Source organism: Triticum urartu, chromosome 4, assembly GCF_003073215.2.
Source record: "Triticum urartu cultivar G1812 chromosome 4, Tu2.1, whole genome shotgun sequence".
NCBI classification, from domain to species: domain Eukaryota; kingdom Viridiplantae; phylum Streptophyta; class Magnoliopsida; order Poales; family Poaceae; genus Triticum; species Triticum urartu.
In genome coordinates, this window is record NC_053025.1 from 489002709 (window position 1) to 489074797 (window position 72089).

The following is a 72089-nucleotide window of genomic DNA, read 5'->3' on the forward strand; positions in this document are numbered from 1 at the left end:
CTATTCGTCGCCACCAAGGCCGCCGCAGACCACTTAGGGATGTACCTGTATCGGGTGTTCATGCATGTGGAAGAAGTAGTCAATCCATCAATCGAAGTCCTGCCACCGCTGGTGCCAGGGACCGTCCATGACGTCCATTACAGGAGTCAACGTCAGACTTTCCCCGTGTTGCTCGGAACGATGGATGGCACATGGCCTACTCCATCGCGCAGTGGAGGACAGTGCTTCTTTGGGAGAAGAGGTAGGGTGGCTACCTGGATGTGCTCTAATTTTAGGTAACAACTGAATCTTGTCAGATACTGTACTAGTTAAATCCGAGCTATGGGTGTGAAGCACTAATGTGCCAGTACATTTGATTGTGACCTGTTCAATTTTTTTACCTGAACTTTTTTAGAAAGGGTTGTACATCAACTTAATGTTCTAGCAGAACTTATATATTGTGTTGTCTGTGTGTTTTCTTTGCACAACATTCAAGATATTTCCCCGTCATTGATGAAGACGATGAACCGTTATGTACGAGTTCGTTGGTTTCAACATAGCCCTACCCGTAACGATCCACTGCTTCCACCCTGATTGTGCCGCCTGCGTGAAATTTTTGTATGCAAGTTCAGTGTGCTATGATGTTCTATATGACTGTGTCAATTATATAAGTTTTTACTGAGCATCATCAATGCATATGGCTGAAAGATGTATTTACGAGCATCGACCGATGGGTCTCTCTCTCTCTCACACACACACAAACACACACGCACACACGCACAAGTGGGACCCGTTGAATTATTTCTTCGCTCGTGACAACTTTTAATTAGGTTCCACTATACTCTAGCTTTTTTCTTAAGTTATTAATTGACCCCAGTGACTTCAAAAAGTTGTACAGAAGCCTTGTTTGGGCCTTTCCGGCGTCGCTGAATGTGGGCTGAGTAGCCATGTAAGGTTGTACTGTACTACACAGCCCTTTTTTTCAACATCAGCAATGCAACTGGGCCGACAGTTGTACACAATCCGGGTGAACTTGTTATTCTCCTCCCGCTGGGCTGCAAATCTTTCCTAGGAGGAGGGATGCATTAGGCTTAACAAGAAAATGGGCTTTAAGAAATAATAAATGGGATGTATTTATAAAAACTAGGTAGTAACTATAAAAAATGCACCAAACACGTAATTAGTTTATAAAATGTTACTTTTGGATTTTTAAAATTTTAATTTCATTTATTGTTGTGCGTGCAATGTTTCATTGGATTTTTACGTAATACAAATTTATATTGAAATTGTATTTAATCTGACTAGAAATTTTGGGATAAAAATGTTTTGGATCCCATCAAAATGTGGGAAATTTTATTGAATTCTGTTTTGAATGGTTGGTTGAAATTCTTAATCGTTGTCCTAGCTAGAAAATGGGCTCTACTTTTAACAAACTGTAAATGGGCTGTAGTAAATTCCATTAGAATTCAAAAATGGGTTGTACATTCTTACAAATCGCAAATGGGCTATAAGTTCTCTGCCACACGCTTGTGGGTCTACTAAGTTGACGCATCCCCTAAAAAAGCTAAGTTGGACGCATATGCAAGGCTTTGTCAAATTATAGTCAACACACGGTTCCAGCAGCAGTGTCCATTGGATGTCCATCCAACGGATGTCATGCTTCTTCTTCAATCTCGGATATTCTAGCTTCAGCCGCCCCAAAAATGATTCCTCCCCCTGACATCTAGGGTGCACCATTTCGGAGGCTGACCTGTGGGCCTACTAAGTTGACGCGTACTGTAACAGCCCCAAAATTGGGTTATCAATTTTTGTGCTGTTATTCCTTCCCGGCACTCATTTTTCAAAAATTTCTCCTGAGTTTGCTAGATGACTCTGATAATTCTTGTCTTTCAACCTTTCAAAAACCTTGCTCATGTATTTGTCAGTGGGCAAGCTCTCATCTGCATCATCCCAACTCTCTCAAACCCTAAATTCCAGGTTGGAATGTGGATATGCTCTTTGTGCTTACAAAGGAGCTATCATTTTCCTTGATCTGTTGATCCTCCCAACTGTTCCCATAGATCCTCATATCATTCTGAAACTTGAATATGCAAAAATATTGCCAAGTCCCATCCAATATTCTTGACTGTGATTTATTCCTTTTCTTGCCTTTCTGAGGAATAAAATCCAAAGGCATAACTAGCCATCTCCTAAATTCATGAGAATTGGTGGAGTTGATGCTTATGCCTAATACAAGATCTGGCAAATATATTGGCCATAATTAAATAAGGAAAATTGCCTTTTCTTATTTAATGCCAATATTGCATTTATGCCAGTTTCTAAAGGAACTACCATTTTTATAGCATAGAAAATTCCCACATAAATTGTGGAGCTTGTCCTTGCTATATAATCACTATTTACATCCTTATCTCATGTTCCACAGATCAAAAATTGGGCACATGATCCAATGCAAGTTTCTGCCTTCTCTAAAATTTTGCAAAGGGAGTGCTCTATTACTAATTCCAATTGATCTGTAATTTGGCAGGGTGATTAACATTGTTAAATAAACCATGGATGCCAAATATGAGCTCAATCCATTCAACCTAGCTCCCTGTGCAATTTCTTCAAAGTTTCTGACCAGAACATAACTTTGTGAAGGAAGTACCTTCATAGAGTGTCCAAATGGGATGAAACTTTTCGATCCTCTCAAGTATATCAAATCATTAGCCTCCACCCAAATTTAGTTCATTTCCTTGAACTATGTGAGCACAGGAGCAATTCTTCGTTTCTGTCAAAATTTTCAGTTTGTGAGCCAAGTGTATTTTATCTTGCTCCATTATGGATGAAACTTTTTCCAGACCTTCTCCTATCCATATTATCCCTCTCCACAAGATTTTGGATCATTTCACTTAGCCATTTGCCTTGAGGAATTTTCTCAAGTTTCTAGACAGGAGGAGATGTTTGTGAAACAAGTACTATTTTGGCAAGTCCATTTGGTATGAAATTTTTACAGCATCATGGTATGTCCAAATCATCAGGCTTTGCCAAGTTTTAGCTCAATCCATCACTCCTAGTGAGTGCTTCTTCCCGATTCAGTTTCTGGGTCCAATTTTGGTAGTTGTGCAGCAACTATGGTAAATAGTTGTCCATTTTACATCATAATTACCAGGACCATAGCCCTTTCTACCCTAAGCCTCTCAGACATCAATTTTACCTTTTACCCTCTCTGGTTTACTCTCTAGAGTGTGGCCAAGTTTGCAGCAATAAACTTGTGGAGCTTGGTTTACTCTACTCCATGTGTCTTTGCTTGTTTCTTTACCATGGTAACAATATCTCTTTGAAGTACTACGCGGTAGACATGAGATTACTTCAGTAAAAACTACAGAGCATGCTTTGTCCATGGTGACCACGGGCAATGCCAGCCAAAACGGTGGTCTAGCCACTGTTTGAGTCGGCATCGCTGCCCCGACCGGCTCTGGTCTCGCCATCGATGCCCAACAGCTTCCCCTTGACGTCTTCTTCCCCTGGACCTTTGGCCCCCTTCGTTTTCTTCTCCGGCGAGCCATGCCAATGACCAAACAGTGTGCTACTATGGCCATCATCTTCTTCCTCGCCTCTGTCCGGTTCCTCCTTTTGTCCCGAGCGCCTCTCGTCTCCGTGAGCCTCTATTTCTCATCTTGACCCCCCTCGTCGCCTTCCCGCCGCTTCCCGTGAGCTTTGGCCATGCCTGACGCTGTGCCCCTTGCCGGTGCGCGGACACGTTGCCCGCCGCGTGCCACCTCTTCCCTCCCCTTCCCAAGCTCTCCCCACGGCTATAAATAGCGCCCTCGAGCTCTCTTGCAGTCCACCATCCATCCCCGAGCCTCTCCCCGAGCCCGGAGCCTCTCTCTGACCATCACCGTCGCCATAGCCGCCGCCTCGGGTCTCGCCTGATTCCGGTGCTCCCGCGCTCCCCTCGCTGTTCCTCCACCACCACTGCATCCCCGGCGAGCCTCCCCGTGGCCTCGGCCTCTCCTCTCCTCCACCATAGCCCCCACTTCACCAACGACCGAACCCCCTCTTCGCCGCAGGCCCTGCTGCCCTCTGTCCGGCACTCGCCGGCGGCACCGGCTACCACCTTTAGATGTGCCTCTTCCTCCTGAGAAGATCGGTAGGTCGCCCGTCTCCTAGGGTGGCTGGATGCACAAGTGGAGGCGCCCCGGGTCATTGGAATGATCGGGGTTGACCTGGCTCACTGACCTGGCGTAAGTGGAGGCGCCCGGGGTCGGATGCGCTTTCGCCTACGGAAAGCGCACTTCAGCCTGCTTTCTAACAGAAATACGTTTTCATCTTCTGAAAACGTACTCTGTATCGCCTTCAGTTAGTAATACGCTTTTCTTTCTCTGAAAATGTATTTTTCCGTAGTGTGCTTTCTGTTTTAACCGATAAGAGCTTGTCTGTGAATATTATTTTACAGATTAGTCCCTGTCATTTCAACGGCCGTATCTTTACAACTGTAACTCCGAATGAGGTGATTCCAACGCTCAAGTTCTCTGTTCGTCGAGCTCTTTCCGTTGGTATCATTTTCATAATTTTTTCACATAGTGAAAATGACCATTTTGCCCTTGCCCGTAAACAGCCCGAGAAAGAACTGTTTCCGGCAAATCTTTCCGCGATCATTTCACACTTCTTCCCGGAGTATTTGTCGACCCCAAGAAATCCAACCTCTTATCATGAGCCTCGAACTTGCATGTTGACTCTGCTTGCCCCTTGTGTGTGTAGATACAATTGCTATTTACCGTTTTCGTCTGCAGCTATTTTGCTATGATCATCATGCATGTTTATGTTCTCATGATATCTTTTGCCAAGCTGATTAGAATGTTTGTATCGATATTGCTTAGAGTTCTAGGACTTATATTTTGATGATTATGTGGATGACATGTTGCCTTTGGATTCTTAGTGGCTATTAGGATAGCTATGATGATTGTAATGCACCGTTGATATGCTAGTTCTTTATGCTATAGTTGTTCATCTGAAAAGTTCGGTTAAAGCATTTGTATAATACATGTTCATTGTCGCATCCATGTTCATGACGATGGAGAAGGAAATGAAATGACCTAATAACAACAAACCTCCTCTGTCATCGATGGAATCGAGTCATAGTGCCACCAAACCCGGGGCGCCTCCACTTACGCCAGGTCAGCGAGCCAGGTCAACCCCGATCATTGTTAATTAAAATTGGCTTTTTGTAGTAATTTGCATGATATATGTTGCTTTGTGCTCATTACTAAATTCCAAATCATTGTTAATTAAAATTGGCTTTGATATACCTTGGGATCTGGGTGGATTCATTACTTGAGCACTTTATGTCTAGCTTAATGGATTTAAAGAAAGCACTGCCAGGGAGACAACCCAAAAGTTTTAGAGAGTCATTTCTTTCTATTGAGTGCTTTTATAAATTTAAAAAACAAAAAATATAGAGGGGGACTTAAAAACTTTTTCACAAAAGAGAAGCGATTGGAAGTTATGCATTGGAGAAGTGAGGGTCAACCTTGAACACTTCTGTTCATGCTCATGGAAACATTGTAGAATTTTTAATGAAGATTCTCACAAAAATAATTACCCCTTGTACAATTCCATTGTATTATGAAAATAATGTGCCAATGTTTGCCTTTAGGATGATTAAATTGCTTGTTGGTTTGTGCGGTGCAAAATAGAAACTTTGGCTGTAGTGCTCGATTTTAATTTTTTTTACTGGAACGTCAAATGGTTCTGAAACTTTTTGTACTGTCTTTCTATACAATTTTTTTATTTTTTTCCTAATTTTGCAGAATTTTTTGAGTTACATAATTATGGTGGATGTTCTAATCTTTACAGACTGTCCTATTTCCACAGATTGCTATTATAGCTTCATTATTTGCGCATGTTTGATCTTCTTGAAGCCTCCTTAACCTGGGGCCATAGAATTGTGATAACATACAGTGGGTAATGTTTGTCTATAATTATACAATAATGTTACAGTAGTACATGATGGTATTTCATTGCCATATTCACTAACCCCGCCACTAAAAGTTTGGTTAAGTTTTGTGTGGATGAAGTGTTCGAAGATCGAGGAGGTCTCGATATGAGGAGAAGGAGGAGAGGCAAGAGCTCAAGCTTGGGGATTCCCAAGGCACCCCAAGTAAATATTCAAGGAGACTCAAGCATCTAAGCTTGGGGATGCCCCAGAAGGCATCCCATCTTTCTTCAACAAGTATCGGTATGTTTTCGGATTTGTTTCGTTCACGTGATATGTGCAAACCTTGGAGTGTCTTTTGCATTTAGTTTCCATTTTTCTTTTATGCACCATGCTGGTATGAGATAGTCCATGGTTGATTTATAGAATGCTCATTGCACTTCACTTATATCTTTTGAGTATGGCTTTATAGAATGCTTCATGTGCTTCACTTATATCATTTGAAGTTTGGATTGCCTGTTTCTCTTCACATAGAAAACCGTTATTTGAAGATTGCTCTTTTGCTTCACTTATATTTTTTAGAGCATGATTTTTTGTAGAAAGAATTAAACTCTCTTGCTTCACTTATATCTATTTAGTGAGTCAACAGAAATTGGTCAATTGCATGGTTAGTCATAAAATTCTACATAAAACTTATGGATCATTGAATATGATATGTTTGATTCCTTGCAATAGTTTTGCGATATAGAGATGGAATATGTGGGAGGTTCTAGTAAATGGTTGTGCTTAGTAAGAATATTGGTGTTAAGGTTTGTGATTCCTGAAGCATGCACATATAGTCTCTCGTTATGCTATGATGTTGGAGCATGATTTATTATTGGTTGTCTTCCTTATGAGTGGCAGTCGGGGACGAGCGATGGTCTTTTCCTACCAATCTATCCCCCTAGGGGCATGCGTAGTAGTACTTTGCTTCAAGAGCTAATAAACTTGTGCAATAAGTATATGAGTTCTTTATGACTAATGCAAGTCCATGGATTATACGCACTCTTACCTTTCCGCAATTTGCTAGCCTCTACAGTACCGTGCATTGCCCTTTCTCACATCGAGAAGTGGTGCAAACTTCGCAGGTGCATCCAAACCCTGTGATATGATACACTCTATCACACATAAGCCTTATTATATCTTCCTCAAAACAGCCACCATACCTACCTATTATGGCTTTTCCATGGCCATTCCGACATATATTGCCATGCAACTTCCACCGCTTCCGTTTGATGACTTGAGCATTCATTGTCATATTGCTTTGCATGATCATATAGCTGACATAGTAGTTGTGGCTCAGCCACCATTCATCATTTTTATACATGTTATGTTAGATCATTGCACATCCTGGTACATGCTAGAGGCATTCATATAGAGTCATATTTTGTCATAGGTATCGAGCTATAATTTTTATTTCTTTTGGGTTATAAGTAAATAGAAGTGTGATGATCATCAAATTTTATTTTAGAGTAGTGCCCTGGTTAGGAAAGGATGATGGAGACTATGATTCCCCCACAAGTCGGGATGAGACTCCGGACAATGAGAGAAAAAAAAGAAAAAAGAAAAAATAAAAAAAAAGAAAAAGAAAAAGAAAAAATATAAATAAACAAAGAGAGAAGGGGCATTGTTAGTATGCTTTACCACACTTGTGCTTCAAAGTAGCACCGTGTTTTTCGTATGGAGAGTCTCCTATGTTTTCACTTCCATATACTAGTGGGAAATTTTCATTATAGGATTAGATGCACACCCACTTAGTTTTCATATGGAGCTTTCGTACACTTATAGCTCTTAGTGCATTCATTGCATGGCAATCCCTACTCCTCGCATTGATATCAATTGATGGGCATCTCCATAGCCCGTTGGTTAGCTGCGTTGATGTGAGACTTTCTTACCTTTTTGTCTTCTTTATATTTACCCCTATCATCATACTCTATTCCACCCGTAGTGCTATATCCATGGCTTGTGCTCATGTATTGCATGAGAGTTGAAAAGCTGAAGCGCGTTAAAAAGTATGAACCAATTGCTCGGCTTGTCATCGGGGTTGTGCATGATAAATACTTTGTGTTAAGAAGACAGAGCATGACAAGACTATATGATTTTGTAGGGATAGCTTTCTTTAGCGTTGATATTTTGAAAGACATGATTGTTTGTTGGGATGCCTGAGTATTGATGTCTTTATGTCAAATTATAGACTATTGCTTTGAATCACTTATGTCTTAATATTCATGCCATGATTAGATATATGATCAAGTTTATGCTAGGTAGCATTCCACACCAAAAAATATCTTTTTTTATCATTTACCTGCTCGAGGACGAGCATGAATTAAGCTTGGGGTGCTGATATATCTCTGTCGTATCTATAATTTTTGATTGTTTCATGCAAATATTATACAACTTCACATATTTTTGGCAACTTTTTATATGATTTATTGGACTAACCTATTGATCCAGTGCCCAGTGCCAGTTCCTGTTTGTGCATGTTTTTTGTATCGCGGAATATCTATATCAAACAAAGTCCAAATGCAATAAAATTTTACGGAGAATTATTTTGGAATATATGTGATTTTGGGAAGTTAGAATCACCGCAAACGGAGGCCCACACATCCCACAAGACACCTGGGCGCGCCAGAGGCCCCTGTCGCGTGGTGGTGGGTTGTGCCCTCCTGGAACGTCGGTTGGAGCTCTACTTTGCGTGCAAGGAAGCTTATATCCGGAAATAAATCGTGTTAAAATCTCAGCGCAACCGGAGTTACGGATCTCCCGGAATATAAGAAACAGTTTTCGGCCAGATCTAGGGAACGCGAAATAGAAGAGAACAGAGAGGGAGATTGAATATCGGAGGGGCTCCCGCCCCTCCGCCGCCATGGAGGCCATGGACCAGAGGGTGAACTCGCCTCCCATCTAGGGGGAGGCCAAGGAAGATGAAGAGGGAGGGGGGCTCTCTCCCCCTCGCTTCCGGTGGCGCCGGAGTGCCGCTGGGGCAACGATCGGGACGGCGATCTACATAAAAAATCTTGCTACCGTCAACACCAACTTTCTCCCCTTCTATGCAGCGGTGTAACACCTCTTCTCCCTGCTGTAATCTCTAAACATGGTGCTCAACTCCATATATTTTTTTCCCGATGATCTATGGTTATCCTATGATGTTTGAGTAGATCCGTTTTATCCTGTGGGTTAATCGTGATCTTGGTTGGTATGATTGTATATTTTATTTATGGTGCTGTCCTACGGTGCCCTCCATTCTCGCGCAAACGTGAGGGCCCCCCGCTGTAGGGTGTTGAAATATGTTCATGCTTCACTTATGGTGGGTTGCGAGAGTGACAGAAGCTTAAACCCGAGTAGGTGGGCTATGGCGTATGGGATAAAGAGGACTTGATACTTAATGCCATGGTTGGGTTTCATGAACTTAATGATATTTAGTAGTTGCGGATGCTTGCTAGAGTTCCAATCATAAGTGCATATGATCCAAGTAGAGAAAGTATGTTAGCTCATGCCTCTCCCTCATATAAAATTACAAGAATGATTATCGGTACTTGTTATCGATTGCCTAGGGACAAATAACTTTCTTGTTGACACAAACCCTTTTTCTAAACAACTAACTTTTATTATCTTGCAAAGTAATTCTAGTTTTATTCTTGCAAAGTAGTTCTAGCATCACACCTACAAAATAGTTTCATACTTGTTTTCGGTAAAGCAAACTTCAAGTGCGCGCAGAGTTGTATCGGTGGTTGATAGAACTTGAGGGAATATTTGTTCTGCCTTTAGCTCCTCGTTGGGTTCGACACTCTTATTTATCGAAGAAGGCTACAGACGATCCCCTATACTTGTGGGTTATCAATATACTGCACATCGCGTTGGGAACCCGTGATTTACTGTGTGGTGTGGCGCCTCTTGGCATTTTTTCTAGCCTATGAAAGGGGACGAAATGAATCTAATTCACCCTACATTTCCTCCACTGTTCCATTGCTTCAAACTCACAAGCTCTAGCGCCTGGAGACATGTGATTCACCCTGCTTCCCATCTCCAAACCTCACCCCCTCTACCCTCAAGAGGCCAGCAAGGGGACGGGATCCACCGCTTAGGCGGTCAAGGAGAAGGCCGCGAGCAAGAGAGGGCTACGGATGCCCTCCATCGTCACCACCGGCAACATCATGGAGATACAGGCGAGCGGGTACCTCCCACCATAGGGGGTGGTAAAATGTCGAGATCTACTTGGCTTCTCGGATTCCAACACATAGGGAGGGTGAGTGAGTCGTGTTCCTTTCCCACCTCATCCGAGGTTTGAGTTTTTTCCTTCACCCTTTTCTTCGGGACCTATTGTTTTTCTACGGGTTCCGACTCCACCATCAGGACCCACCTCCATCCTCCACATAGCCACATACATCACATTCTATGAAGCCTTCCTCCGCATCGAGCCCCACTTCGGGTGCTGGCTGAAGTTGTTCTGCACCAAACCTCACAGCAACAGTTCTAAACTTATGGAATCCGGAGGGGCCATGGTCAACAACTCAACAATGTTGACTGGTCGAAGGGCAAACTTATTGAGACAGTGAAGCATTGGCAGGAATAGTGGTTCTATATGGCCGACGTTCCGTTGGGGGACCAGGAGGGGGTTCCTGCCTTCTCGGCTACTGACAGTGCATGATACGTCTCCAATATATCTACTTCTCCAAACACGTATGCTCTTGTTTTGGACTCTATTTTGCATGATTTGAATGAAACTAATCTGGACTAACGTTGTTTTCAGCAGAACTACCATGGTGTTGTTTTTGTGCAAAAATAAAAGTTCTCGGAATTGGACAAAACTTTGCACATATTTTTATTGAATAAATAAAAAATACCGGAACAAGATCCACCAGAGGGGCCACCAGTTGCTCATAAGGAACCAGGGTACGCCCACCCCCGAGGGTGTGCCCTCATGTCTTATGGGGCCCACGAGACTCTGTCTGACCTAATTCCACCTCCATAAGTACCGTCTTCCCGAGAGAAAAAATGAGAGAAGAAGTTTCATCGCGTTTTATGATACGGAGTCACCACCACCTACTATTCTTCATTGGGAGGGATGATCTGGAGACCGTTTTGTGCTCTGGAGAGGGGGATTCGTCGTCATCGTCATTATCAACCCTTCTTCATCAGCAATTTCATGATGCTCACCACTGGGAGTGAGTAATTCCTTCGTAGGCTTGCTGGACGGTGATGGAGATGGGTGAGATTTATCATGTAATTGAGTTAAGGGATTGATCCCTAGTATCCACTATGTTCTGAGATTGATGTTGCTATGACTTTTCTTTGCTTAATGCTTCTCATTAGGGTCCGAGTGACATGATTTCATGTCTGAACCCTTTATGTTTTCATCAATATATTTGAGTTCTTAATCCTATTTTCTAGTTATATGCACTTGTTATTGTTCTGAACCATAGACCCAAAGGTGACAATAATTGGGATACTCTTTGGGGATGATTGTAATTCAAGGAGTTCATGTATTCACCATGTGTTAATGTTTTGATCCGGTTCTCTATTAAAAGGAGACCTTAATTATCCATAGATTTCCTTATGGACCCCGCTGCCACGGGAGGGTGGGATAAAAGATGTCATGCAAGTTCTTATTATAAGCATGTATGAATATATATGAAATACATGCCTACATTGAATTAATGAATTGGATCTAGTATGTATCGCTCTAGGTTGTGACTGCTACATGATGAATGCCATCCATACAAATATCCATTGTTGATCCAATGCCTACGCTTTTCTCATATTGTCTTTGCTAAGTTGCTATTGTTGCTGCTACTGTCACAATTACAACAAAACTGCTATTGCTACTGTTATCGTCACTGTTGCTATTGCTACCGCTGTTATGAAACCATCACATTATTGTGCTACTAAACACTTCGTTGCAGAGAAATAACTTTCTAGGTGTGGTTGCATTGACAACTCAACTGCTAAGGCTCATAAATATTCTTTGGCTCCCCTTGTGTCCAATCAATAAATTTGGGTAAAATACTACCCTCGAAGACTATTGTGATCCCCTATACTTGTGGGCCATCAAGACTATTTTCTGGCACTGTTGCCGGGAAGCATAGCTCTATTTATTGCGTTCACTTGGGAGTTAAATACTTGATGTTCACTATGATGAATCTGAAAGACTGTAAGACCATAGATGAGGGGGTAAGGAACTGCGATCTAGCTCTACACTTGATCCACCTTCTGTTTAAGTCAAGTTGCGATACCACTTATGCCATTCAATCTGATATGTCGCAAGTATAGTAAATGCCAGTACTTCCATTAGAGATGATACTTATGATGATGCTACTACTTTGCTTGATGAACCAGTGCCACTAGGTGAATTTCTTGATGCTAAAATTGCTAAAGCTAAAGAATTTGAAAATTATGATTCACCTACTATACCTAGAACTCCTACTAGAACTAAGATGCTTAATATACTTGAGGGTTATGTTATGGATTGGGAGATTGCTAAGGAATTTCTTGATTATAATGATAGGGAGGATATTAAAAAATACCGAGTAAGTTGAAAGAAAAAAAATCTATGGTTGAAATGATGAAATATGATCATAAGTTTGTGACCTCTTCTATCTTTGTTACTGATAAGGATTATGAATTCTCTGTTGATCCTGAACTTATTAGTTGGGTAGAATCTAATCCTTCTCATGGTTATGAATCTGAAACCGTTGTGGCACATCTTACTATGTTGAATGATATTGCCACCCTATTTCCTCAAGAAGAAAAGATTTTCTACTATTATATTCTTAAGTTATTTCCTTTCTCGTTAACGGGTGATGATAAAGAATGGTTTAATACACTTTCTCCTGGTTGTGTGCGTAGTCCCCATGATATGATTTACTATTTCACTAGAAATATTTTCCTGCTCATAAGAGACAAGATGCCTTACATGAAACATACAACTTTGTGCAACTTGAGGAAGAGAATATCCCTCAAGATTGTAGGAGGCTTCTCCAATTATCAAATGTTTTGCCTGATCATCCTCTTAATAAAAATGAAACACTTGATATCTTTTATAATGGACTAACTGATGCTTCTAGGGACTACCTAGATAGTTGTGTTGGTTGTGTTTTCAGGGAATTTTGAATAGGCTCAGGAATTATTAAATAATCTATTGAGAAATGCCGATTGGACACTTCCTGAACCACCACCTAAGCCAACTCTGAAGAAAAGATGTATTCAAGAAGATATGCAAGAAGTAAAGAAATCTAGGATAGAGAAAGGCCTTAAATCTGAAGATGTTAAGAATTTACCACCTGTTGAAGAAATGCATGGAATTAGTATCCCTACACAGGTAGGAGAGGTAAATTCTCTTTCTAGATTTCAATGAGGGTGATATTCCTTATAACAAGTCTCCTAGTTGGTGCTTGGATGAATTTGATAATTTACTTGTTAAGCAAGAAAACTTTAATTAGGAAATAAGTGATCAATTGAAACATAATGCTATTGTTATTGAACCCTTGAGTTATATGATGTTTATAATCGCTAATGATGTTAAGGCTTATGTAAACATTCATCTATGGTTCAAAATCAGCTAGAACAGGTGTCTAAATCACAAAATGATTTGCTTAATGGAATGAAGAATAAAATAAATGATCATGCTGTTAGAGTAATGACTAGAGGTGGTAAATGACCCAGGATCCTCTAAGGGTAATCCTAAAAGAATTGAACAAGATTATCAGAGAATTAATAATGATGTACCTAGTTCACATATGAAGAAGAAAAATACAAAGAATAAAAATAGAACTTTGCATACTTCTAGTGAACCTGTTATAAAAAAACCTCCTGAGATTCCTAATAATGTTTCTATTTCTGATGGTAAGACACAGTCTGGTAATGAGCATTTACCTACTGATAATGATGATGCCAGTGATGGTCATATTGACAATCCACCAGACAATAATAAAGAACCTGATAATGATACAGAAATAGAACCTGAAGTTGAGCTTGATGACCCACCTCCTAAAAATAAAAGATATGATAAAAGAGACTTTGTTTCTAGAAAACATGGTAAAGAAAGAGAACCATGGGTTCAAAAGCCTATGTCATTTCCTGATGATCCACAAGTATAGGGGATCAGTCGTAGTCCTTTCGATAAGTAAGAGTGTCAAACCCAATGAGGAGCAGAAGGAAATGACAAACGGTTTTGAGTAAGGTATTTTGTGCAAGCACTGAAATTATCGGTAATGAGTAGTTTGATAGCAAGATAATTTGGAACGGGCAATATGTAGTAGTGGTAACAAAAGTGCAGCAAGGTAGCCCGATCCTTTTTATAGCAAGTACAGGCCAAAACAGTCTCTTATAATAAGCAAAGTGTTCTTGAGGACACATGAGAATTTCATCTAGTCATATCATGTTTGTTTGATTCTCGTTCGCTACTTTGATAATTTGATATGTGGGTGGATCGGTGCTTGGGTGTTGTTATTGCTTGAACAAGCCTCTCACTTATGATTAACCCCTCTCGCAAGCATCCGCAACTACGAAAGAAGAATTAAGATAAATCTAACCCATACTGTAGGATGCTGCTAATGCAACACTACAATCAGAGACCCTTCGATGAAACTGTGTGTGATGCATTAATGGCAAACGGTGATGTAAAAAACCCATCAAAAAGATGCAAAACATTTGCGATGGCGGATACATCAAACACGGTTCACATTGTAGTTGCGTGTGCGATGCGGGGCATACGCTTCAGTTCAATGAACTGTTTTCCATGAGGCAAAAGAACAGAAACGGGCAGCCAAATGAAGGCGTGTGCGATATATGACATACAGTTCAGTCGGATTAACTGTTTGTGATGAGGCGGAACAACAGAAATGGACAGCCAGATGAAGGTGTGTGCGATTGAGGGCATACACTTCAGACAGATAAACTATTTGCGATTAGGCAACACAACAGAAATGGTCAGCCAGATCAAGGTGTCTGTGGTTGATGGCACACACATTTATCAAGGTGTTTGCGATTTTAAGCCCACGTCTCGTCACATTCCAAATTACTACCATGCTATATTTAATTGCAAAACTGTTCACACCAATCAAAACCTAAACAGTTTTCCACTTAGGAGCGTATTAGTACTTGGTTATAAATACTACCTACTCCAAGATGACTGCACATTCCTCCTCAACTCCTTATCCACAAAAACAAACAACTCATTCATCATTGTTCCCTTGCGTCTGCCATGGCCCGCATGAGTTCTGGGTCGAGAGATTACTACCAGGGAGAGCCGAGCATGGAAGCGGAAGGACAAGAGATGTCCCACCTTCCTGCGAAAGCAGCCGACATGTCCCGCCGCGTGGCCGTAGCAACACAGAGGTCATGCCGCGCCGCTGAAGTAGCACAGAGGTCCCACTGCACCGTCAGTGCAGCAAAATAGTTCGGCCGTGCCGCGGAAGCAACAGAGATGTCCCGTCGCACCGCGAATGCAGCAGAGATGTCCTCCTGCGCCGCGGCGGCCTGGGAAAATGTCTCGCAGGCAGGCAAGGACTCTCACAGGCGCATGCGCGCTATGCTCGATGACATGATGGGTCGAATCTCTGACTGGATGAAGCTGCAGGACAAGATGAATGCCTCGTTTGAAAATGCTACCGGCGTCATCCGGGGACTTGGGGAGGACAGGATGAAGCTCCGCATCAAGCGCGACCTACTGAGGGTGAAGATCGCTGGAACGATGAAGCAACACGCGGAGACCACTGCCTTGTTGAACAGGACCAGCGTCATCGTCAAGAAACTTATGGACGAGAATGCTATGCTCCGCATCGAGCGCCAAAGGCTGGTGGTGGAATCTGTGGATGCTCTCAAGTAGTGTGTTGAGGACACGAAAGAGCTCATCACCGCTCGCTTCAAGAACTTGTCTTCGCGGCCTGTAGCAACGCATCAAGAAAGTAGAGATCAGCGAGCCAGATTGTTGTCTGCGTCTTCCTTCTTCTTTTGCCATTTTGTATTTCGAGCGTTGCCGCATGGGTTTTTTAATTATCTTCCTAAATATGTAAGACAATTATTATCCACTGTCATCGTCCTTATATTCATCAGTCTTGCTATAACTCGCAGTCGATGCTATATAGGTCCATCGGATCTTACATCAAGATCCGTGCAAAACTTTCTTTTCAGATTTTCTTTTTTCTCTCTTAAATCTCACTCGAGTGAGACATAGCCACGGCATTAAACATGGGCTCGGGCGCCATTGATGGAGACGTTGGGAAGGAGGTGGGCAGCAGATAGAGGTCAAAGGGCTCTCCTCCCGATGAGCACGCGCATGGGTCTAACAGGAAGCCTCCTGAGGGAGTCCTGGATTGGGGGGTCTCCAGACAGCCGGATTATATCCTTTGGCCGGACTGCTGGACTATGAAGATACAAGATTGAAGACCTTGTCTCGTGTCCGGATGGGACTCTACTTGGCGTGGAAGGCAAGCTAGGCAATACGGATATGCATATCTCCTCCTTTGTAACCGACCTTGTGTAACCCTAGCCTTCTCCGATGTCTATATAAACCAGAGGGTTCTAGCCCGTAGGACAACACACAATCATACCATAGGCTAGCTTCTAGGGTTTAGCCTCTCTGATCTCATGGTAGATCTACTCTTGTACTACCCATATCATCAATATTAATCAAGCAGGACGTAGGCTTTTACCTCCATCAAGAGGGCCCGAACCTGGTAAAACTTCGTGTCCCCTGCCTCCTGTTACCATCCGCCTAGACGCACAGTTTGGGACCCCCTAACCGAGATCTGCCGGTTTTGACACAGACATTGGTGCTTTCACTGAGAGTTCCTCTGTGCCGTCACCAGAAGGAAGGATGTCTCGTATCGTCTTTAAAGACGGTACTACTGTCGGGGGAACTTTGGCTGTCGGCCAAACTCTCCGGCTAGGCGGTTTCATCATGATCGCATGTTCGGCCGCCGCGCCGACGATGACTTCTCGGGTCATCGAAAACAACCTCCATGTCAAATCGGCACTCGCAGAACAGATGGATCCAATGGAGCTCGCCTCCTTAAACGAGCTCTTGGATCGCATCGCCGCCTTGGGAGTCGCTACGGATTATGATCGGATTGGGCTTAAACCCGATCAAAGGAAGATTAACTCTCCACCGGTCACCCATCATGTTGCAGTGGTGGAGGAACAATGCAGCGAACTTTCCTCCATCTTGAGGACCAACTATGTCCGGATTCCCGAGCTCTCTGAGTCGGACGCCCTTTCACGGGAGGACAACACCCGATCCCTGAACTTAGAGTCAGGCAGTGGGCCAGGATTATCGGGTCACACCCCTGAACCAGAACTTCCAAAATTGGAAATTCCTCGGCCCCTGGATCCCAGATCAGGTGAGGGTTCGGATTCAATTCCACCCACCCACCCAAACATAAGCGATCTTTCCCACATCAGGCAAGAGCCCCAGGAAACAGTACATCACTATTGGGCCAGATTCCTCCTTGCGATGAACAAGGTTAAGGACTGTTGCGAGGAAGACGCAATCCTATTTTTCTGCAATAATTGCACGGACAAGGGAATCCTTAACGCCATAAATCGCCGTGAGATAACACGCTTCACTGACTTGGCATCCATAGTACGAAAGTACTGTGCGATGGAAAATGCCTGGAGAACCGAAATAAACTTTTGGGATAATCCGGCCCTGAATACAAACCCAGTCCAAAACAAAAGGGTGCATTATCACAATACACCCGGGTCAACCACTAAAAAGCAAAAACCCTCTACAGGGTATGGAACCGTGCTAGAGGGATGGCTCAACGGACCCTGCAAAATTCATAGTACAGCGGATACAATACCAACGCACAGCCTCAGAGCATGTTGGATACTCCGGCAGGTGGCCAAAAGTGGTGAAGATCTTCTTCTCCCAAATACCACAGAGCACCATCCTGTGGATAACAATACGGTGTTAACGGTCTTCGAGACCTTCGCGTCAAATAATAGGCGCAAGCGAACACTCCGCGGCATGGCCAAAATCTGCCACATAGCAGCAATAAATCCATGGAGTGACACGGCTATTACCTTCAATGCCAGTGACGAACCTAAATTCCGAATGGCCCGAGCACCAGCCGCACTGGTCCTCAGTCCAATCGTGGACGACTTTCGACTGACCAAAGTACTCATGGATGGCGGCAGCGGATTAAACCTCATTTATGAGGAAACTCTTCAAAAGATGGAAATAGACTGGAACTGCATTAAGCAAAGTAGCACAATCTTTAGAGGAATCATCCCCAGTCGGGAAGCACGCTGCACTGGGAAAATCACACTAAATGTGGTATTCGGCACGCCGAATAATTACATGTCCGAAGAAATTACATTCTAAGTGGCCCCGTTCAGCAGTGGTTATCACGCTCTTTTAGGACGGGAGGCGTTCACAATCTTCCAAGCCATACCCCATTACGGGTACATGAAACTCAAAATGCCCGGGCCCAACAGAATCATCACTCTCGCCAGTGATCCGGACACAGTACTCTGCGCCGAAAACAAAACAGCCGCACTGGCTCTTGAGGCATTATCCGAAGCCCTCTCGGTCGAGGAATTAACCACGCTACACTCCACAGTGGACAGGGACGACGTGATACTCGACAAGAGATCCAAGTCCACCTCTTTTAAACCAGCGGATGAAATAGTCAAATGCCAAGTCCCCCCAACGGACCCTACAAAAACATCCTCCATCCGGGAACAGTTAAACCCCGCTGTGGACGCCGCACTACGAGAGTTCTTGCGCAAGAACTGGGACATATTCGCCTGGCATCCCTCAGACATGCCAGGAATCCCACGCAGGCTGGCCGAGCATAGCCTCAATATCCTAAAGGGATTCAAGCCGGTCAAGCAAGCTCTTAGGCGTTTCTCCGAACCGAAGAGACGGGCCATGGGAGAGGAACTAGCCAAGTTATTGGAGGCCGGATTCATCAGAGAAATAAAACACCCGGTCTGGCTAGCAAACCTGGTGATGGTACCAAAGAAGGACAAATCCTGGCGCCTTTGTGTCGATTTCAAAGACCTCAATAAAGCTTGCCCAAAGGATCCCTTCCCCCTCCCACGCATCGATCAAATCATTGATGCTACCGCAGGACACGAGTCATTGTGTTTCCTCGACGCATACTCCGGTTACCACCAAATCAAGATGGTGGAGTCCGACCAAGCCGCAACGGCATTCATCACACCATACAGCCCTTTCTGTTTTAACACAATGCCTTTTGGGCTCAAAAACGCCGGCGCAACATATCAGCGCATGATTCAGACATGTCTGGAGAAACAAATCGGCAAAACAGTAGAGGCATACATAGATGATGTGGTCGTCAAAACCAAACACGTCGACTCTTTGATAGACGACTTGAGGCTCACATTCGACAACCTCCAAACATACGACATCAAGCTCAATCCAGAAAAATGCGTTTTCGGCATACCAGCCGGAAAGCTCCTAGGTTTCATTGTCTCCAGTAGAGGTATTGAAGCTAATCCGGCCAAAATCCGAGCTTTGTCACAGTTGGCTACCCCAACAGACCTCAAACAAATCTAGAAGTTAACTGGATGCGTGGCGGCTCTAAGCCGCTTTATCTCCCGTTTAGGAGAAAAGGCTTTAACCCTTTATCGTCTCCTTTGGTGCACCGAACACTTCGAGTGGACGGACGCGGCCACAACCGGACTGGAAGAAATAAAGGCCATTTTGGCAACCAACCCAATCCTGGCCGCGCCAAACATCGGCGAACCAATGCTGTTGTACATTGCGGCAACTCATCAAGTTGTCAGCGCAGTGCTCGTCGTCGAACGAGAAGCAGACGGACACAAATTCCCTCTTCAAAAGCCGGTATACTATGTATCCACTGTTCTCACTCCATGCAAATCACGGTACCCACATTATCAAAACATAGCCTATGCAGTATTCATGGCATCCCGGAAGCTGCGACACTACTTTCAAGAGTGTTTGATTACAGTAGCCTCGGAAGTGCCACTTAATGATATTATAAACAACCGTGACGCTATGGGCCGGATTGCCAAATGGGCCATTGAGCTCCTCCCGTTCGACATAACATACAAACCTCGATGAGCCATCAAGTCGCAAGTATTGGCCGACTTCATCGCCGAATGGACGGAGGCCGAACTCCCTAAAGAGTACGGTGCATACTCCAATGGGATCATGCACTTCGACAGTTCTAAAATGCTGGCTGGTCTAGGGGTTGGCGTCGTCCTGACGTCCCCAACCAGAGATACCGTTCAGTACGTGCTGCAAATATTGTATACAGACTCCAACAATTTAGCTGAATACAAAGCTCTGTTGCATGGTCTTAGGATGGCAGTCTCCATGGGCATTCAACGTTTGGAGGTGCGTGGGGATTCAAACCTTGCAATATCCCAAATAAACGGAGACTTTGACGCCAAGGATCCAAAAATGGCGGCCTATCGAAACGACGTCCTAAAAATGTCAGCTCAGTTCGAGGGGCTTGAATTTCACCATGTGGCTCGGGAAAACAATCAGGCAGCGGATATCCTCGCCCGCATCGGCGCAAAACGCGATGCAGTCCCCCCCAACATATTTTTGGAAAGGCTGTTTAAACCATCCGTAGTATGGGAAGGGGACACCGGTAACAACAGTCCGGACACGGCCGAAATACCCGATACCGAACTCTGTGACACAATCGGAGGCTCTGTCACCGAAATAACACCTGCAGCCCACGAAATAATGGCCATCATTGCCCCATGGACTGAACCATTCCTGGCCTACCTAACTAGACAGGAACTTCCGGAGGACCAAAATGAGGCACGCTGCATAGTGCGGCGATCCAAGGCCTACAAGGTCCATGAGGGAGAATTGTACAAAAAAAGTACCACCGGAGTCCTTCAAAGGTGCATCTCCGAAGTGAAAGGGCGGAATCTTTTGGCGGAAATTCACACCGGACTCGGCGGTCATCACGCCACAGCCCGGGCTCTTGTAAGCAAGGCCTTCCGTACAGGATTCTATTGGCCAACGTCCCGGGCAGATGCACATGACTTGGTCCAACGTTGCGCCGGTTGCCAGCTCTTTGCAAATCAAAGCCACATGCCACCCACCACCCTCCAAACAATCCCCATTACATGGCCCTTTGCGGTCTGGGGGCTTGACATGGTTGGACCCCTTAAAGGGGGAACCCACAAGAAAAAATACTTATTGATCATGGTGGATAAATTCACCAAATGGATAGAGGCCAAACCTGTTAAAACAGCTGAATCCGGACCAGCGATAGACTTCATATCCGGGGTTGTACACCGTTATGGTGTCCCCCACAACATCATCACTGATAATGGCATGAAATTCACGGCCGATGAGGTAAAACTCTGCTACAGCAAAATGGGCATCAAGCTCGATTACGCTTCAGTCTATCACCCACAAACCAACGGTCAAGTCGAGCGAGCAAACGGTCTTATAATGAGTGGCATTAAGCCCAGACTAGTACGCTCCTTAACAGAGTCTAACACGCACTGGGTAGAGGAGCTCGACTCCGTACTCTGGGGGCCGCGGACCACGCTGAATCGTAGTACCGGATACACACCCTTCTTTATGGTGTACGACGCAATGGCAGTCTTGCCCTGTGACATAATTCATGACTCACCTCGAGTGCGCATGTATGAAGAAAGAGAAGGCAAGCTCGATCGGCAGGACAGTCTAGACACCCTGGAAGAGGAGCGCGATGTAGCGAAAGCCCGTTCCGCATTTTATCAGCAACAGGCTCGCAGATACCAAAGCAGAGAAGTACGAGCCAAAACTTATAACATTAGCGAACTAGTTCTACGCCTGCCGGATAAGAAAAAGAACAAGCTCGAGCCCAAATGGGAAGGTCCTTTAATTATTGACCAAGTTCTGACCGGTGGAGCGTACCGACTGTGGGATGCATCGACTAGTCGACTCGAGCCGAACCCATGGAACGCGGCCAGGCTCTGAAGATTCTACGCCTAGCACCGGACTCTATGTTAGTCCCCTCCCTGTGTCCATTTTCTGCATATACATCATCTGTCTTGTTTCCCTTTCTTTCTTTCTTTTTTATTTCTCTAGGCCTTCAAGGCTCACCTTGTGCCTCGCTTGTACTTTATAGATGCGCTAGCCGCACTCTTCATACCTGGGGGCTTCTTTCACAGAAGCTTAAATTATTTATCTAGGCCTCATGCCCAACACATGTGTTATACTTCCGCATATACCTTTTTTTCACCATTATATGCATCGATATGACTTAAGTTTTGGCCAAGCTAGGTTGCCTGGCTCTTGTATTTATGCCCTACATTCCCGTTAATTCGGCTAGGGCATAAGGGGAGCACCTCTGCGATTGTTACTGCCAGTTCAGCCAGATGTGTACCTCAGACTGGGTGAAGCCGAAAGCTAGCGTTCTTAAGGGAATATTCGGTCGATGAACAAAAGATGATTTTTATTTATTGTCCATATCTGCCCCCAGATGTTTTTTCTACGTTTCCTATCGCAGTCCGGACATCACTTTAGGGCATGCTTACCCAGGGAAAGGAACCCTTAACAGAACTATTCTCCCTGGAAGATGTTTCTTACTACCCATGTAATATAACATAACTAGTTGGGCACTTGTCTGATAAAGCACTAATGACCCCTACGCCTGGTCTCCACGCATACCCCGGTTTTATATAACTGAGCGGGTATTCGGATTCCCTCCGGACTATCGGGTCCGGAGGTTGAAGCGAAAAGGTCCGCAATGACAAATGATCTACAATCTGGCTAGAAGGCATTATACATGTCACTTTAATTACAAAGTCATGCAGACTGACTAAATTCCTCCTCTATACCATCCAACAGGCGGTCTAGCTTACAATCCTATTGGGAATACTTTGTGGCTAATTCTACTTGCCCATAAACTAAGCTAACGGGGATCTCTTTTCCGTTGGGCCCCACAGGTCCGACCTCGGCCATGTGATTTGGGTCTGCCTTGGTATACCGCGTCTTCACCATGGCCCAGGCTTCTTTGGCACCCTGTCGGCAGGCTGATATCTTCCATAGTCGGAAGCGCCGCCGTGCTCCCTTCAGCTTCTCCGCAAGCTCTGCAACGCCTTCTGGCAGGGAGACGGACGGCCACAAGGCCTGGGCAACACCCTGCATCACCTGCCGAACTTGTTCGTGCAGATGTGATAGCTCAGACAAAAGATCACCCGCAGACCCGGGCATTTCCTCCGTGGGATGACCCATCAGCATACCTACAAACATAACGCTATTAGTCAGTTTCTTCGCTGAAATCCTTTAAAAGGATTCGTTCCAACACTTACTGAAAATGCCGCGCCCAAGCCGCTTATTCTCCTTCTCGGAGTCCGCAAGCTGGCCCCGAACGTCTTTTAGTTCCACGTTCAGCTTAATATTGGCGTCTTGGAGATTGTTTTTCTCCCGCATAACCTTAGTCAGCACGCATTTGCCAGCCTCTAGCTTTCGCATAACATGCTGGTCCCCCGGATTTTCTCCGGATTCATCTGCATCAATTGTTAGATATGCAGACACGCCGCACACTATATGGTAACCATCATTCTTTAAGGTAAATGTTACCAGCGGGAGCCTTTTTCTATTCCTGCAATGTGGCAAGAGCGGCCCGCAGTTGGGTCTTGCATTCCTCCAGCTCCTGGGACAGCCTAGTATTCTTCTCTGTAAGAACCTGCACATTAAAGATGATCCTTAAATCAGTTCTGCTAACTGTTTCAAGTCTCAGGGGCTACTGATACATATAAATCGCCAGATTTACTCACCCGTACATCCTTTACATACTGATCCGTGGCTCTGGCTAGACCATCTTGAGCAGCACGGAGGTACGCCTCTCCAGAATTGAAGGCGTCGAACGCCTCTGGTGAGAAACAAGCGTCGCGGAGTACGGCCCGGCGGCGCCTATGATTCATGGCACTTTCCACTTCTGAGTTTGTAGCGGATAATCTATCCGCATCCTCTATAGGGGGATTATCCGGCGCCTGCCCCATATCGGCTTCCGCCTCCATGTCCGGTCCTGGCGCCCGACTGGTGGAAGCTTGATTGGCAGCCTCGCCGGACATATTCCGGCGAGCGTTTTTTCTGTTAAAGAAATGCGGGCGTCATTACATTTTGAGAAACACGACAACCACGGAGCGGGTTTTTTCCTATACCTTTGCGCCGGCGTCTCCGTCCTGACCGCCTTCCTTTTTGGCCTACCCGGCCTCGGTGCCTCTTGTTGGTGAGTTGCTGCGGGTTCGGCAGGGCATCCCGAATGCCTACCTTGTAAAAGATGCCATGTGTATATGGTGGGTGAAGTGACTAAAAGGGGATCCTAGTTTTGGAGTTGGGACTTTTTGATTTTTCTTACCTGTGATGCAGGGAGCAGTCCGGGATAGTCGGCCATAATGGACACCAGGGCATCGTCGCAACTTAACTGATAGAATTGCCGGTCTATCAGTTCCACGGAGATAACCGGATCTCCTTCAAGTCCAGAATCGAGGGACCGGTCAGGGTCCTCTGGTTGGGGAGAAGGGCTGGTGACCTCCTTTATGGCTTTTCGCAGTTCTTGCCGCAAAGTGGCAAGGTGAATACTTACGACTAAGAATGCGGGAAAAATGGGGGCAGGGAGATATAACTTACCCAGCTTGGAGGATTGTACATGGAGAATCCATCCCGTGGCTTGATGCGGGTGAACTCCTCTTCCTCACCCTTGAACAGTTCGGACAGAATTTTCGCTAGAGTGGCAGCATTGTCCGGACCCTTACGCCCGCAGCAGGTGGCGTCATCTGCCCCGTTATAACACCACAAGGGGTGCCCACGATATTGAAGTGGCTGCACTCCCCGCATTATGCAAATCGACATAACTTCGATTATTGTCAATCCTGATCGAGCCAGTGCTTTGATCCGGTTCATCAGATAGAGGACTTCTCCGTTGTCTTCCGCCTGGGGGCTCCGTGGGCGCCAACTTCGGCGCTTCTTCAAAGGAGCATTGTTGAACTCAGGAAGACCCCGCCGAACAGGGTCCGGAAGGGGGACGTCCTCCATATAAAACCATTCTGAAGGCCAGTCTTCGGACGGCTTCTTCGGGGTACCGGACAGGTATCCGGTATCGGCGATGCGCCATATTCTGGCTCCGCCCACTTGATAAAGTGATTCCCTCTGAGTGCGAGGGAAAAGGCAGAATAGCCTTTTCCACAGCTCGAAGTGAGCCTCGCAGCCCAGGAACAACTCGCAGAGAGCAACATAGCCGGTGATATGTAGAATGGAGGCAGGGGTGAGATTGTGTAATTGGAGGCCGTAGAACTCCAGGAGCCCGCGGAGGAACGGATGAATTGGAAATCCGAGCCCCCTTAGTAAATAAGGAACAAGGCAGACCTGTTCCCCCATGGAGGGACAAGGACAGCTCTCCGCTTGTGCCCCGCCATTGTAGGTGGCAAGCCCGGCTCGAACGGGCACCATATACGCCGGAGGGAGAAATCCCTTAGTCTGCAGCTCGACTAATCGACTGTGTGGGACTGAACACCTCTCCGAATCACCGGGCTTAGGGCTACGGGGGCGGGAGGAGGAGCTGCGGAGGTCGTCCATGCTGGAGTGGATCTTTCCGAAATGCGCTCTGATGAATTCTCTCTAGGGGAGGATGGTATGGATCGGATCTAAGAATCCCCATTCCTTTAATAGACAATTTATTTATCTAGCTAGGGGGGTGAAGGTAAAAATGCCCTGGCGCCTCGTATTCATTCGACGCATGGGAGAAAGCCGTTATTGGGCATAGAAGCCAAGAGGATCAACACTTATGGAGCCGGACACTACTTACGAACACTTGAAAGTTGGAGAAGAACCCGCCTTGCAATGCCGAAGACAACACTGCTCGCCGGACTCATCGTCATTGAAGCCTGGTTCGGGGGCTACTGAGGGAGTCCTGGATTGGGGGGTCTCCGGACAGTCGGATTATATCCTTTGGCCGGCTGCTGGACTATGAAGATACAGGATTGAAGACCTCGTCTCGTGTCCGGATGGGACTCTACTTGGCGTGGAAGGCAAGTTAGGCAATACGGATATGCATATCTCCTCCTTTGTAACCGACCTTGTGTAACCCTAGCCCTCTCCGGTGTCTATATAAACCAGAGGGTTTTAGTCCGTAGGACAACACACAATCATACCATAGGCTAGCTTCTAGGGTTTAGCCTCTCTGATCTCATGGTAGATCTACTCTTGTACTACCCATATCATCAATATTAATCAAGCAGGACGTAGGGTTTTACCTCCATCAAGAGGGCCCGAACCTGGGTAAAACTTCGTGTCCCCTGCCTCCTGTTACCATCCGCCTAGACTCACAGTTCGGGACCCCCCTACCCGAGATCCGCCGGTTTTGACACTGACACCTCCCGTACTCAAATAGCTACCCCGCACGACACTTCCTTGCCAATAAAAATGGGGATCCATGGCGACACGTAAATGGTAAGTAGAACACCCACGGTTTCAATAATACTTGTGTTTCCGATTTGTAACATGACAACACTTGTTACAAAATGACTTTGTCGATTGTTAAAGTGTGCACGTTCACAAATCAGACACAATTCTTACCATAGCATGTTGGTGCCATGTCATGACACCATGCCAAGTTTCATGATTTTTAGGCTAGTTTTGGATTTACGGGAATTTTAAAACCAAGTTTCTCGATGTTTCCAGCCAAGCCAAGACGCCCAGATGTTTGAATTCCATTCCCATTTCTTGCATGGGACCTAGAAATTCGCCCAAGTACACATAAATGCTATTTTCAACTAACTTTGGCGCACTCGAGCATGTGCTTGTAGTTCAAATTTGAATTATGTGCATTAAATGCCTGGAAATTTAATTAATGTATAAAAAGGCCAAACGAACCCTGAATAATTCCAAAATTTATCCCGAAACTCCTATTTGGTCTAAGCTGCCTGTGTAAAAAAACAAGGCAGGAGAAGGCAGTGTATGTCGTTTCGCACACGGAGGTGACACCCCTCTCGGAACCACGAGCCTTCTTGAGAGAAGCTCTGTTTTGCAAGAAGCTTATACCAAAGCTTGTCCCAATTTGGCCAAAAAATTTACCACATCATGTTGGTGTCTTTTCATGACACCATGCCAAGTTTCATGATTTTCATGCATGTTTTGGATTTACAGGAATTAAAAAACCAAGTTTCTCAATATTTCCGGCCGAACCACGACGCCCAGATGTCTGAATTTCATTCCCATTTCTTGCATGGGACCTAGAAATTCACCCAAGGACACACATGTGATTTTTCAACCAACTTTGTTGCACTAGAGCATGTGCTTGTAGTTCAAATTTGAATTATGCACATTAAATGCCCAAGAACTCAATTAATGTATAAAAAAGGCCAAACGAACCTAGAATAATTCCAAAATTTAACATGGCACTGATATAGTTCTATGTTGACTCTATAAAAAATCAAGGGGGGAGGCAGCGTATATCATTTCACACACAAAGGTGACGCGTTCCCTCTCGGGAACCACGAGTCTTCTTGAGAGAAGCTCCGGTTTGCAACAAGCTTATACCAAAACTTGTCCCAATTCGGCCAATTTTTTTACCACAGCATGTTGGTGCCATGAAATGACACCATGCCAAGGTTCATGATTTTCAGGTGAGTTTTGAATTTATAGGAATTTAGAAAACCAAGTTTCTCAATGTAATCGATCGATCCACGACGCCCAGATGTTTGAATTTCATTCCCAATTCTTACATGGAACCTAGAAATTCACCCAAGGACACACATGTGATTTTTCAACCAACCTTGGTGCACTGGAGCATGTGCTTGTAGTTCAAATTTGAATTATTCACATTAAATGCCTAGAAACTCAATCAATGCATAAAAAGGGCCAAACGAACCCGGAATAATTCCAAATTTTAACACGACACTCATAGTTCTATGTTTACTTTGTAAAAAAATCAAGAGGGGGGCAGCGTATGCCTTTCGCACACAAAGGTGACACGTTCCCGCTCGAAACCACACGCCTCTTATTGAGAAGCTACAATTTGCAAGAAGCTTATACCAAAACTTGTCCAGCCATTTTTTACCACAACATGTTGGTGCAATGAAATGACACCATGCCAAGTTTCATGATTTTCAAGCAAGTTTGGGATTTAAAAGAATTTAAAAACCAAGTTTCTCATTGTTTCTGGCTGAGACACGACGCCCAGATATTTGAATTTCATTCCCATTCTTGCATGGGACCTATAAATTCACCCAAAGACACACATGTGATTTTTCAACAAACTTTGGTACACTGGAGCATGTGCTTGTAGTTCAAATTTGAATTATGCACACTAAATGCCTAGAAACTCAATTAATGCATAAAAATGCCAAACGAACCTGGAATAATTCCAAATTATAACACGACACTCATATAGTTGCATGTTCACTGTAGATAAATGTTCTACAATTCAAACACCATCCATTCCCTCCGTAACACCATTTTGTCTTTCAAAACAGAATGACAAAATCAGGTATACCACAAACAATTTACTAGCAAGAATCGTGTGGGATGTGATATAAAATATCTTGGCGCACCGTCTTGTCTAGCTTACGTAGGAAGCTTCATCGTCTACAGTCCACTACCTGCGCTTGAACCACACTTGCGTGCCAGTTTCTCGCGGCACCGAGCGAAATTTTTCTGCCACCGCGGAAATATCTATCTCCCCACCCCCACCAAAAGCCACATTTCCACTGTTCCTGCTTGCTTTCCAAGTTCAAACCTTCATTGCTGCTTACTGGCAGCTCAGCCTCCTTGCCGGCGACCCTTCTTCTTGTTGCGCGGCCTTGTCGATATGGTTAAGTAATCCACACCTCGCCCACACCATCCTCCTCCTTCCCCATCCCACATGCCCTGACCGATGGCGCGACACCTTCCACCGAAATCACTGGCCCCTTCCTCCAATTAACTGCCGCCCACAGCCATTTTGCATGCAGTATAATGTGGAGCTCAGTAGCATCTAGCAGCGAAGAAGAAAATCACGACCGCACGCACGGACGAGGTCGCTATGGCTGCCATGCGTTCCGACCGCCAGATCTTGGAGGGGCACCTCGTCTTCGAGGGCACAATCGACACCGCCACGCGGTGTTCTACTTTAAAATATAGTTCGTGCTGTTTTCTCGAGGCCACCGCTAGTGCCTTCTAGTAATTTGTCCTTTGTAATGTTAATATGCAATCTGATATTCTGAAATGTAATGTCTAGTTAATAGTTTGGTCCAACAATTACTACATTTCGTAGTACTATTCTCAAACATTCTTGATTTCATTAACTGTCTTATCTTCTAGTACATGTTCTGTTCTGCAATGTCGTGCTCAGTTAACTGTTTTGGTGCATTTGGTCTGCTGTCCTTTTAACTGTTTGGTTCAGTTCCGCAATTTGATTTTCATTTGTTGTGGGTACAATTTTGTATTGTTACGCATGTGAGAAATAAATCTAATTTGGATGTACTCAATACATATTCTACTGATAGTATGGCAACTCTCAGTTAACCTGATCAAGATCTTCCTTATATGTGTTGCAGGGAAACAATCGGAGACACTGCGGTTTACCATCGATGTTTGCTCATGCATGGTCCTTTCTCTAATAGCGCATTATTGTGCAGTTGCAGGAATCATTCTAATATTTAGGTTTCTTACAATTTGGTCTTGCACATGTAGGTCCTGTTGTCAGAGGCTTAGACCCACTGTTCGACCCATTTTGCATATGTGGAAATGAGATGTCCATGAATATCAGTCAAGTCAAGAAACTCAGAAAGATTGTTAGGATAAAGAAACTTGCGATGAATAATAGCAAGATCTTTGTTTGCGCAACGAAGAAGACATCAGTCAACTATAGGATGGTACTAACTCTTTTAGCTTGTTTTTACCCCTTGCGCCATTTCAAAATTTATAATAGCGATTTATGCATATCTTTGTTTTCAGTACTTTTCAAAGAAGTTCACCGATGATTACTTCTGAAACCACCTGCATGGTTAAGAGGCGAGGAAGGTATTCATTCAACACCCACAATACAATATTGAAGTCTTCCTGAAGAGGATGAAGGTTGGGCGGGCAATTATCCATAGCCACTGGCCTAAAGTTGCAAGGACATTCAACATCATTGAAGGCTCAATATTCGCCTTCTGCTTCTGCAATTTCCCAGATGAGATTCATCTGTCTATTTACTGTGCATGATGCTACTTTTCTAAAGGTTTTCGATGTTGCATGTGAAACTTGGTGTTGTTGTGTAATGGCGTAGCTAGCTATATCCCTCTTTGGTGTAATTGAGTGCTGAAGCTATCTGATGTAATTCGATTATGAAATCCTGGTTGCCGTTATACGGATATGAAACATCTGGTGTGTTTATAAGAAATGTCAATTTGATTACTACATGGATTATCAATAATAGGCTAATTACCCTACTTATTGGGGTTTCTATTGCAGGCGGTTACTCAGACAACATTGTGGGCGATGAACTCAATCAACCCACATGGTTTCTAGAAAGTAGGTGTGTTGGTGACGATGACATGTACCTAGGGTAGGGTAATAGGCCTGACCTAGATGCCCTTCCCAAGGACACTGCCCTAAAGTCAAGTGCATTCAAGAACCAATAGAAGATACCAACTAAAATCGCATTAGAGTGCAATCCACTCGACCAAACATACCACTCGGATACCCCAATTCCACTCGACCAGTATATAGTCATTCGACCGCACAAAGAATCACTCGGAGCATGGAAACACTACAAAAAAGACACATCCGTGACATTTTGGGCCGAACGATTTTTTTTTCTGTCATACATATGACACTTCTATGACGATAATTGTGACAAAACCCGGTATCATCATAGATGTGGTGGGCTCCTACTTCTATGAAAAAAAATCATGACAGAAAATGGCCTTTTCGTCCTGGGCGGGCCGGAGACGCTGCTGCATGACATTCTTTGGGCCGTCCATGACGGAAAAAATCGTGGTAGAAGCGAGGGGGAGGAAAATTTCGGGGAGTTCCCGGTTACGGTGGGAGGTCGGGGCCGAGCGATGCGCATTTCTCTTGTACACGTACGCGTGTGTGTGTGGGGCGTTGGCTCTAACTGAACCCGAGCGAGGTGTTGGGCTCTAACTGAACCCGAGCGATTGCACTGCAGGCTATGAGTTACTGAACCCGAGCGATCGATCGATGGCTGTTAACTGAACCTGATCGAGCGATTCCTTCACTACTGGTGCTAACTGAAGCCAATCGATGCTGCCTCTGGGATGAAAAGTGAGCGTTGCGGGGGGGGGGGGGTTGGATGAACAGTGAACGGTGGCGTTGCCTCTGGATGAACAGGACCCCGTGGTGTGGTGGAGGGCTGGATGAACAGTAGATGGTGGAGGGGTACCCGTGGAGGGGTGGTTGAACAGGACCCCGTGGTGTGGAGGGCTGGATGAACAGTAGACGGTGGAGGGGTGCCCGTGGAGGGGTGGTTGAACAGTAGTCAGTGGAGTAGCGCGCGGTGGAGGCTGGATGAACAGGAGCCTGTGGAGGCTGGAGGAGGTCGATGGTGGAGATGAACAGTATCCCATGGAGTGTCGTTTTGTGGTACGCCACACCCCTCCCGATGAACAGGACCCCCGTTTCGACCGTAGGAGGTCCGTTTCGTCTGTTTTGTGGTACGCCACACCCCTCCTGATCAACAGGACCCCCGTTTCAACCGCAGGAGGTCCGTTTCGTCCGTTTTGTGGTACGCCACACCCCTCCCGTTCAACAGGACCCCTGTTTCGACCGTAGGAGCTCTGTTTCCTCCGTTTTGCGGTACGCCAGACCCCTCGCGATCAATAGGACCCTGTTCCGAACGTACCAGGTCCGTTTCCTCCGTTGTGCGGTACACCAGGCCTCGTTTCCATTGCTTGTTCCGTCCAAGCCCTCCCAATGAACACGATCACGCATTCCGTTCCGACCCAGCCGGTTGGCTCCCACGCGTTCCGTTGCCTCCCGATGAACACGACGCATTCCGTTGCCTCCCTATGAACACAAAGCATTCCGTTGCCTCCCCACGAACACGACGATGACGCTGTTTCTCCGTTCTGACCCAGCCATGTACACGAGCCCTGGCCATACGTATGCGCGAGTAGGCATTCGAGACCCCGCCCGTATGTACACATACGTGGCCGTATTTTCTTTCTTGCACCCTGGCCGCTGTACGTATGTGTACATGCTACGTGCGCGCCTCTACTACGACACGTACGCGCCTCTACTACGACACGTGCACGCCTCTACATCCACCAGTGTATATGTATGTACACGTTTGCGACTAGAATGACAACGCTACGTGCGCTTCGACCAGGTGGGTCCCGACTGTCGGCACTTCCTTGCCTGCAAAGATGTAGCTGGTGGGTCCCAGCAGTCAGGGGGGCTGTCAGTGTCAAAACCGGCGGATCTCGGGTAGGGGGTCCTAAACAGTGTGTCTAAGGCGGATGGTAACAGGATGCAGGGGACACGATGTTTTACCCAGGTTCGGGCCCTCTTGATGGAGGTAAAACCCTATGTCCTGCTTGATTATTCTTGATAATATGAGTAGTACAAGAGTTGATCTACCACGAGATCAGAGAGGCTAAACCCTAGAAGCTAGCCTACGGTATGATTGTTGTATATGATCTATCGACTAGCCTGACCTCGGTTTATATAATGCACCAGAAGCCTAGGATAACAAGAGTCCTAGCCGAATACGCCGGTGGGGAGGAGTCCTTGTCTTGATCACCAAGTTTTGTAGAATCTTCCATGTATGCGGCAGCTGTCCGAACTGGCCCTTGAGTATACGGCCATGGGGTCCTCGGCCCAATCTAATAGATCGGGAGATGACGTGGTGAGTACCCCCTAGTCCAGGACACCGTCAGTAGCCCCCTGAACCGGTCTTCAAGTTAGAGACGCTCCTCGATTCTTCCGAACTGTTCTTCATCTTCGGTTGTCGGTCTTAGAAACTGGTTCAAAAAATCTTCCCATCTTCGATCTTGAGGATCGCCGAAATGCATTCGACGAGTTTACACGTCGGGTATCCGAGGAGCCCCTTTAAGTTTCCGGCCTTTATCAATGCCTTGTTATTTTTATGCCGCACCTCGGGTTTGAAGTTGTTCCCGGGAGGCAGTGTCCTCTTGCGTCCGAGCTCTAACGCCGGATAGCATTTGAGGTATCTTTTGCAGCCGAGCACTAATGCCGGACTGCTTCCGAGCTCCAACGCCGATATATATCCGAGCTCCAACGCCGGACTGTGTCCAAGCTCCAACGCCGGACTATATCCTAGATGTCATAGATCATCTTGGTCCAAAAAAGTTGAAGGAGTTTAGCCGAGCTTAATGCTGGAAATGCCCTCTATGGAGCCAGCCACTACGGCCCGAGCTTTTTGCCGGATTGCTTCCGAGGTGGTGCACCACCCCGACTGTAGGCCGATTTTTGTCAATATTTTTGATTGGTGCAATTTATTCTCTGCCGAGATATATAGCCAGTAGCCCTCAAGGTGTGTGTCGGTTTAAAACCCGAGATGCACTTGAAGGATGACGTAAGACCGCTGATCCCAGTAGCCGCTGAGACTTAGGTTGATTTATAAAATCGACCTGAGGATCAAGTCCTAGCTCGGCAGGATATTTTGGGACACAAAAAGCGGCGTGCTCAGTCCTCGAGACTCAGGTTGGGTGCGGCCGACCAACCTGAGGATCAAAATCTCCTCGGAAACTGTATTGCACTTAAAATTTTCTGCATTGGACAGGCAATGCAGTAGCCCCCAGGACACTGGTTGGGTGGCAACACCAGATCAAGTGATCGATGTGCCCCTTTAATATTTGTAAATAATAAGCCCGAAGCCCAGTAGCCCCCAAGCCTTAATGCGGGAACGGGTGGCCTAATTAAGGATCGATATCCATAGTAAAATCACAAATTATGTGTAATGACTCTATGTATCCAAGTACTTTACGTCATTAATGCTCGGATCCACATTGTACAAAACTTTGTTGACCGGCCATCAGCTTCCACCTCCTCGGCCAGTAGCCGAGGAGTGTTTGTCCTACTTTATAAAGCCTTTATGAGGGCAAAGATTTACGACAAACAAGGGAGTTTGGCCATACGATTTTATGAACAAAGGTACGCAGAGAGATATGTTATATTACTATTTAACATAATAAATGTCTTCGAAAGAAAATAGTCCCGCTATCGGTTCCTTTCTTTGGGTTGTCATGCTAAGCATGATCATGCAGCCTCAGCTCTAATGTAAGAGCATAATATCGAGGATTTAGTTTGGGAGGCCAGTTAATAGCCCCCGATAGTGTTCGGCGACATTCGAGGTCAAGCCGTAAACACTTCGGCCATTGTTATGAATGGCCCGTCATTTAACACTGTCATCGGATCGCTGACCAGTTTACGCTTATTGTGACAGTCAGTTTTCGGCTTTCTCCACTGAGGTGCTTAACCGTGTGAGCTGGAAGCACAATCGCAGTGGTTCTCCCTTTGCACGCCTAGCCAAACAAAGCGGAACGTAGGAAGCAAGTGCAGGAGCGGGGCAACCCAACTATTGACTGAAGACACAATTTGAAACCGATGCATATATAGCAATATCCGAGAATATTTTTGCCAAATCTATAAAGGTGTCCGGCATTGCACTGCGATACTTGTGCTGAAAACACACAAATAGTTTAAAAGTTCCATAAGCTTGGAAAACCAAAAAACGTCAGTAAAAACTTGACGTCCGAACAAGATCAAGTGTTCGGTGGCAATCCGAAAATTGGTCTTAGAAAAAAAAGAGTGCTTCGGTCGTGCTTTAACATTACACATCTGATCTCAAGACTTCAAGCGGGTCAGCCTACGGCTGCAGCCTCCTATCCCAAAGGCGGAGTGCTTCTCGTTAGACCAGTTTAGCGAACTAAACTTGAGCGGTCACTAGAGAGAAAATGAGTTATCTGGCTATTGACCACACACTCACGTCGAAAAAGGAGCGATAGAAAAAGACTTTACAACGACCAAGAAGAAAACACATTTAGTATAAAATAGCTCATATAAATTTTAAGAGCCTCCAAGTGACTTGGGTAAAAGATTTTATGTATAATGATTGTATGTACCGAAGTACTTATATCATATCTTTGTTCAACCGAACTTTAAACGTGTCTTAACCGACCGTCGGCTTCTCCCTCTTCGGTCAAGGACCGAAAAGTGTTATTTACTCCACCTGTCGAGAATATCGACAGTGTTTCCGATAACCAGGCAACCGGGCCATAAGGCTGTAACAGACAAAGCGCGCTCAGGGAACTTATGCTATATTACAGACGAAGTGTAAGAAGCATCTTCAAAGAAAACAGTACCCCCACCGATACCTTTCTTCGGTGCTCATTATTGCTATGAGACTTGTGCAATAGATTTTTTGTACTCATGAATTCCGTTGTGTGCCGACCATGATTGAAAACAATAAGAGCGCTAGCTTTCGGCTTCACCCAGTCTGAGGTTAGAGCTCGGAGGACCCGGTCGTGACAATCGCAGAGGTGCTCCCTTTACTCCCTAGCCGAACAATCGGGAACGTAGGGGTAAGCACAGGAGCCAGGCAACCCAGCTTGCAAATCGCTTAAGTCAATATGGTGCATATTGTGGCGTAATACACGAACAAGGAATGCAGCCGTACAAGTATAATCATACGCAAGAGGAAAAACTTCATAAAGGAAGCCCCCAAATAAACGGGGTATTTGAATATGCGTGTCACAAACAAAGTTTGGACAAGGAAATTTTTTACAAGCAACTTTTTTCCAAAAAAGTATAATGCTTGGTCGAACCGAACACAAGTTAAAAATTAAAACTTTGAGCATGAAAGCGACTTAGCTGGTTAATGTGTTCGGCATTGATGACGCGGTCCGAGCTTGATGCAGGACAAGGTTCCATCCCTCAAGCCGGTCCCGAAGTGGCGGAGCGGAGAGCTCGACACGCCGAAGTGGTGGCATAGCACGGTCAATGCAGACCGGCAGAGTGACGACGAAGTCCCTGGATCATTTTCCTGTGCAAAAAAATAGTGCAAACCAGAGATAATAGTAATAATAATAATTAAAAAAAATTGTTGCATAATAAATAATTTATGCAAAGTGAGTAATAAAAGAAATATGGCCTGGCGCCGAAGTCAATGTCAATGCAGGGCGTCGGCGTGATGTGGTAAATGCGTGATAAAGCCTGAATTCACAGGTCGGTTCGAGTTCCGGATGCGGCGTTCGCCGGACTATGTACGGAAACTGACCGAACCACCACGCGACCGTCGTTAATGCGGCCATCATTTGATAGACCTGTGTATAGATGATGGACAAAACAGAGTAATAATTCCTTGGGAAAAATAGACCCAAGCAAGTAAAAAATACTAGGATTAATAGCACCTGGTTTATTTGTTGTAGCAATCCGAAGAAAGGTGATTCCCAAAATTGGGACTCGATCCGCACACCCATTGCCCGATGGGCGATAAATCGACGGTATGGTGATGCTGGCAAAGGTTGGCTCGCCGAGGCAAAGCCCTCGGTCCAGCTAACGTGACGGAGCTCGTCGGCTAGTGACGCCGTAGTCTCCGGAGTAGGTTGATGAAGAGATGGGGAAGCCCCCGGTCCAGCCGAGATGTCGAAGCCTCGATGTCAGCCGATGAGTCGAAGTAGGTCGGCGTGATGGACACCAGCTTGAAGAAGCAATAGTGCGGCCCTGCCGATGCAGGGCATGATGTGGTCGATGTCGCCTTGATGAAGTGACTGTGTGGCGATGCCGGTATGCCCGCTCCGTGTAATCCGTGGGGCGGCGATGTTGGTGATGATTTATCCTTCGCGATGCCGGACTCTTGTTCGGCTTGCCGAGATGATGATCCGAAGAAGTTGAGTTCGGCTCAACAAAGTGACGACGTGTCTAGCGCAGGTCGGCAGCCTTGGAGCAATATCGCCGGACTGGTTTGACACTAGCATGATGATGAAGGCGACCTCAGGGGAGGCTTTAAAATTTACGGGCACGTGTTTAAAAACAACGCACAATACCCTAGAAAAGAATTCCTCTAAAAAGGTTGTCCAATGTCACGTTCATAAAGAAACATGAATTCGGGTCGGATCCGTATTCGCGCAGAAAACGGATCTGAAAATTGATCCACTCATCGGAAGGTTCCCGGAGTTTGAACCGTCGGATCGAGCTAAAATTTGGAGGGGTGCTAGATATGGGAATTCCGCAGTAGATGAACGGTTGGATCTTCCAAAGGACCTGCGAGCTAGGCTCTGGAGACCACGCCCTAAACTCATCCAGATTCCCGTCCAGATTTGACAGGGCTCTGGTATATCATAGATTGTCGGAGATTCCTCCATCAGAACTCGACGAAATTTTGCATGGATGTTGTAGACTCAATTCCGCACAATTCCACCAAAGGGATCGTCAATGCGATGCTCTAAGAGGTGGTGGCAGCAGATACAAGTTTGCTGTTCGGAAAAATAGCACGGTCGCTCGAGGGCAATGTTGACGTTGAGCCCCCGAGCTCCATGGATGATTCCTCCATGATCTTCATACAGATCGGAGTTGATGTTGATGAAGGCCCTTGTCCTAACATGATGATCGGAGATGGAGCACGGTCCTCGGTCGAGCCAAGGTGATGAGTCGAGCCGGCGACGAAGATGCCGGCATCGCAGTTGACCTGCAGACGAGCCATCGATCCTTTTGCCGATCACACATCGGAACTCTCAATGAAAGAACCAATGTCGGTGTCAAAACCGGCGGATCTCGGGTAGGGGGTCCCGAATTGTGAGTCTAAGGCGGATGGTAACGGGATGCAGGGGACACGATGTTTTACCCAGGTTTGGGCCCTCTTGATGGAGGTAAAACCCTACGTCCTGCTTGATTATTTTTGATAATATGAGTAGTACAAGAGTTGATCTACCACGAGATCAGAGAGGCTAAACCCTAGAAGCTAGCCTATGGTATGATTGTTGTATATGATCTATCGACTAGCCTGGCCTCGGTTTATATAATGCACCAGAAGCCTAGGATAACAAGAGTCCTAGCCGAATACGCCGGTGGGGAGGAGTCCTTGTCTTGATCACCAAGTTTTGTAGAATCTTCCATGTATGCGGCAGCTGTCCGAACTGGCCCATGAGTATACGGCCATGGGGGTCCTCGGCCCAATCTAACAGATCAGGAGATGACGTGGTGAGTACCTCCTAGTCCAGGACACCGTCAGGGGCGGATCGTTTTTTTGCCCGGACGCACTTCCTTGCGTGCGAAAATGTAGCTGGTGGGTCCCAGCAGTCAGGGGGAAACGTTTTTTTCGCGAAATACACTGCGGTGGATGACGGCGAGGCCTAGGAAGGGGACGACGCGGAGCTGGGGAAGACGCGGCAGTGGATGCCCACGCGTAGAGGAGTACGAGGGTTCACTGGTTCGCTGTGGTGTGAGGCTGCCGTCGCCGCAGAATAACAGGGGGTGCCGGTCATTGACCACGTTGACCAGGCCGCGTCGAGAGCACTAGGGCGGTGGACGACGGCGAGGCCTAGGAAGGGAACGACACGGAGGCAGGGAAGACTCGGCAGTTGTTTCCCACGCGGAGGGGAGTACGACTGTATGAGGGTTTACTGGTTCGTCTGCCATCGCCGGAGCATAACAACAGGTGTGGGTGAGTAGAGGGATGGCTAGGCCAGCGATGGGAGTACGGTGGGGCGGTGAGGCCTGAGTGGAAGCACAGCCGACCGCGGGGAGGAGGGAGCAGGCTATCTCACCGGCGCTTGTTTGAGCGGCTGGAGGAGGAAGAGCAGAGATTGAAGAAGCACGACAGCCGTTCGATGGACATCCAACAGTCACTGCTTGTGCGTCAACCTTTTTATAGGAAAGCCTCAAATCTGTGGAAAACAACATACAACCCATCTGCCGTTATTTCTAATAATTTACAGCCCATTTGCTAATTCTTAAGGTTTTTTTTGGAGCCCATATTCTTTCTGTTAGCATTACAGCCCATATTGTGGCCACGGTTAAAAAATTATACGAAATTTTGCATATTTCGGTGCGGTCCGAACTGTTTTTAGTCTCGAAATTTCGACTCACATTCAAACTGATTTTAAAAATAAATGTATATCAATATAAAATCCAACAAATTCTCCACGCATAAAAATTAATGTAATTTAAAATCTCGAAATGAAAAAAAGATATTTGAAACTAATTGCCGGTTTGATGTGTTTTAAAAATGTACATCCCATTTCTCATTACTGATGGGCCATTTTCTCGGCCAGCCGAATGAAAGCTCTCCTCGTCTTGAAAGATTTGCAGCCCAACAGGCCTGACAAAGCGACTTACTTGGCAAATCACAAAAAAACTGGGCTGTGGCTGTGGACCCAGCTATCAGCCTCTCCACGTACAGTACTCTTCCGATGGATGTCGTTCCTTGACCACGTTGACCACGCCGCGTGGAGAGCACCACGGCGGTGGACGACGGCGAGGCCTAGGAAGGGGACGACGCTGAGCCGGGGAAGACGCGACAGTGGAAGCTCACGCGGAGAGGAGTACTAGGGTTCACTGGTTCGGCTGCGGTATGAGGCTGCCGTCGCCGCAGGGCCTGGCCGGCGGTGGGAATAGTAGGGGGTGGTGAGGCCTCCGCGGCAGCACAGCCGGCCACGGGAGGCAGGAGCATGCGACACGACCGACGCTGCTTTGGGCGGCTGGAGCAAGAAGACCAGAGGTTGAAGAAGCACTACGGCCGTGGGATGGACATCGTACGGTCACTGGAGCTAGAGTCGTTCATATTGACTAAGTTGCCAAAGCCCTTCGTCCCCGTCAACTTAGTAGGCCCACAAGTCAGCCTCCCACCAAGGTGGGTCCCAGCTAGCCGGGGGAGTATTCATTTTTTTGTGCGTAATAAGGAGGCACTTGCGGTGGGTCCGAGCTGACAGCGGGGGGAACGTTTTTTTCACGAAATACAGTGGCCTGTCAGGTGGGTCCCAGCAGTCTGGGGGCAAACGTTTTTTCGCAAAATACGGTGGCCCGTCTAGTGGGTCATTGCTGTCAGTTGGAGGAATCATTATTTTCCGCGTAATAAGGATGCACTTACTTGCTGCGGCCGTGGACCCAGCTGAGACTCTCCACGTACAGTATACTTCCGATGGAAGTCGTTCCTTGACCACGTTGACCTCGCCGCGTTCCGTTGCATGCATGCGTCCATGGGCGTGGTGCGTCCCCACTGTCAGCCTCTCACGTACAGTCATCTTCCGTTGACTCTCGGTTGTTGACCACGTTGACCACACCATGCCGAGCGCACCCAGACTTGAACGGCCCGGAGATGGGGAAGACGGGGCAGTGGATTTGCAGCTGGAGAGGAGTGGGAAACTTCACTGGTTCGGGTGCGCGGCAGCATAGCCGCGGTGCCGCCCACAGCAGACAAGAGCAAGACAGAGGTTGAAGAAGGAGCATGGCTGTTGGATTAACATCCAATGGTCCAGCTGCTAGAATCATTTGTTGATTAAGTTGACAAAGCCGTGCGTACACGTCCGCTTAGTAGGCCCACAAGTCAGTCACCAAATCTGACGGGTCCCAGCTGTCAATGGGATGAATAATTTTTTTCGCAAAACAAGGAGGCACTTCCTTCCGTGCGAAGATACAGCCGGTGGGTCCCAGCTGTCAGGTGGAGGAAACATTTTTTCAGCTTAATAAGGAGGAACTTTCCTTGCGTGTGACCATGGACCTCGTGGGTCCCAGCTGTCAGGCTCTCCACGTACAATCCTCTTCCGATGACTCCCGTTTGTTGACCACGCCGCACTGAACGCAGCGAGGCGGTGGACGACGGCGAGGCCCCGGACGGGAATGACTCGGAGATGGGAAAACGTGCTAGTGGAGTCGCAGATTGAGAGGAGGAGAAGGGTTATAACTAGTTCTATTGCGGCGTGGGGCTATAGTCTATGGAGAATAACAGGAGGTGTCGAGGGGTGGAGGGATAGCCTGGCCGGCGGTGGGGTAGCGCTTCGCAGCGATGCGTGCTAAGCAGAGCCGCTAGCCGCCGGAGGCCGGACCAGGCGGTCTCGATGATGCTGGAGGAAGAAGGCGAGATATTGAAGGTGCATGCCAGCCGTTGGATATAAATCCAATGGCTGTGGATGAAACAATCATTTGTTGACCAAGTTGACAACGCCCTGCATAGGCTTCGACCTATTGGCCCACATGTCAGCCTGCAAAAATGTGGCATATATTTAACCCACGTTTTCTAGAATGTACAGTCCATTTGCTGGGCTGGGTGAACAAATAATTTCACGCCAATCAGGCCCATTTATATTTTCTAAGAAATCCCAGCCCATTTGCACTTCCTTGAAATACACGTATTAGGTGGGCTCGTTATATATATAATGTTATGTTAGAAGGAGCAATTAATATCAAAGAATAAACCGAAGATGCACATTATATATATATATAATTAAGAAATTAGCGAGTTATTGCTCAAAATAAAAATGAGTGCATTATTATTAAATTGGTCGTTAAAATATTCACAAGCTTTTGTACGCAATCACCAGGATTTTCCTTGCCTGTGAGTCAAAAATAACCAGGATTTTCCTTGCCAACTTCTGTTAAACATTTACTTTTATAAGTTAATAACACGTGGGATGTTTTTATAATGTATATATAAGTCTCTATAAAATATACGATAATAGTAATAATATAAATCTTTCCCTAATAATAAAGCACGGATTGACTCTTTGGGTTCATCGTCACAATACGCTTCTTTCCGTGAATTTACGCATTCAGTTTTTTTTCCGTTAGTTTTGATCGACAGTCCATCCAATTGCTGCGAGGCGGTACTAAAAACTGTGTCCATCCAATTGGTCCACGTCCACATTCTCTTATTGGTCCTGCATGCATGTTTCGGCCTGCATGCATGCTTCTGTATCTGTACCTTACCTGATTTTCAAACATGTACTCAGAGTAATCCCACCTCGATTGCTTACATGAAAGTCTACCAGTTTATATACCTAGGAAAATTGCATATCAACAACGAGCCTCTTGAATCAACAAACACAAAATGAGAACAAAGGGAAATTGTACAACAAAACGGTAGTCCGGCGTGAAGCTGTTCAGTCCGGCGCTCGCCGGGGTGAGGAAGCGGAGGCGCAGCGCGCAGATGCTTGCGACGCAGCCTGTTCCACACGCTAGCCACCTCTGCCACACACGATATGGACATGAGAGTGGTGGCAGGGGTGGCTTGAGGCTCGTGGTGGACCAGATCCAGCGAGGGGAAGGTCGGATCCGTCGGCTTGGAGAGGGAGGTGTGGAGGAGCACGCGGGACAGAGGGCGGAGGAGGATGGAGGCGGAATGCCGAGGTCGGGCTGTGGACTCGGAGTGGAGGAGCCACGGAGAGGCCCGGGAGCCACCACGACAGCCACGAGAGCGAGATGGGCCTGGCCATGCTCGGCGGTCGTTAGCTGACTTCGTGTTTCTCTGCTGATGATCCCTGACCACCTGCTGCCCGGGGTCAGCTACATGCTGTTATCTCATTTTGCTTGGTAGTTTCATTCTTGCTTAAGATTAGACCTAGCCGTGTAGATGCAGATGGACATTGGAGGTACAGTGTTGGCATTGACGACTTGGATAAAAATATTTTTGTATGCACTCCGAGTTGGTCAGTCTATATACACTTAAATTTTCACATTCAGTTTCCTTCAGTTAGACGACAACAAGGAGATAATGCACTCCTTTTTCTGAAAAAAATATCATAAGGGGCATCTTTTGGAAGAATGACGAGCCATGTTGGCCGTAGTTGGAGTGAAAGAATTACAACTTTTTTGTGCCAAATAATCAAATATAGCACTGGTTCAGAAAAAAAACCGAAACCATGAGAAATGTTGTTGTTGGATGTCAGTGCGCATCATATATCCTCTTGGCCATGCCGGTCATAACAGCAACAAATTTCTTCAGGCTGGTGATGCTCATATTGTCAATCATTCTCACTGTGGTGCCTGAGACAAAAACTCCTAAGGCAGTTTGGTAATTTATGACGTTATTACACCGGAGCACATGTAATGACAGACTCGGTAAAGAAGAATAGAACGTAAGTGTGAGCCATATTTTTTCCCGTTGCAACGCACGGGCCCTTTTGCTAGTATATATAATGTGGTTAGAAGGGAAAACATAAATTGGACACAACATTACTTTTACAAGAGACCTGCGTTTTATACCCCACAGTAGGCATACTAACAAGTTCACACACAAATACAACAGAAAAGGTAAACATTCATATCAAACTCAGGTTCACAGGACACGTTCATATTCATATCCAACATTCACTATCAACAACTTAAAAGATTCATATATACACAAGCTCAGCATATCTATGCATCCAAATGATTGATAGATCACACGACAATATTCATACATAATTCACAAAAAGATTCAGATATACACATGTTCAGTATGTTTATGCATCCAAATGATTGAGATCATAGCCAATATGATCCATGGACGAACTTTAATTACCTAGGGTACAGACTGGTAAATGGTGTTCAATCGGAGGTACTTCTTGCTAAAATTAGTTCTTGTACGAGTAAACTTTCGAGTACATAAGAGGCAACACAGACAATCTGAACTTTGCTTGTAGGTTTATCCTCAAATAGTGGCCTCGTGCCGAGGGAGGTTTGAGCAACTTGGCCACTACTTTCATCCAACTAGTTTACTGGCTCATCTTGGTCCTGTATCTCGCCAAAATTCTACATTGCAGACGAGAAAGGAGGTGATACGTCTCCAACGTATCTATAATTTTTGATTGCTCCATGCTATATTATCTACTGTTTTGGACTATATTAGGCTTTATTTTCCACTTTTATATTATTTTTGGGACTAACCTATTAACCGGAGGCCCAGCCCAGAATTGCTCTTTTTTTGCCTATTTCAGTGTTCCGAAGAAACGGAATATCAAACGGAGTCCAAACGGAATGAAACCTTCGGAAACGTGATTTTCTCACCGAACGTGATCCAGGAGACTTGGACCCTACGCCAAGGCATCAGAGAGGCGGTCACGAGGGTGGGGGGCGCGCCCCTGCCTCGTGAGCCCCTCGATGCTCCACCGACATACTCCTTCCTCCTATATATACCTACGTACCCCCAAACGAACAGATACGGAGCCAAAAACCTAATTCCACCGCCGCAACTTTCTGTATCCACGAGATCCCATCTTGGGGCCTGTTCCGGAGCTCCGCCGGAGAGGGCCGTCATCACGGAGGGCTTCTACATCATCATAGCCTCTCCGATGAAGTGTGAGTAGTTTACCTTAGACCTTCGGGTCCATAGTTAGTAGCTAGATGGCTTCTTCTCTCTTTTTGGATCTCAATACAAAGTTCTCCCCCTCTCTCGTGGAGATCTATTCGATGTAATCTTATTTTTGCGGTGTGTTTGTTGAGACCGATGAATTGTGGGTTTATGATCAAGTCTATCTATGAATAATATTTGAATCTTCTCTGAATTCTTTTATGTATGATTGGTTATCTTTGCAAGTCTCTTCGAATTATCCATTTGGTTTGGCCAACTAGATTGGTAGTTCTTGCCATGGGAGAAGTGCTTAGCTTTGGGTTCGATCTTACGGTGTCCTTTCCCAGTGACAGAAGGGGCAGCAAGGCACGTATTGTATCGTTGCCATCGAGGATAACAAGATGGGGTTTATTTCATATTGCATGAATTTATCTCTCTACATCATGTCATCTTGCTTAAGGCGTTACTCTGTTTTTAACTTAAAACTCTAGATGCATGCTGGATAGCGGTCGATGAGTGGAGTAATAGTAGTAGATGCAGAATTGTTCCGGTCTACTTGTCACGGACGTGATGCTTATATACATGATCATGCCTAGATATTCTCATAACTATGCTCAATTCTGTCAATGGCTCAACAGTAATTTGTTCACCCATCGTAGAATACTTATGCTCTTGAGAGAAGCCACTAGTGAAACCTATGGCCCCCAGGTCTATTCTCATCATATCAATCTCCATCACTTTAATCTTGCTTTGCTTTTTTACTTTGCCTTTACTTTTTACTTTGTATATCTATACCAAAAATACCAAAAATATTATATCTATCAGATCTCACTCTCGTAAGTGACCGTGAAGGGATTGATAACCCCTAATCGTGTTGGTTGCGAGTAGCTATCATTTTGTGCAGGTACGAGGGACTTGAGCGTGGCCTCCTACTGGATTGATACCTTGGTTCTCAAAAACCGAGGGAAATACTTACGCTACTTTGCTGCATCATCCCTTCCCCTTCGGGGAAAACCAACGAAAGCTGAAGAGGTAGCAAGAAGGATTTCTGGCGCTGTTGCCGGGGAGGTTTGCGCGAGTCAAGATTTGACTCCCGACAACGAGCCATTTCTGGCGCCGTTGCCGGGGAGTCTACACAAAAAGTCAACATACCAAGTACCCATCACAATCCCTATCTCTCGCATTACATTATTTGCCATTTGCCTCCCGTTTTCCTCTCCCCAACTTCACCCTTGCCGTTTTATTTGCCCCCCCTCTCTCTCTATCCTCCCTCTATTTCTCTATTTTCCTCTTTTTGCCCGTTTCTTGTTTGCTCGTATGGTTAGAATAGTTGTTTATTTATTACTAAACAGAGAACCTAAGATCTATGGATCCTCATCCGCTTGCCAACCTTTTTAAGAGATCCAATTATGATGAACCAATTCCTAGTGATTTGGATGCACTAGATTATCTTTATAAGCTTTTGCCTGAAATCCGTAAATCTGAAAATTGTGATGGAATACCTTATGGAGTGATTCACGATATATCTTTGAATAAAAAGCATGATTGCAATGATTTTACTATAAACTCTCTTGATTCATTTGTGCTAATAATATGCAAAGCCCTAAGCTTGGGGATGCTAGTTTTTCTATGTCCCCTACTTGTTGCAATGATCATGATTGGGGTGATTCATCTTATGATCTTGAAAATTTATTTAAACCCCATGATGAATATGATATTGATAATAGTGTTTCCAATATTATTGAAAGTGGGTTTGGAAGAGTGTCAACTTTAGATCCCACTATTTTGGAAGAGTGTCAACTTTAGATCCCACTATTTTGGAAGAGTGTCAACTTTGCATGCATATGCATCGTGTTGAAAATATTTTGTGTGATAGCTATTTTGTTGAATTTGCTTATGATCCCACATGCAATTATTATGAGAGAGGAAAATATGGTGGTAGAAATTTTCATGTTACTAAATTACCTCTCGTTTTGTTGAGATTGCTATTGTTTCTTTCCGCTTCCTTGCATATGCTAGTTTTTGCTTGCCTTGATTTGTTTGCCTATAAGATACCTATGCATAGGAAGTATGTTAGACTTAGATGTGTTTGTCACATGTTTTATGATGCCCTCTTTGTGCTTCAATTCTTGTCTTTCATGAGAGCATCATTGAAATATTATGCCTAGCTATAAGGCTTTAAAGAAAAGCGCTTCTTGGGAGTCAACACAATATTTGTCCTTGCTGTTATTTAATAAATAAATTATCTAGCCTCTTTTTTGGTTGTGTTTTTTGTGTTTAATTAGTGTTTGTGCCGAGTAGAACCATTGGGAAGACTTGGGGAAAGTCTTGTTGAACTTGCTGTAAAAAAACAGAAACTTTAGTGCTCACGAGAACTGCTTTCATTTTTATTTTAAGAGTGATATTTAGTTAATTATTTTTGCATATGATTAATAGATAAAATACTCACGTCCAGCAATTTATTTTAGAATTTTTGGGGTTCCAGATCTTGCACTAGCTACAGATTACTACAGACTGTTCTGTTTTTGACAGATTCTGTTTTTCGTGTGTTGTTTGCTTATTTTGATGAATCTATGGCTAGTAAAATAGTTTATAATCCATAGATAAGTTGGAATACAGTAGGTTTAACACCAATATAAATAAATAATGAGTTCATTACAGTACCTTGAAGTGGTCTTTTGTTTTCTTTCGCTAACGGAGCTCACGAGTTTTCTACTTTAAGTTTTGTGTTGTGAAGTTTTCAAGTTTTGGGTGAATTCTTTTGATGGATTATGGAACAAGGAGTGGCGAGAGCCTAAGCTTGGGTATGCCCATGGCACCCCCAAGATAATACAAGGACACCAAAAAGTCAAAGCTTGGGGATGCCCCGGAAGGCATCCCCTCTTTCGTCCACTTCCATCGGTAATTTACTTGGAGCTATATTTTTATTCACCAACATGATATGTGTTTTGCTTGGAGCGTCTTGTATTATTTGTGTCTTTTTGTTTTAGTATGCCACAATCATCCTTGCTGTACACACCTTTTGAGAGAGCCATACATGAATTAAAATTTGATAGAATACTCTATGTGCTTCACTTATATCTTATGAGCTATGTAGTTTTGCTCTATGTGCTTCACTTATATCTTTTGAGCGTTATAATTTTGCTCTATGTGCTTCACTTAGATCTTTTAGAGCACGGTTGTGGATTTTTTTTAAAAAAACTATTGATCTCTCATGCTTCACTTAAATTATTTTCAGAGTCTTAATAGCATGGTAATTTCCTTAATAATAATATGCTTGGTATTCAAGATTTGTGAAACTTTCTTTTGAGTGTGTTGAATACTAAGAAAAGTTGGATGCTTGATAATCATTTTGAGATATGGAGGTAGTAATATCAAAGTCATGCTAGTGGAGTAATTGTGAATTTGAGAAGTTCTTGAGTTAAAGTTTGCAAGTCCCGTAGCATGCACGTATGGTAAACGTTATGTAACAAATTTGAAACATGAGGTGTTATTTGATTGTCCCCCTTATGAGTGGTGGTCGGGGACGAGCGATGGTCTTTTCCTACCAATCTATCCCCCTAGGACCATGCGCATAATACTTTGGTTTTTGATGGCTTGTAGATTTTTGCAATAAGTATATGAGTTCTTTATGACTAATGTTGAGTCCATGGATTATACGCACTCTCACCCTTCCATCATTGCTAGCCTCTACGGTACCATGCATTGCCCTTTCTCACATCGAGAGTAGGTGCAAACTTCGCCGGTGCATCCAAACCCCGTGATATGATACGCTCTTTCACACATAAACCTCCTTATATCTTCCTCAAAACAGCCACCATACCTACCTATTATGGCATTTCCATAGCCATTCCGAGATATATTGCCATGCAACTTTCCACCATCCAGTTTATCATGACACATCCATCATTGTCATATTGCTTAGCATGATCATGTAGTTGACATAGTATTTGTGGCAAAGCCACCGTTCATAATTTTTTCATACTTGTCACTCTTGATTCATTGCATATCCCGGTACACCGCCGGAGGCATCCATATAGAGTCATACTTTGTTTTAGAATCAAGTTGTAATCATTGAGTTGTAAATAAATAAAAATGTGATGATCATCATTTAATAGAGCATTGTCCCCCAAAAAAGGGAAAGTCCAAAGAAAAAAGAAGGCAAAAAAAGGGGCAATGCTACTATTCCTTTTCTACACTTGTGCTTCAAAGTAGCACCATGTTCTTCATATAGAGAGTCTCTTGAGTTATCACTTTCATATACTAGTGGGAATTTCATTATAGAACTTGGCTTGTATATTCCAACAATGGGCCTCCTCAAGTGCCCTAGGTCTACGTGAGCAAGCAAGTTGGATGCACACCCACTTAGTTTCTTTTGTTGAGCTTTCATACATTTATAGCTCTAGTGCATCCGTTGCATGGCAATCCCTACTCCTTGCATAAACATCAATTGATGGGCATCTCCATAGCCCATTGATTAGCCTCGTTCATGTGAGACTTTCTCCTTTTTGTCTTCTCCACATAACCTCCACCATTATATTCTATTCCACCCATAGTGCTATATCCATGGCTCACACTCATGTATTGCGTGAAAGTTTATGAGTTTGAAATTATTAAGGTATGAAACAATTGCTTGGCTTGTCATCGGGGTTGTGCATGATGAGAGCATTCTTGTGTGACGAAAATGGAGCATGACTAAACTATACGATTTTGTAGGGATGAACTTTCTTTGGCCATGTTACTTTAAGAAAACATAATTGCTTTGTTGGTTTGCTTGAAGTATTATTATTCTTTATGTCAACATGAAATTTTGTCTTGAATCTTCATAATCTGAATATTCACACCACAATTAAGAAGATTTGCATTGAAATTATGCCAACTAGCACTCCGCATAAAAAATTCTTCTTTTTATCATTTACCTACTCGAGGACGAGAAGGAATTAAGCTTGGGGATGCCTGATACGTCTCCAACGTATCTATGATTTTTTATTGCTCCATGCTATATTATCTACTGTTTTGGACTATATTGGGCTTTATTTTCCACTTTTATATTATTTTTGGGACTAACCTATTAACCGGAGGCCCAGCCTAGAATTGCTGTTTTTTTGCCTATTTCAGTGTTTCGAAGAAACAGAATATCAAACTGAGTCCAAACGGAATGAAACCTCCGGAAACGTGATTTTCCCACCGAACGTGATCCAGGAGACTTGGACCCTATGCCAAGGCATCAGAGAGGCGTTCACGAGGGTGGGGGCGCGCCCCCTGCCTCATGGGCCCCTCGATGCTCCACCGACGTACTCCTTCCTCCTATATATACCTACGTACCCCCAAACGAACAGATACGGAGCCAAAAACCTAATTCCACCGCCGCAACTTTCTGTATCCACGAGATCCCATCTTGGGGCCTGTTCCGGAGCTCCGCCGGAGAGGGCCGTCATCACGGAGGGCTTCTACATCATCATAGCCTCTCCGATGAAGTGTGAGTAGTTTACCTCAGACCTTCAGGTCCATAGTTAGTAGCTAGATGGCTTCTTCTCTCTTTTTGGATCTCAATACAAAGTTCTCCCCCTCTCTCGTGGAGATCTATTCGATGTAATCTTCTTTTTGCGGTGTGTTTGTTGAGACCGATGAATTGTGGGTTTATGATCAAGTCTATCTATGAATAATATTTGAATCTTCTCTGAATTCTTTTATGTATGATTGGTTATCTTTGCAAGTATCTTCGAATTATCCATATGGTTTGGCCAACTAGATTGGTAGTTCTTGCCATGGGAGAAGTGCTTAGCTTTGGGTTCGATCTTGCGGTGTCCTTTCCCAGTGACAGAAGGGGCAGCAAGGCACGTATTGTATTGTTTCCATCGAGGATAACAAGATGGGGTTTATTTCATATTGCATGAATTTATCTCTCTACATCATGTCATCTTGCTTAAGGTGTTACTCTGTTTTTAACTTAAAACTCTAGATGCATGCTGGATAGCGGTCGATGAGTGGAGTAATAGTAGTAGATGCAGAATCGTTTCGGTCTACTTGTCACGGACGTGATGCTTATATACATGATCATGCCTAGATATTCTCATAACTATGCTCAATTCTGTCAATTGCTCAACAGTAATTTGTTCACCCACCGTAGAATACTTATGCTCTTGAGAGAAGCCACTAGTGAAACCTATGGCCCCCAGGTCTATTCTCATCATATCAATCTCCATCACTTTAATATTGCTTTGCTTTTTTACTTTGCCTTTACTTTTTACTTTGCATCTCTATACCAAAAATACCAAAAATATTATATCTATCAGATCTCACTCTCGTAAGTGACTGTGAAGGGATTGACAACCCCTAATCGCGTTGGTTGCGAGTAGCTATCGTTTGTGCAGGTACGAGGGACTTGAGCGTGGCCTCCTACTGGATTGATACCTTGGTTCTCAAAAACTGAGGGAAATACTTACGCTACTTTGCTGCATCATCCCTTCCTCTTCGGGGAAAACCAACGCAAGCTCAAGAGGTAGCAGGAGGCGGTTGAGAAAATGAACCACCCAAATTTTTTGTGCAGTTCAACCGAAATGGAGCATCCTTGGCGTGCAGACTGATTAAGTTCCAGATGAATATACGCGTCAACAAACTTGTCTGGAATCTTTAGACTCCATGCCATATAGTTCGCTACCATATGTGCCCCATAACCAAAAGGCACAAGTTGGGACCAAAGACTGAACTGTGTTTTTCTGGGCTATGCACCAAGCAATATTTTTGGCATTCACTCTCCTAATACTTGGAGTTTGACAATTGGTTGACGCCAGTTGATACTCGAATGAATATAGGCACTTCTTGTCAACATCGATGCTTGTCTGAGTGAACTTTGGAGTATATAGCAGCAGCATAAGTACCTGTCCATCTGATCATTTTGTGCAGTTCTACTGAAATCACCCGATGTAATGATTTGCCTGCGAGTTCAGGCTCCAAATTACTCCTTTATGAAATCGGCAAATAGTAGCACAATACCAAATTACCAATACATATGTCAGGCACAATAATCAGGATAAAGACTAGTACCAACCTGTGTGAGGTAGCATATCAATTACTATTTCCTTTGACTGGAAGCCGAGATAAGCCAAGCGACTGATAGCAAAGGAAGAAAGCAAGCGGAGATTAGCGACTGACAGGAAAGGACGGAAGCTGTCGAGGCAATGAAGCACCCAAAGTTTTTGTGCAGTTCCACCAAAATCGAGCATCCCTGTTGGCACATATATTGAGAGAGTGAGATTACTGTAATAGCGGGGCTAGTTGATGAAACATACACTAACAAATAGAAGCACCCTCATTATCTTAATGGGTAAAGTTAGCAACATAGTAGTCTTGCTTAAAGAGAGGTATTAGTTTATTTAATCAGCGCCAATTAGCTCAACTCAACACTCAAAGCATTGCCATTTATCATAGGTTGCAAAACTTTAACATCCAAAGATAAAGGAGTTTCTCATGATAGTAGCACGATACAAATAGAGATGACAGCAAACTAATTTGGATGAAGGCCTTAGGCCCGTACCAACCTGAGAAAAAAAGCTTATTCATGTAGTCCCATAAGAGATGATAAATCACTCACTGGAATCACACAATAGTATATATTTTTGTGCACTTCAAATGTATGGTTGAAATCACTCTTGTTTACCAGTGCTGAGATTATATCGAAAGATTATCAAGAACTTCCAGCAGAGTTAAAGCACTGGTGGGATACAGTTCATTGTATTGTCTTATGCAGTTCCACTAAAATGTATGATTGGCACAACATGATCCCTGTTTGCACAAGTAGGAACAAGGTGAAACATTCATTAGCTTAGTGAGAAAGGATAGGAAGACATTAGCATATTACTCAAATAGTAGCATCAAATTCATGATGGACAATACGCAAAACATTGCCTCATTGAACCAATGGCAATAAATTGACATGCAAAACAATAGCACTATTATGTCATGACACTAATAATATTCCCTCCCTGCTCCACCACATGATTCACCTCCATAGACAAACATACACACGTACATGATTCAGCATAGGGTCCTACTAAAGATTTGTTTAACTCCAATAGGAAAATTAGGCAGTAATAAATTAGTGGTACTTAAGTACTCCTAATTAATTAAGTGAGACAACAGAAGTGGAAGGGCTCCTTGGAGGATCGTCTTACATGTAAGGTAGTCGTTACCGGAGCCCTTGAATGGCCTCAACTGAGGCCTCTGGCTTCAGCAAGATCGCCTTGGCACTGTTTATTCTTCTTCTTCTTCTTCTTCCTCTTCATGCTCTGTTTCTCTTTTTCCTCACCAGTTGGTGAAACCAAGTACATGATTGGCCTTCTAATTCAGAATTGGTTTTGTCAGTGAGGGAGTACAAGTGTACTAGTAAAAAATAGCATTATTTTCTCATGGCGGTCGAAAAATAGAGATGAACACATGCATTAAATACCATTCTTACCTAAAGGAAGGTTATGGCGCAAATATGGATGATGAGGATTGGAACACATATCTCCCTTTGTGTAGTTCCACCAAAATGACCAACTGTTCCATTCTGACATTCCAGTTAAACATCACAAAAGTCACTTCTTTTAAGAAGAGTTTTGTGCAGTGCACCAAAAGGTCACAACAGCAACCAGGTGAATTGGATATCCCTGTTTGCACAAAAAGGCACAGAGGAAATAGTCAGAGTCTCAAACAATTGCAAGCAAAAACATTTGGCTAAACTTGTCATGGCTTATAACAGTGGCATGGCTTCATTTTTACCAGGGACATTAGATTAAGAACAGTGGGTGCACCAGCAGTCCAACACCATGTACGTAAACAGGGGCATAAAGTGGTGATTCATAGTTTGTTGCCCCGAGAAACAAACATCCAAGAAACATATCTGGGTTGGTCCCATTTTTGTTCACTCTAGCCACCTACTCCTATGTGTGGATAGCAAATCTAGTCCTGGTCATACCACTGTGTACAACGTTACCCCTATATTTCCCTTTTCAACCAAGAGATCGGTTGGATGACCAGTCCATACTACTTTCACCCCCTTTCCTTCCTATTTGTACCAAGTCCGATGTACATACTAAATTCCCCCACCCCCACTTTATTTCTTGTTTGAAACAAGTACTCCCTTCGTCCGGAATTACTTGTCATCAAAATGGATGTGTCTAGAACTAAAATACATCTAGATACATCCATTTCAATGACAAGTATTTTCAGACGGAGGGAGTACAAGATTCGACTCCATGAAGTAGCTTTACCTCTAACAATAGAAAAAAATGTGACATTGGACCATCCGATCGAGAGGGGCTGAGAGGTAGAAAATGATGCACATGTAGCGACGTAGCGAGCTGGGGAAGTAGAGCTAAGGCGGTTTCGAACGAAGATATACCTGAAGGTCGTCGGGATGTGGATAGGTGGGCGGCGGGAGGCCGGATCCGCCCACAGGCAATGATGAAGGGATCGGAGGACCTCCCACGCCGGTGCTCGGCCAGAGATAACGGTGCGGCCGGCAGTGGGTCTCCTCCCTCGCTGTCGATGACGGCCTAAACGCTGCCCCTCCTCCCCTTCACCGGCGGAGGGGGATACGCCCGGATCTGTAACCAGTGGTGAGGATAGAAAGCCAGTGTTTTTTGAAGGGAGAAAGACAGTGTTACTACCCCTATCTTGTTTAGATCTAGAGAGATGAGAGTGTGTGAATAGAGCAACTCTAGCAAGCAAGCGCGGAGGCTCCAGCCTATATATACGTAGTGGGGTACTTTTCCTTTTTCACTCCATCAAAACAATCGTTTAAAATTGTGTACTACTACATGCCAGGTCGCGGTTTTTTTAGTTGTTGATTGTTTATTGAGATAGCTACCCACTTGTTCTAACTGGTGTTACGGTGTGCCAGGTCGCACTTTGTATCGTTCAAGTCTGGTACTACAAGTCTGTCCATTAAATGAACAACCACCCCCTCGTAAAAATTGTGAACAAGCCCATGGCTAAAATTAGCGGAAACGTGGGTTGCCCCAACATGCATTATTATTTATATTTTCTACTCCCTCCGTTCCTAAATATAAGTCTTTTTTATTAGCCACACCTAAGACAAGAATTTTTTTATTAGCAGTGAATCCCACATGTCATAGACACAAAAATTGTGGCAAGATGCCCTTAGGCAAGCCAAAGTGTGTCTAACAATTTGAGCAACTCAGGTTAGGCAAGTGTGGCACGTGTGGGAAAAATAATGTGGCACCATAAGACAAACATAGTCACAATCCAAACAGCCCCATAATTATTTGTGACATGCATGAAAATTTGGTTAGTTAAATTTATAGTCAAAATTTGGCAAGGTGCATCAAATCAACACATGCAAGTATCAAAAGGAAAGTCACGGCATGCATGCACGCGTTGTACTCCCTCCGTTTCCAAATATAAGTCTTTTTAGAGATTGCAACAAGTAACTACATACGAAGCAGAATATGTCTACTCCTACATACAAAGTAGCCCATTTGAAATGTGTAAAAAGACTTATATCGAGTGCAGTGCTTTGATGTGTCGTGTCAACTCGTACAAGACCGAGAAATTTTATTACTACAACGCCCTCTCCCTCGCGAACTGAGCTCCGGTGCCTTAACTGCACCTGCCTTTGGATGCATGACAGGAGGGCAAACCACCTGTTGGGCCCACCTGTCATAGACGCAAAGGCAGGAGCAGTAAGTAGAAGCTTTCGCTACACGCTATCCCTCCCACACGAGGTGGACGGACATGCACCAGTGGATTCGATACTGTAGAAGTAGGAGTAACATCATTGTTCGTCTTCTCGAAGAGGCGAAGAGCCAAGCGCAACCCGAACGTGGCAGTTGCAAACGCTCGCGTGGTGCGGTTCCTTGGAGTACTAGCCAGGCTCTTGCATGCGAAAAAATTTCTATTATTTAACAATTAAACTCCATTATCCATTGGTTGATACTTATTCTGCATAGGTCCACACACTTAGCACCATTTCCTCCTGGGGTCACCAATGTTTATTTGCTAATTAATAGCATTGCATGCAATGAACTAGCCATTGCAAGTCATTAAAAGCATGCACACCTCTCATCTCTTATTGGTTGATATGTCAAGAAACAAGAAACAAGGTAGAAGTTAATGCACCGCGCCTAAGTGTTTTGGGACTATTTGGTTTTCGTAAGATGACTTACACACCTAGACGGAGGGAGTAGTATAGCCCTGTAAACCAGAAAGGAGTATTTGCCTTTCTAGAGATTTCAACAAGTGACTAGACTACACCGTGTGCAGTACTCCCTCCCTTCAGGTTTATAGGGCTCAAATCTCAAATCTCATGAACCAAGGCATTTTGCGATTGGAGGAATGTATCTCGTACTTTACAAAACTACCCTAATTAAACTCATGCATTAATTATGTAGTTCTCTCGTTTTCCTCTCCGCCTTGGTCGCGGCGCACAATATTGAGCACTCCTATATGACTAGCCGCTCTATCTACACGCGGGACATTTCAAAGCATCCGGGCCCGCATGCCATCCACCAAATCACAGCGAGGTGCTACAGTCGAGACTCACCTGTCACCCCAGTGTGGCCGTCATGACCTGTCATATCACAAAACCCATGCCTTTACCAGCAGTGGTAAGGTGGCCTCCAAGTTGGACTGGACGAAGCAACCATCATTTCACTGGAACGCTCGTTCAAGCCCTTTCTTCCCTTTCTTGAAGAAAACCTCACTCCAGGCTACTCACTTCTGCCATTTTTCTTCTATACCGATGAAGGAAAGGTGGGCGAATCAGTTATGCTGCTATATTTTCATTCCAAGAATCTTCTTTTTGCGAAGCACCAACCGATTCTCACATCCTATTCTTTTCCCGTTTTCATTGCGATTGTGGTTTCCTTTCGATTGCTTTTTTGTTTGTCAGTTCATTGATGGATCCTGGAGCACTAGGCAAAGACTTGCCGGCGGACAACCCACTGGAGACAGCGATCTCCAGGAAGCGAGCACCGACCAACGAGTTGACCGTGTTGGCGGGCCAACCCATGGAGACGAAGAACTCCAAGAAACAAGCACTGGCCAAAGAGTTGAGGACGTTGGCGGACGAACTCCTCAAAGGAAGTTGGAAGAACAGCAAGGGCCCCACCGTGCCTACTCCAATAACTCTGATTGCCACCTATGTGAGGCTCAAGACCGAGTTTGAGGAGATAGTCGCCGTTGAGAAGCAGTATTCCCCTGGCAAGGTGATGGCCCCCATCGAGGACGAGGAGATGGCCCCTGGAGGGATGAGATCCCCTGGTGAGCTGCACAAGGTAAAAAATAATGGCTTATTATCATTGTGGTTTTTGATTATTTGCAATGTGCTTCCTAATATGTTAGGGTTGTGCAGGTGCCGGTGGACGTCCTTGATGATTCCGATGTCGTGGCCCGTCCTGTTGGCATCGCCCCGGAGATCGATTCCGATGCCGCTGTCCATCCTATGGACATAGCCCCAAAGATCGATTCCGATGTCGTGGTCAGTCCTGTGGACATCGCCCCAGAAATTGATTCCCATGCCACTGTCCGTGTTGTGGTCATTGCTCGAGAGATCGATGACAAGAAATAGTTGGCTGCGCTAATCCCTCAGGGTAGTTTGCATTGCCCTGTGTTTAATTACCAGAATGATGCGTGTTATCAAACCATCTTAGGGCTAGTGCACTGTCTTGTGTGGGAGGATCTTGCTACTTTTGTTTGATAGTGAATCATGCGATGAATCATGCGAACCCTCTTCGAGTTATGGAAACAGATGTATCCTCACCAGCTTTTGATGTAATATATGGCATGCTTAGATGTAAGTTTGAACTTTTTATCATATCAGCAGGGCTTGTTTGATGATTCTTGGTGTTAGTAGGCTAGCTACTGTGTGAGCTATAGTACTTGCAAAACACTCACCGAAGAGAAATGTTGGGGCTAATGAGCTCGTGGTATGCTTATACTTATCCCTCGTCGATCGACCAATAGCCCTAGCTCCTAAAATTGTAGGCTTAGCGATCGTTCAGACAATAGTCGACATACATTCAGGCCTCATTTGGTTCATAGGGTAGAAAAATCGTAGCAAAAGTACAGAGAACGTGCAACAAAAAATCATAGCAGTGCAGAGACGTACCCCCCCTCCCCATTCCAAAATAGATGACCTAGGCGGGCTAGTTTGGCCTAGTGGGTTTCAGTGATATGACGTGGTACAGTGCCGTCCAGTCTTCGCGTGTGGTAGTAGTATTGCGGGTACAGTAAGTTTTCTTGAAGAAGCGGAATTCAACGAAGTCATGATGGTTCCTTCGTCTGAACAACTTACAGTGGGAAAGGTTGGGCCTGCGATACGACCGGGCTAGACCAGGGTAATTTTGTGCATGGCAGGTGGACCAGGATGGTCGACGTCCCACATGTCGGTGAATGAAAGTACTCTTTCCAATATAGAGGACGAGCAACGAGTATTCATTGTTTATTTTTGATGAAAGCTATTGTCTCCACTGTTGCGACGGAGGAGTGTGAAACACGGCAGCCTAGTGAACTTGGCATGTGCACCACTCCCTCCTTCCTCATTAATGCCTAGGTTACAACTTTTTCTCACTTTCTCTCTATCTATTTCCTCTCAAATGTTTTTTTACCTTTATTTTTTAAGACACAATTGTTTTATGCCTTTTTTAGAATTATTTTTTATACCTAGGAGCACGTGTAGAGACGGGCTCTTGCAAAGCCCACTCGTTGACTTTGTCAATGCCTCTCTCTTCTCCACATAAGGATTACTACTTGCTATGGATGCATGCGGTGGGCAGCTGGTGTCTTGAGGGGCCAGGGCAGTGAGAGCGGGCTCCGGAAGCGGTCCGGACTCCAGCATGGCCCACCTCACATTATCACCATATATTTCTTGGAGTCCGTGCGCGGCGGGCGGGCGATCTCTTCTCCCTCCCCCGTTTCTCTCTTCTCAGCGGACGCTCGCCGAGCGATTAGATTTCAGCTATCGATGGTTTATTTAATTACGGTCCCACATGTCAGTGAAATTGCAGGACAACGCATGTCCCCTCTGGTGAGCGGCGTGCGAGCCGGACTATCGGGGTTACGACGCGTACGAGTCGTAAGTGTGCCGCCTTTTCCTTTAGAACTTGCGAATCGTAACATTTTCACGCGATTGATCGATAGAAATCCAGAACAAAATGATGAGGGCGGTGATTTCCCGCTCGTTAGGCGGGCTAGTTCGAGTGATATGACATGCTACAATGCCGTCCACTTGCTCCATTTTTATGTAAGCAAGAGCTTACACTCTTACGCGGGAGGAGTGCTAAACACCGCGGATCTAATTTTGATCGAGGGATAACTGTTCCCTACCAAATAATGGAGGATTGTTAGCGATTATAGCATGATAGTTAGGGCATCTCCAGCGCTGGCCCACAAATTTACACCGACATCTGTCCGAGGACACTGATGGATGCCATCCGATGCTGCCCGCATACCTTTCGACAACTATATGAACTAACCGGACGAAATTCGTGCAAACAAAGCAAATTTCAAATTAACCAGATGAAATTCATTACATTTCGAAAACTTTTCCTAGAAACTGGACGAAATTCATTACATATTTCGCACAAACCGTACTAAAACCTACTGTAAACCTAATCTAAACGATTGCCGGCGCCCGACCACCATGTCCGGCCATGAACCCGAGAAAGCCGGCCATTGCCTACTAATGGCGCACCAGTTTTGCCTACTAATGGTGCACTACTGGGAAAAGGCCTACTAGGGGCGCACCAGTTTTGCCTACTAATGGCACACTACTGGTGCGCCACTAGTACCACGCCACTAGTATTATATACTAATGGCGCACCACTGGTGCGCCATTAGTATCTGGTATACTAATGGCGCACCACGTCGTGCGCCATTAGTATAGACCAACATGCGCCATTAGTATGCCTCCCAGGGGGCCATATTTACTGATGTGCTTTGGCTTACTAATGGCGCACTGTGGGGTGATGCGCCATTAGTATCCTTTGGCATACTAATGGCGCACTGTGTAGTGATGCGCCATTAGTATCCTTTGACATACTAATGGCGCACTTTGAGGTGATGCGCCATTAGTATGAATAATAGGTTTTATTTTTTTACTTTTCTAATTTTTGCACAGGTTACAAAATATATTATTGGACAGAATATAGACAGCACCACACAGCAACAGCAGATTCATTGAATACAATAGAAGATTAGTCTCCGAATACAATTCATCATATTAGTCTCCGAATTCAAACGGCCGAACAAAGATAGAACATTACAAGTCTCGAGACCGCGAGTAGCGAGTTTGTCTTCACATTACAAGTCGATATCGATCATCTAAACTACCATCACATAGAAGAGAGCTGTGGTCATCACGATGAGCATCATCACGATGAAACTGGTCTTCATCCGGTTCCTCCAACGCTCCCTCCTCTCTCCCGCTAGACAGCGGGCGTATCTAGATGCCGCCTCTGCCCTAGTGGTGTACCCTTTGTAACTGTTATCGATGAAATGGTGAACCTGTCTCCGACACTCCTCCCAGTCGTCATAGACTCCGGGAACCTTACCCTTATACACGACATAGGATGGCATCTCTATGCACAAGCCAAACAACAGACAATACATAAGCAATATATAAGTATGCAACAAAAGGATCGGAAGAGAAAATCAAGACATTAATAGCACGATTCATGGTCCTACTAATAAATAGCATCGATTACATCTAAGTTGAACGACTGTCCAAACCAAAGAGACATACAATTCATTAAAGTTTAATTACAACATGAGCCAATCAATATTTCAGAACTACTCATAGCATCACTACTTTCGACTCGACTCATGGGACCGAAGCATGGATGAAGCCGTCGTCTGTCGTGATGGTCATGAAATCGTGGGCGTTGTCAGCCTGCATTTGTAGCATTGTGTTTATCTCACTGTTGGATGGTTGATATCTGAGGTAGAACTGCCCCGAGGTATGAAGGACATCTTGATGGATGATTTCTGCAAACTCCGACTGGATGCAAAAGAATTCTTGTCTTATGTCCGCGTCCTGGATTGCCGCCAAGCTCGTGGCCCAATCTTTGAGATTATCTGGTAGCAGAAGGTGATGATGGTCTCGTACGACCGCTCGCATGTGATGGAGGGTGTAGTAGGCATCCTTCTGACTGCCAGGCGGCTGCTTGACGCAACAGAACTTAGTATTGTGGGCGAACACGTGCTTGCCGTACCTACGAACTGGCCTGGTGAAGGTGCCTCCAGATTTGGCGTAGCCGGGGAGAACATCTTCAAGAACTTTCTTGATATTTGTGTCACGGTTCGGGTCGAAATACGTGGCCATGGAATATTTCAGGCTTAAGAGGATGAGTGTGCAATGTGTGTCACTGCACAGAACACGGAATGTTAGAAAAAAGAACGATCGAAATCTAAGAAATCATATGTTACGGGGCGGTTAGGGGATGAATTACTCGGGAAATTAAGGCACGAGGAAGTTATCCTTATCTGGGTTTGCCAGAATGATGCCTTCGAGGTATGAACTCGCGACTTGGCGGTCCCCAGCGCTGCCCAAGAGCTTGGCACACATGTAGAAGGGGTCGACTATCACGATGTCCGGGGTCTTGTCTCTAATGATCCGCATCTCCATACTCAGCGAACATAGCCAGACGAAGGTGTAGTGCAGCGGATGAAGGTTAAACATAGCAAAGATGTCATCAAACCGCAGGACGATCGTACCCCCGATGGTGCCATCCACAAAGCCCTTGCCCTCTGGCACCTTGGCCACGAAAACCGGTATGCCACATCATTCTCTCTGAGACGCCGCTTCTCCAAAGAAAGAACACTGTAATGCAGACTCCGCATTGCACCGGTTGCAGCATTGAGCATATTTGTCGGTAGCATCGCCCTACCCGCCAAATGCACCCTCCTCGATATATCCTTAGGTGAAGGTGGCCCGTCCTGAGCACGGATCGTACTCGGTGCCGGCTGGCTCGCACCGGGGCCCTTTTGAGTCTTTCGTTTCCATCCCTTCTTCTTGATCTGCTGTAATGGGACCGAATTCTGCTCACAGACCGCCTTCTTGAGCGTGTTGGGGCTGATAATATTTCGCACCTCAGCTATCTGAGGCTCGGTGAAGGCGGTAGCTGGAGGCGTCTCCTGAGAACTGAACGCTAGACGACGCCTGTTGCAATTGGGTTTCTCCGTCTTACCAGCTAGATCACGGTCGTCTTGGTTGGGTTCTTGAGAAGGAGGCCCGCAGAACTCATCACCGTACCCACGTTCGGCAAAGTACTTATCGACGTTGGTAAATGTACCGTCGTCGTTGTCGTCGTCGTCCGGATCCTGTGCCATAGGGATGTCCAGCATGTCCGGTAGCGTTGCGGCGTTCTTGCCATGGCTTGGCACCGGCACAACTGGCGGTCTTGTCTGTGGGGTGGTGTCCCCCGCCCCCAAACGAATCTGGCTCTTCGGCCAAAGCAGGGGCCAGCTTACGCAGGTGCTGAGGGTCATCTCATCTTCTTCGTCGGCCCTAACGGGTCGAATCGGAGGTAACAGCTCGTCGCGGCCTGGCAGCACCCGAACCACTTCAACCCTATACACTGTGGGTGGCATCGGATTACCGTGGAACATGGGGTTGCCTGGTTGAACGATTCTGCCCTTGGCAACATCGACCAACTCACCGCCCATGAAGTGCAGGAGAGTGCAAGGAACGTCGGCGGCACCCTACGAAAACATGTAGGGCGTCAGGGATGCCCAGTCAAAGGCAAGGAGATGAAGTCATCGGCCGAGAGGCTTAGTTACCGTGATGTCGTCGAGCTCGGCTAATGTCGAGGCACTGCCAACGACGGGCGTGCAACTGATGGAGGGGCCGCTTGCTGGCGAGGTGCCAGCCAGCGTACACCCGGGTGCATTAAGCTCCAATGCCCGTGCCGGCGCCGGAGACACGAATACCGCCTCCGCCGGAGACACCAATGGCGCCGCCGGAGACACCAATGGCGCCGCCTGCGCGTTGTGCGAGTTGCTGGCCGTGAAGCTGGGAACGGGGGGAGGCCCCTGTTGGCCGCCTGCAATCCACGTTGTCAGCCCATGAATCAACGTAGGCACCATGGCGTTGAGCGTCGTTCCCAGTTGTTGTTGCACTTGCTCTTGGACAATCTCCGAAATCTACGCCACTTGTGCCTTGAGTGCTTCAACCTCGCGCGACTGGCTTTCTGAGCTGGTCTTTTTCTCCTTTCGCCCACCAGCGGTATAGTATGACGACCATTTTGTGGACAAGCCTTTGCCGGCCACACGACCAGCTGACATCGGCTTACTGAGCTTATCCTTGTTTTTCATTACATTCAACGCCCTATTTAAAGGGGTGTCGAAAGGGGAGCTCTGAGACGACACCGCGCTACTGCTTTCATTGTCCTGCGGAAGGAACGTGAACCATTTAGAAATATTGGGGATTAATTAGAATGCAACCATATGGAGCTAATTACACGGGGGTGTATTCCTTACCAGAACAAGCTCAAGCGCCCTGGTCTTCGGATCCGTGGTAAGCTCCTTTGTTACCGGGTCCTCCTTGTATCGGGCCCTGAGACAGTTCCTGGTCTGCTTGTCAAGGTATTTCTCGAAGCGGGGCGGTAGGCCTTGCTCGGCACGCTCCGCGTCCTCCTTGTCCCATATAGGCTCCGCCACTCTGTAACCGCCGGGACCGAGTTGGTGGACCCCTAAGTTCAACTTCCGCATTTCTTTTCCCCCACTGACTTGATTTGGAGGTTGCGCTGCTCTCGCACTTGATCTTGAACTCCTTGTAGTCATCTTCGCTCATCAAAGGATATTTCGCCTTGATCTTCTCATAACTAGCACCTTTTTCAATCATTGCCTTCATCGTGCTTCTCCAAGTAGACAGGGCCATGCTCATCCTCGTGAGGGCAGCATTGTTCACTTTATTCCCTGAGAGGCGTGTGTTTGCAAAGTCAGCGGGGAACTTGTATCGTTCGTGCAGCTTCGTGAAGAGGAGGCTGCGCAAATTCCCTCGGTCCTTATGCCTTAGGTTCTCGGTGTTGATCGAGACGGTGCTCCAGAGAATGCACCCGAGCTGAACCGAGTACCCCTTGATTACTTCTTTGGGCGCCGTCGGATGCCCGTCGGAGTTCACTTCAGTAAATTCCTCCTTGACGGTGTCGAGAACGCTCGGGCGCCGGTCCTTTCGTTGCCTCTTTGGTTGGCTGCCATCTGTGCATGCGCCGCCATCATCAGGGGTGGCATCCTCGGCGGCACCATCAGTGGTGTCATCCCCGACGCCACTAGGGGTTGTGTAGTCAGGATCGTGTCTTCCGCGGCATCCTCATAGTGGTGAGGTTCTTCCTCCAACTCCTGGGACAGCTCCCAGAATTGCTTGTCGCCCGAACCGCCGGCCTCATCGTTGTGGGCCATGTTTTGCTCTAAATAGGAAAAAAGTTTGGTCAAAAAGTTGGTTATTGTCAAGGAACAAGATCATGGTCTCATCATTTAGGGTTTGTCGACACCGAGGCATCCTAAAAGCTAAGCTTTTATCATTTAGGGTTTGTCGACACCGAGGCACCCTAAAAGCCTAAGCGTACATCATTTAGGTTCTCATCGACACCGAGGCACCCTATAGAAGCCAAGGTTTCATCATTTAGGGTTTTTCGACGCCGAGGCACCCTAAATGCTAAGTTAAGTTTTCATCATTTAGGGTTTATCGATGCCGAGGCACCCTAGGTTGGGCCTAATCACTTGGCACTAATTAATCACTTGGCTCTATTGCCACCTATCTTGGGTTTATCATCTAGGGGTTATCGATGCTAAGGAATTCTAAGTTGGGCCTAATCACTTGGCTCTATTGCCACCTATGGTTTAATGCAGCAAGAATGGCGGGGCAGTTGATCCTACTTAACTAAGTACTAAGATACCCCGGCCCATGCATTAGTCCCAAGTACCCCATATGTCCTATTTTTAGCAAAGTCATGCTAAAATTCACGGAAAATTTCAGCATGACCTTTGCTGAAAATATGACATATGGAGTACCCGAATTTGTCGGAACGGAAGTTAATCAACATTCCGGAAAACTCAAGGGCCTCTCGGGGTACCTGCAAATTCATCATGACACAATGGTCGGAGACAAAACCCAGCAAACTAGCAAAGTTACTGACGTGTTTACAGAAATTGTTTTCTGTAAAAGATGATCATCATCTTTGCAAGTTATTACTTGTCAAATACAGAAGAAGGAACAATTTATTTGTGACATAGTTACAAATGATGATAGAATAAAGCAACACCCTCCACTAGCCAAAAAACAAGTGAAGTTTCACCCATATAAGAACAACTTTATAAAATCAGAGAAGTTGCTAAATTTTTTGTATCCTTCATATACACTGGAGTACAATGCTTAATAATGTTCCATCATCATTACAGAAAATTGACAATTGTCCATAACAGTTAACTGAATTTTTTGGCTCATAGCTTGGGTGGGTTAAGTACTAGGAGACTTTATAATGTGCAGTACAGGTGCAGTAACAGGCTTCTGAGTTAAGAAAACATTTCTGTTTGATTTTCAGTAAAAAGGCTTAAGAACTCAAACATTTCAAGCACAAAATTACTCCAAGAAATTTACTCCTGCAAGCACAAAATACAATCAAGAAATCCAAGAAACACATGGTCTTGAGGATATTTTTTATGACTGATTATTTCAGTTTTACATGCAGATTTTGACCAAAAAACACATGGTCTTTTTAACAGTTTTTAGTTTGGACAGAATACTAAAAACTACAGTTCGGACAGAATTCCTAACACTTTGGTCTTGTAGTTACAATAGATTTATAGTGCAAATTTATAGTAGAATTACAAATACAATGTGAGCCAGAACCATACTCCAAATGTAGTGAACAAACAGGTACTACATAACACCAAGCTAAACATTAAACAACCTAATATAGTGTGAGCATCAAAAGTTCCAATAGCCCGTTACAACAACTATTTGTGCAGAGATAAGCATGAACAAAGACAATAACTGAAAGACACATTAACTAAGCAAAAAGAAAGGCAAACCAGCAAACACACACACACATCCAAAGAGATTTGGTTGCTTCATATATATGACTAAATAGATGAGTTCAGAGGGGGGAGGTTTGGCTAAAACACTACCTGCACTCCACTTAACTAGATCACAATTTTAGAAAGAATTGTCACAATAATCAACATGAACACGGGGGAATTTGCTGACTTTTGCTAACCCTAGAACACTGGGGAAGAGGGCTGTGGTACTCGCGGGAGGTAGCCTAGGGGGAAGGAGGGGAAGGGGGAGAGGTGAGGAATCACCTGTGGGATAACGGTAGGCTGCCGTAGGAGGGCGCCGGTGTCGAGGAGGCGACGGGCGGCGACGTGTCGAGGAGGAGGCGGCGCCTTCTTGCTCAGTCTCTTGCTTCCCCGAGCCCTTCCTCGAGCTAGAGGGGAGGGACGAAGGGGTCAGGCGAACTAGAGCTAGGGGGGAAGATTACTAATGGCGCACCACCTAGCGGTGCACCATAAGTATGTTTTTTTATAGCAATGGCACACCCACGAGTGGTGCGCCATTAGAAATCTTTTTTTAGATAGCAATGGCGCACCAACCGACCGGTGCGCCATTAGTATGTTTTTTATATTATTTTTAAAAAAATGAATATGAATATGAAACCGTAATAATTGTTGTTTAACAACAATTGTAGTCTACACTTTATTATTATTATTTTTTAGAAAATGAATATGAATATGAAACAGTAATAATTTTTTATAAAAACAGTAATAATTTTTTTAAAAATATCATCAAATTTGTTATTTGAAAATATCATCGGCGGCGTTGCTGGAGCGGGGGAGGGTGCGGGGGGTGCTCATCGGCGGCGGTGGAGCGGGGGAGGGTGCGGTGGGTCGTCGGCGGCGGTGGAGCTAGCGGGGGAGGGTGCGGGTGGGATCGAGATCGAGATGGAGGGAGATAGTTATCGAGATGGAGGGGGATCGAGATCGAGATGGAGGGGGATCGAGATCGAGTGTCCTCATGAATATTCAATATTTTATCATATTGAATATAAAAATATCATCAAATTTGAAAAATATTCATGAATTCAAAAAGTGCCCATGAAATTTAAAAATATTCATGATATCAAAAAGTGCCCATGAAATACAATCGAGAAATGAAGACTACGATTTAAATACAATCGATCTTAGCTAGCTATATGTTCACAATCTTCTTGCCCTTCTTTTTCGCAAATGGAGTTCTTCTGTGGAACGGACGTCCTTTAGGTAGGGTGGTCCTGCTTCTTCTTGTGGTGTATGCTGCTACTTCATCGTCGTCGTCATGTTCGATCTTCGGGTCGCCGTACTTGTCGAAGTCTTGCTCATTGGCTACTCCATCCATTCCGATGATCTTCCTTTTGCCTCTCCTCACGACAACACGACTGGCTTTGAAGGGTCGGTAATGAAGAAGCATTGGTCCACTTGGGAAGCCAGTACCCATGGCTCATTTTTCGCGGTGACGTTTGCGCCCGCGGTCTTGGATTTGGCTTCAGGTATAACCATGGTGGTGAAATACCGGTCTTATTTTAGGACGCTCTTGGACCATCTGACACGGAACATCGGGACCTTCTCTCCAGCATAGCTCAGCTCCAAGATCTCCTCGATCCTTCCGTAGTATCTTTCCTTGTCGTTACCGGTGTAGGATTCCATCGTTACCCCGGAGTTATGATAACCATCACTCTTCATGTCCTTGTCCTCGGTGTAGAATGTGTAGCCGTTGATATCGTACGCCTCATAGGTCATCAGGTTGTGCTCGACGCCCTGTGACAAGGCGAATATGAGTTGTTCTTCCGCGGAGGAAGCCTCATGTAAAGGGTATGACAGAAGCTTCTGCTTGAACCAACGTGTGAAACATGAGTTGTGCTCTTTGATTATATCTCCGTCCGTCCTTTGTTGGCCTCGGTCATTGTATGTCTTCTCAATAAAGGTTTTGTGCTCTACCACCCAAGGATCGACCATGTCTATGTGTTGTAGCACGACTAGGTTTGCTCTTTCAAAGTCGGCGAGTCGACCCTCAAAGTCGACATGCATTTCGCGGCGACCCTCACGGTGACCCCATCCAGCGAGCCTGCCGAGGTGCCTATTGACGGGCAGACCAACGGGGTTCGTGATGCCTAGATAATTCGTGCAGTAGGAGATGCACTCTTCGGTCAGAAAGGCCCTGGCTATGCTTCCCTCTGGATGTGACATGTTGCGAACGTATCCTTTGATGACACCATTCATCCTTACGAACGGCATCATGCTGTGCAGGAACGTCGGCCCGAGTTGGATGATATCCTCCACGATATGGACCAGCAGATGCACCATAACGTTGAAGAATGCGGGCGGGAAGTACATCTCAAGCTCACATAGTATCACCACGATATCTTCCTGTAGCCTTCTGAGTTGCCTCACGCCAACCGACTTCCGAGAGATGACGTTGAAAAAGTTGCATAGGCCAAATAGCGTTTCACATATGTGCGCGTCCATGATCCCACGGATTGCAACTGGAAGTATCTACGTCATCAGCACGTGACCGTCGTGAGACTTCATCCCACCGAACTTCTGCTTCGCTGGGTCTAGGTATCTACTTATCTTCCCCGCGTAACCGTAAGGAAGTTTTACTCCTACGAGGCAGGTGAAAAACTGATCGATCTCCTCCTGACTTAGAGTGAAGCACGCGGGAGGGTAGTCATTTCCGGTCTTCTTGGCCTTTTTGCCTTTGCGATGAATTTCTGTGTCCTGCTTCGCCTCATCATCATCATCATTAGCGTGAAGCTCCTCCCTGATGCCCATTGATTTCAAGTCTGTCCTTGCTTTCGGCCCATCCTTGGTCCTCTCTGGCATGTTGAGCAGGGTACCTAGCAGACTCTCGCACACGTTCTTCGTGATATGCATGACATCAAGGCTGTGAGGCACACGGTGGATCTTCCAGTACGACAAGTCCCAGAAAACATACCTCGTTTTCCATACCTTCAGCAGCGGCTCTGGCACCTTTTGCTTCTTTCCCGGATCTGGCGCCTTTTGCTTCTTTCCCGGCACTGGGCATTCTTTCCAATTTTTCAACAGCTCATCTATTTCCTCACCGCTCCTCGTACGCGGGCGTCTTCGGGGTTCGGTTTCACCATCGAACAAATCCTTGTGTTTCCTCCACGGGTCATCGTCGCGAAGCCACCTTCAATGTCCCATGAACACGGTTTTCGAAGACTCGGGATCTCTATCTAGCTGGTGATACGTTGTGTCATCCATGCACCTGACGCATCTAGAAAATCCATGGACAACCTGCCCTGCGAGATATCCGTAACCGAGATAGTCGTGCACCGTCGTGAGCAGTGCGGCTCTCATAGGGAAATATTCTTTCTCTGTAGCGTCCCACGTATTGGCTGGCGTTTTCCACAGCGTGTCTAGCTCCTCTTTCAGCAGCCCCAGATACAGATTGATGTCGTTCCCTGGTTGTTTCATCCCTTCAATTAGCATACTCATGTGAATGTACTTCCTCTTCATGCACAACCAGGGGGGAAGGTTGTACATCCACACAAACACAGGCCAGGTGCTATGTGTGCTTCTCTGGCTGCCAAACGGATTGACTCCATCGGTGCTCATGCCCAGCACGATGTTCCTTGGATCCTTCCCAAATTCTGGGTGTTCGAAGTTCAACGCTTGCCACTGGCTCCCATCCTTAGGGTGACTCAGCATCTTGTCTTTTTTATTTATCTCCGAATCATTTGCGTCATCTTCTCGCTTCTTCTCCTCCCTATCCGCGTGCCAACGCAGGAGCTTTGCTACCTTAGGGCCCGCAAAATACCGCTGCAGACAAGGAGTGATCGGAAAGTACCACACCAATTTTTGAGGAGCTTTCTTCCTCTTCTTGTATCGAGTGATGCCGCACACCGGACATATGGTAGACTCTGCGTGCTCGTCCTGATAAATGATGCAATTGTTCATGCACACATGGTATTTCACGTGCGGTAAATCCAGAGGACACACGATTTTCTTCGCCTCCTCGAAACTGGTCGGGCACTTGTTCCCCTTGGGAAGACGTTCGTGCCAGAATGACATGTTCTCGTCGAAGCATGCGTCGGTCATTTTGTGTTTTACCTTCATCTCCAGAGCCATGAGCGTTACTTTCAGGTGGGTATCCTCGGGCTTGCATCCTTCATACAATGGAGTAACCGCGTCTATCTCCAGTTGATCCAGCTTGGCTTTTTCTCGGGCGTCAGCTCTTGCGTTATCCGTCTGCTTGAGAAGCATCTCTTGAATATGAGGGTCCTGCACCCAGCCCATCGATGGTCCATCGTCATCTACTCCGCCGGCATCTTCATCTTCATGATCATGCCCTTCGTCTGCTTCGGCATCTTCCTCATCATCATGTCCGGCATCTTGTACATGATGACTGTGTACAACATCACCGTCATGATCATGTCCTGGAGATTCTTCGTCTTCTCGCCCGCCCGAGCCACGGTGGTTTTCTTGCTGCCCTTCCTCATTTCTTGCCCGGCCCCCATGGACGACTTCATAGTCATCTTCATCACCTTGCCACCGATAGCCATCCATGAAACCACGCAAGAGCAGGTGGTCCCGCACTTGCCTGGAATCCGGGTCCGCAATAAGGCTCTTCAGCTTGCATCTTCGACATGGACATCTTATCTCTGTCTCGTTCTTTTGAAGCATCTCGGCCTTCGCGGAGCTCAAAAACCTATTCACGATGCCTTCGGTCATTGTGCAGACCATGGTCGCCTGCGGGGTAGAGCAAAACGATATTTTAGAACCAAGAAAAAATTTGGCATGACTTTCCCTAAAAATAGGACCAAAAAGAATGCATAGTGCCAAAATTCTCGCCGAAACGGAAATGAATCAACATTCCAGAAAAATATTGGCAACTATCGCATTTCAAATACCGGTACCTGCAAACACAAACATATATGCAACACCACAAACATATGCAACACCACAAACATACATAGATCTAGCTAGGCCACAAAAAGTGCATGTGCATGTTGTTGGAGGGAGAACAACATAAAGATAGCTTCCCCCCTTACTTACCTATCAAAAAAAGGTAATTTAACCACTTAATTTGGATGAATCTATGGTGAAAATGAGGTGAGGAGGAGGAGGCAGCCGAGACAAGCTCGGAGGAGGAGGTGGAGAGAATGAAGTGGGGAAAGTGAGTGGGTAGGTGTGGCTGTCCAAAATATCTTGTTGGTCCCAGGTTACTAATGGCGCACCACCTGAAAATGCGCCATTAGTAACCCTGGTTACTAATGGCGCACCTGCTGGTGGTGCACCATTAGTAGTTTTGCAAAAAAAAAAAAATATATATATACTAATGGCGCACCGTGGCATAGTGCACCATTACTAGTTTAAACTAGTAATGGCGCACTATGCCACGGTGCGCCATTAGTAGTTTTGCAAAAAAAGAATAAAAAAATACAGTAGTGGCGCACTGTGTGGCTGGTGCGCCATTACTAGTTAGAACTAGTAATGGCGCACTGTGCCTGGATGCGCCATTAGTATGTTTGGAAAAATGAAAAAAAAATTTACTAGTGGCGCACCATGTGACTGGTGCGCCATTAGTGTCTTCCACACTAATGGCGCACCTGCACATGGTGCGCCACTGCTATATAGGAGTGGCACACCACATGTCAGGTGCGCCATTAGTATCCATTTCATCTATAGCCCTTTTCCTAGTAGTGTTGCCTTTGCCTCCTCCTCATCCGCCTCGATAACCTCCTCCTCCGGAGCACAAGGTTATGAAGATTTCCGCCTCCATGTCGCCGTCAAGCAGCTAATCAGCCGCCGATGTTTACCCCACCAAGCTTGGCGTCGACTGAGTGGAGTAGCGGTGGCCTTCCCGGGACCAGAGCGGCGGCGACCTACCGTGTACTACTCTTCCTCGCTGCCGGCTGCGCCCGCGCACGCGCGCCGGCTTCGTGGTCGTGGCGGCGGAGGGCAGCCGGGGGGTGGGGTGGCGGCGATCTCCTTCATTTGCTCCTGCGACAGTACGTCGAAGAGAGCTTTGGAGCGCGCCCGGAGCGGAGCCGCCAATGTCCCTCGTCTGCTACTACGACAGTACGTCCAAGAGAGCTTCGGAGCGCCAGGAGGCCATGGTTGAAGTGGTGCCGACAGAAGGAAAGGACTGGAGGAGAATAAGTGTGGGTCTCCGGCTATGGCTGGGAGCTGGGGCTCAAGTTAATATAGCGGGCGAATGGCAATGAGCCGCGGCAGACAGATGGACAACTGGCGCCGGAGTAGGTTTGTCGGGCGTGAATGCGGATGCTGCTTCAGTGACTTAACTGCAGATGCGTTTGGGTTACTGACATGTGGGCCCAACGGGCATCTGGCCCACATGTCAGTGACACACCAATTGCACCTGCAGTTAAGTCCGGTGAATGCGGCATTGACATTCTGGAGAGACGGTGACCGTTTCAGGCGGGAAGCGCGTGCTAGCAATGCAAGGGGTTTCGGTGTGCAGTGGCACTAAGATCGGTCGCTCACGATAGTACATACTCCGTACCATACTACCATAGTACCCTCTCTAGCTTAGGCTGTTTTATAGATTGTCGTTGTGATGGACGATATACATGAGGAAGGCGGTCCGAGTATGACCGTTGGTGTTGAGCCAGGTGAATACATGCTCGGCGTTCGCGCATGCCTCCATCAAACGTCTAAACAGTAATGTCAGGCACCGCCGGGGCACGCAGGTGATGGGCTCGCCGTTTGCGTTGCGCCATGAGCAGGACTTTGATTTAGAGGGCGACGTGCATGCATTAGCATGCTTTGACAGCGTGAGCGTGAGTGTCTGACGCGAAGTATTTCATTTTCATTTGGCTGACGAGGGTGTATTGCAGCGACGAGTCCGTGGTTTGATTCCCCACATACGCATAATTTTGGTTTTTACAGTATTTCTTTCTCCATTGACAGGTAGGCCCGCGTAGATAGATAAAGAACACGAGCTGATGAGGCGCATGCAGACTGTT